The sequence below is a fragment of the Sphaerodactylus townsendi genome, linkage group LG06 (assembly GCF_021028975.2).
Source record: "Sphaerodactylus townsendi isolate TG3544 linkage group LG06, MPM_Stown_v2.3, whole genome shotgun sequence".
Classification (NCBI taxonomy): domain Eukaryota; kingdom Metazoa; phylum Chordata; class Lepidosauria; order Squamata; family Sphaerodactylidae; genus Sphaerodactylus; species Sphaerodactylus townsendi.
The window spans coordinates 129,803,335-129,874,184 of NC_059430.1; the positions used below are offsets into that span (position 1 = coordinate 129,803,335).

The following is a 70,850-nucleotide window of genomic DNA, read 5'->3' on the forward strand; positions in this document are numbered from 1 at the left end:
ATTCAATTGTAGTTGCAGTCGGGTAACACATACATCCAGAGGTGGGATCCAGCCGGTTCTCACAGGTTCCGGAGAGTAGGTTACTAATTATTTGTGTGTGCCGAGAGGGGGTTACTAATTGGTGATTTTGCCACATGATTTTTGCCTTAGTTGTGCCCCTACTCTCAGCAGTAGCGCGCAGAACTGGAAGCAGTCTAGCAGGAGGTGCACCGGCGTGTGTGGCAGCCTGCGCCTGCGTGCATTCGTTTCCCACCCAAGGACTGGCGCAGCGGCTGCATCCTTGCCACAGCCCCGCCCAGGAATGCCCCACCCCTGGAATGCCCGGCCACGCCCCCATCATGCCCCGCCCAGTCCCATTGGCGCTACGCCACAGTTTGAATCCCACCACCATGGGAACCTGTTACTAAAATTTTTGGATCCCACCAATACATCGCATTATCACTTTTGACCACTGATAAAGGCCAGTGTGCCGAAATGCGTCCGATTTTAGGTCATAAAGCGTGACATAGGATCTCTTTGTGTTAAGTCATTGTGATTTTATGCACACAAGGCCGGGTATCATGGCCATCTACCATGATGTGACGATTTTAATTTGAATAAATGTATATGTATTTTTGCTATAAGGAAGCTTTTAATTCCGTGCCCCTTATCCATTTTTGACATTTTGGTACTTAATTCCTTTTGGAGGGGAGGCTCTTTGTGAATTTCCCGTTTTCTTTGTTCACCCTTTGGAACAGGAAGTCAGCTAGAGGGGTTGGAAAACTGGTTTTGCCAACTTCAAAAGACCAAATTGTACAGTATGTGAGAGATCTAGAACTGGATTGCCCCAAGCAGGGCACGTATTGGCTTTCTCTCTCTTTCTGTAATATAATTTAGATTGGAAAAAACACAGCATATCCAAAAAAACGAGACGTTCCATATAAAGTATGTTCTGGCTCACATAGACCAGTAACCTAAATTTATTTATTTTTTGAAAAAAAACTTGTTTCCAGTTTGCCAAGTTTCCCTTCCTGGTCACCTTGAGGGTGAGTTATCTCCAGCGACTACAGGACTGACCGTATGCAGACGTGAGGGTACACTGCTCTGGGTGATGCATTCTCCTCAAAACCTGTGCAGCCAAAGCTTGCAGACAGTCACCAAGGGCAGCCCCACGCACGACACACACATCTGTCAGATGTCTCTTCCAAAAGTATTTTGCGGCCCCTCGTGTTTTGGAACACTAGTGATGTTTTTCTGAGTTCTCTGGGCCACCGGAAAGAAGTTGGGAGTCAGCAGCAGTTCTGGGTGCCCGGAAGAGCCAGCTGGGCCTCAGGCAAATCCCCGGCCTCGTCTTCTGTCTTCATCCTGACAGGGAAATTCCAGTAAGATTTCCCGCCCAGGGGAGTCCGGTGTAAGTCTGTTGCAATGGGGGGAACATTCTCTGCTGCGTGGCTCAGGGGCCAAGGGCCGTGGTCCTTTTTGCGGCGGCTGCTGCCGCTGCTGTTCCGGCTGCGGCAAGATGTCCACAGGCTGCGGCTCTGACCCTGCTTCTCAAGCAAACTGGCACCCAGCTGGCACCTCTGCCACTTCCTCTGGATCTCGGACTGGACCTGGAAGGGGAAGGGCAAGAAGAGGCAAGTGAGAGGTGCCAATCGAGTGGAAGGACAGGGGGCAAAAGGCCACCTCCGTAGCCTCTGCTTTGCACCCCAGATGTCAATGATGCAGCATAGGGGCAGGTGTGCCATCCAGGTAAGCTAGGTGAACGTGTAGTGCTGTGCATTTCCAAGGGGTCCCTCCAGGCAGAAGGAGGGGGCTCTATTCAGTGGTGGGATCCTAAAATTTTAGTAACAGATGGCCGGGCATTCCGGGGGCGGGGCATTAATAATTTCTCTGTTACTGTAAGAAACTCTTGCTGTAAAAAAAGTTCCTAATTTCCAGCTGGTATCTTTCTGTCCATAATTTAAACTCATTCTAGCAAGTCCTATCGTCTACTGCCAACAGAAACAACAACTTCTCCTCTAATTGACTGCCTGTCGAATACTTAATACTTTCAAATACTTAATTTTGTTTCTAGAAATCAAAAGAAGGATGCTTTCCTTAAACAAGGAACTTTACCATATTTCTAAAACATGTTTTAAAAACAGCCCAACAGGGAGAATGATCCCGTTTTCTACCTTCGCTAACCAGCCACATAGGAAACAACAGGACTTTGTGATTTTTGTACCTAATGGAATTTCTAACGGAAAAGCAGACCCAATTAGTGACCCCCTCTCGGCACACACAAATAATTAGTAACCCACTCGCGGGAATGGGTGAGAACCTGCTGGATCCCACCTCTGGCTCTATTCCTGCTTTGGGCTCTAAAGGGTTTTCTCTTTGAATGTAGCAGAAGTTAAATGGTGAAGGTAAGAACATAAGAACAAGCCAGCTGGATCAGACCAGAGTCCATCTAGTCCAGCTCTCTGCTACTCGCAGTGGCCCACCAGGTGCCTTTGGGAGCTCACATGCAGGAGGTGAAAGCAAGGGCCTTCTGCGGCTGTTGCTCCCGATCACCTGGTCTGCTAAGGCATTTGCAATCTCAGATCAAGGAGGATCAAGATTGGTAGCCACAGATCAACTTCTCCTCCATAAATCTGTCCAAGCCCCTTTTAAAGCTATCCTAATTAGTCCTAATTCTCCCCCCCCCCCAACATTTTCAATGAATGCCCCCTGGTTTTAGTATTGTGAGAAAGAGAAAAAAAATTCTCTCTGTCGACATTTTTTACCCCATGCATAATTTTATAGACTTCAATCATATCCGCCCTCAGACGCCTCCTCTCCAAACTAAAGAGTCCCAAACGCTGCAGCCTCTCCTCATAGGGAAGGTGCTCCAGTCCCTTAATCATCCTCGTTGCCCTTCTCTGCACTTTTTCTATCTCCTCAATATCCTTTTTGAGATGTGGCGACCAGAACTGGACACAGGACTCCAAGTGCGGTCGCACCACTGCTTTATATAAGGGCATGACAATTCTAGATTCAGCAGGTCCTTCTCTAGGTCCTGCCCAGATGTCTTTGAGTTCTTCTACCCCTCCCCACCCCCCGTGGGTCCAAAAAACCCGAAGCTGGCCTTTTCCAAGCAGACGTCATGAGAGGGGCAGAGATCTTCCCTAGGACCTACCTCCTTGTTGACAAAGCAGTAGAGGACGCTCACCAGTAGGCCCTGGAAGATTAAACAGTTATGACCAGTCAGGAAGGGCATCTACATGGCAAACTTGAATCAACTCAAGTGCCACCCAAGGATGTAGGTAAGGGGGGATTTCTCAGGTTCAAACCCACCCTATTGCATGTTCGAAGCTCTGCCCCCCGTTTGTGGGTTTTTTTGTATTTTAAAGTGTTTTTTCGGTTTTTGGCCTGCAGGGGGCGCATTTGTTAGGCTAGCAGCACCAAAATTTCAGGCTATCGTCAGGTGACACTCCTGATGATACCAGCCAAGTTTGGTGAAGTTTGGTTCAGGGGGTTCAAACTTATGGACCTCCAAAAGGGGTGCCCCATCCCCCATTGTTTCCAATGGGAGCTAATAGTAGATGGGGCTACCCTTTTGAGGGTCCATATCTTTGGACCCCCTGAACCAAATTTCACTAAACCTAGGTAGTATCATCAGGAGAGTCTCCTTCTGACATCACCCAGGTTTGGTGAAGGTTGGCTCAGGGGGTCCAAAGTTACGAACTCCCAAAAGGGGTGGCCCATCCCCTATTGCTTCCAATAGGAACTAATAAGATGGGGGCTACACCTTTGAAGGTCCATAACTTTGGACCCCCTGAACCAAACTTCACCAAACCTGGGTAGTATCATCAGGAGAGTCTCCTAAAGATACCCTGAAAGTTTGGTGCTGCTAGCTTAACAATTGCACCCCTGACAGCAGGAAAATTGACCCCCCCCAGATTTCTCCAGATTCTTCTTTTGAATCCAACCCCTTCGGCATGGATTTAAAGGGAGAACCTGAGGTCCCCAGATTAAACCTTGAAAGTGATGCTGTTTCAGGGCGGGGGATAATCCACCCCCAAACCGCATCCCATTCATTGTTGCTTTAACTGGGGACCCCAGATTCTCCCTTTAAGGTGGATTTAAAAGGAGAATCTGGGCTCCCTAATTTAAACACCATTGAAAGTGATGCTGTTTGGGGGTGGATTCCAGCATCACAGCAGCCCCCCATGGGGCCCCCCCGCAAACCTCAGATTTTGCACCAGGCTCCATTTTCCCTAGCTACATCTCTGCCTGGAGGGGAGGAAGAAGGGACTGCCGGCTACCAGCTGGGAGCCCAGCCGGTGGGAGGGGGACGGGGCAGGGCAGGGGAGTCTGCCATCTCTGGCCTCAGAGAGCTGCTTTTATAAGGACTGAGGCCAGGGGCGGGGCTTGGGGAGGTGTGGCCACGTCCCCAGGGGCGGGTGGGGGCGTGGCCTTGCCCCTGAACCCCCCCCCCCCATAAAAATCTATACCTACGTCACTGGTGCCACCTTATATACCTTCAGGAAGTTCTGGGAATTGCAATTGGAGGAGCAAGAATTCTGTTGATTTCTTCACCCACCCACCATTTTCCGCGATAATTTCCCAGGCAGCTGGGATGTCCACTAAACCCAAAGTGGAGAGCCCAGCATGCAACCCCGGAATTGTCACCTGGAAGGAATTGAAGAAGAGTTCAAAGGAGTATTTGATGTAGCGCAAGATACCCTGAGCTTGCTCCTCAACGACCAGTGCAAAGACCACCTCGTGGATGCCCATCAAGGGGATGAGAGTGAGCGTTGACTTGGCCAGCCTGAGGAAGGGGAAAGAAAACCAAACATGTGAGGCACACGCATCAACCTAGGGGAAAATCCCAAAGTCATCCCCCAGGCTCTTCAGACACCAAACTGACAATCTCCAGAGGCTGGGATACGCAGACACACCCAACGTCAGGGATGATAGCTCAACAGAGCAGCCATGTTCAGAGACAACGTGCCTCTGAAAGCTAATTGCTATGGCGAGTAATAATAGGAGGAAACTGGTTGTTGTGGGTTTTCCGGGTTGTGTGGCCGTGGTCTGGTGGATCTTGCTGGGTGGGGCACGCCGGGAACGTGGCCGGGCATTCAGGGGGCGGGGCATTCCTGGGCGGGGCTGTGGCGAGGACGCCGCCGCGGCGCCGGTCCTTGGGCGGGAAACGAATGCACGCAGGCGCAGGCTGCCACGCACGCCGGTGCACCTCCTGCTAGACTGCTTCCAGTTCTGCGCGCTACTGCTGAGAGGAGGGGCGTAACTAAGGCAAAAATCACGTGGCCAGATCACCCATTCGTAACCCCCTCTCGGCACACACCAATAATGAGTAACCTACTCTCAGGAACCTGTGAGAACCTGCTGGATCCCACCTCTGGTGTCATCTCAATGGCGTTGTGTCCTGCCCTCTGCTAGAAAAACGTCCCATTGGCGCAGGGATAGTTCCGTCTTTCCACACCCCACAACAGCCTCTTCCCTACCTAAATTTGTAATCCGCGTAATACATCTGTTGAGCTCGGAGTTTGGAGAACAATATCTTCATGATGCGGACGAAGATCACAAAGTTGACCTGGAAAATGGGAGTGGGGGGGGGGGAGGACATTGAAGGACCTGATTCTGCACAGCAAGGACCTCCCCCCACCCCGTAAAGGTAGTTCCCCCTCCCACCGCTGAAGCTCCCAGCCTGCATCTTGCAAACTGAAATTGGTACCTAGGCAGCGAACCAGGAACGGCCACTTTCTTTTTCAAAGGTATCAGCAGCAACCGGATGGGCTGGAGCACATTTTTCAATTTTTTCAAATTAGAGCAGGAGGGGCAGGGGCAGGGACCGCATTACCCCATATGTCCCAGCTCGACCTCTGCGCTCAGCAGAGGCCAATTTACTGGAGGCCCCTGGCCCCTCGATGACGCGGCTGGCCTCCACTCGGGCCAGGGCCTTCACAGCTCTGGCACTGGCCTGGTGGAACACTCTACCGCCTACCGTCTGGGCCCTGCGGGACCTTGGAGAATTCCGCAGGGCCTGTAAGACCGAGCTGTTCCAGAGGGCCTTTGGAGAGATCAGCCACTGAGGGTGCCCCAACCCCCCTCCCGATTGGCTCCATGGGTCCCTAATGCCATCGGGACCCATTATTCTGTTCTGGGAGGGTTAGGTAAGGGTTTTGTGGGATGCTGTTTTAGGACTTGTTGTTTTAAATTGTATGTATATGATTTTATATGAAGTTTTATATTGTGCACCACCCTGAGCCCCTCGGGGATAGGGCGGTATATTAAATAAATAAAAATCAATCAATCAATCAGTAATTGATTAATTGATTAATTGATTAATTAATAACTAATAACTAATAACTAATAACTAATAACTAATAATAATTAATGACTAATGACTAATGACTAATGACTAATGACTAATGACTAATAATTAATAATTAATAATTAATGACTAATGACTAATGACTAATGACTAATGACTAATGACTAATAATTAATAATTAATAATTAATAATTAATAATTAATAATTAATAATTAATAATTAATAATTAATAATTAATAATTAATAATTAATAATTAACAACAACAATAACAACAACAACAAGCTTCTCCTGCACCAGAATTCTCCACTGAAAAAAGGATGCCCCCCCCCCCCGGAGGCTGCTGGTTCCCCCAGAAAAGAAAAGATACAGGTATAGCGCCTGTGTGGCCAAGAGCAGCTCATGGGGAGAAATCTACATCTGGAAAAGGCAGCATGGAGAAAGGTCTTCTGGGAAAGGCCTTGGAATGCGGCTGCCGGCCTGAGGCGCCACTACTGGGCTAGGCAAGGGGGCTGAGGGCCAGCTTTGCCCATCGCAACTTACAAAGATGGCAACTAGGATGGGGCAACGGATGATCCACCAATAGCCCATGTGGTCATTCCTCTCCCAGCATCTGCAAAAGAGATATCAAGCTGTTGGCAGGTGAGACAAAAAAAGGAGAAAAGGAAACCGCTTCTTCAGTCAGAGATGGAGTTTGATCTTCCAGCCCAGTGGTTCTCAACCTTCCTGATGCTGCGACCCTTCAATACAGTTCCTCATGGTGGGATCCAGCAGGTTCTCACCAGTTCCTGAAAGTGGGTTACTAATTATTTGTGTGTGCTGAGAGGTGGTTACTAATTGGGTCCGCTTTTCCGTCTCCACGCCCTCGCCTCCCCGAGAGGCATCCTGCCTTTGAACGTGAAGGTTCCATATAGCAATTGCGACTAATAATGTAACTCCCTGAACTGGGTTAATCCCTTCCAGGTACTGTAGTTCATGGATTCTCAGCCTTTCGTACCTTTCGCAACACAGTCCCCATTCTCATATCCAGCCCCCTGACCACTTACAGGCAATTTGATTGGTCAACACTGCCTGGAAACTCGTGGAGCAAAGCTGGGACCAGTCACTTGAACAGTCCAAATGGCGCGTGACCCAGAACCACATTCAGGCACAGAACAGAACAGCATCTGTTGTCAGCAGGAAGTCCAAAGCCATGGTTTGGTCTCAGGCCTGGTATGAATACCCAAGACATTGTGCGTGGTCTGATTTGGGGCGAATGTGCGCTTCTGCGACTGGAAAGACTCCAGCTCAAATCCCTACTCGGCCATAACTGGTAGCCTTGGTTTAGTCACTCTCTCTCGGCTAGGTTGTCAGTCATGAGGACTAATTGGAAGACGAGAGAACCGTGTAGTGGTCTGTTGTGGTCTGTTTGGACGCAGGGAGTTGTTTGGGGCTTACTAAATGTCTTCTCGTAAACCTTCTGTATCAACTTGCTTAGCTCAATGTCTCCCTCTAAAGGGAGGATTTGGAATTGACCGGGAGGGTGGTGTCCTTTTTAGAAATAGTATTCTCACAATACTAGAACCAGGGGGCATGCATTAAAAATGCTGGGGGGAAGAATTAGGACTAATAAAAGGAAACACTTCTTCGCGCAACGTGCGATTGGTGTTTGGAATATGCTGCCACAGGAGGTGGTGATGGCCACTAACCCGGATAGCTTTAAAAGGGGCTTGGACAGATTTATGGAGGAGAAGTCGATTTATGGCTACCAATCTTGATCCTCTTTGATCTGAGATTGCAAATGCCTTTACAGTCCAGGTGCTCGGGAGCAACAGCCGCAGAAGGCCCTTGCTTTCACCTCCTGCATGTGAGCTCCCAAAGGCACCTGGTGGGCCACTGCGAGTAGCAGAGAGCTGGACTAGATGGACTCTGGTCTGATCCAGCAGGCTCTTCCTTATGTTCTTAAGGCCCTTGCTTTCACCTCCTGCATGTGAGCTCCCAAAGGCACCTGGTGGGCCACTGCGAGTAGCAGAGAGCTGGACTAGATGGACTCTGGTCTGATCCAGCAGGCTCTTCCTTATGTTCTTAAGGCCCTTGCTTTCACATCCTGCAGGTGAGCTCCCAAAGGCACCTGGTGGGCCACTGAGAGTAGCAGAGAGCTGGACTAGATGGACTCTGGTCTGATTCAGCTGGCTTGTTCTTATGTTCTTAAATAGGTTTAGGAATAGACCTTTCAAAAAACAGACTCTTTCAATTGCTTCCTTCCATTTCGCCATGAATAGCTGGAATGTGAGTTCTGATAAACAGAAGCCCATTTCCTCATCCCAATTTTGTTCGGCTGGACTCTCAGAGAAGCAAACCCCCCCACCCCAGTGACAATAATATTGTAATACCAGCGACTAAAGTATGGGTAGAAGGTTTTTGCCAGTTAGACTTACTCGTTGTTTTCATAGAGGTATCTCACAATCACCCAAGGGATGACAAACAGGATTGGGGTCCCTGCACACAGTCAGAAAGAAATAAAGAAATTAGCAAGTCTCTCTGGCCATACCTGGGTCGGGAAGCACAACGGCTCCTTTCGTTTGGACCCCGGATAGCCCCCAACATTCGTTTTGGGCTCTCTGCAGAGCAAGCTTTGCCAGGAGGCAATAGGCCTTTGAACACACACCTTGTCTGCATTTCCAAAGGCTACCCTCCAAAGCAGTTTGCGAACAAGTTAAGGATGCTAGAGTACACAGTGAACTATAGATTTATAACTGGCGGGATTTCTTTTGAATGCATAACAGCCATAGATGCAGATAAATAAACCACCAGCTTTATAGATCCTCAGGCGCCTGCACAAATTCTCAATGGATTCAAAGGACGATCAATAAGCAAGTGCTTTGAACCAAGTCAGTTCATTGATCCGTCTAGTTCAGGGGTAGGGAACCTTTAACACTCAAAGAGCCATTTGGACCCATTTTCCACGGGAAAAGAAAACACTTGGAGCCGCAAATAATTTTGGACATTTAAAATAAAGATAACGCTATATATATTGGGTTTTTTTAACCTTTTACTCCGCTCATTCTGAGAAGCGCATGGATGCGCCCGCCCTGCTGCCTGCAGGGCGGGCAAGGATGGGGCCAGCGGCTCAGCTCGTGGAGCCACAGTGCAAGGACAAAAGAGCCGCATGCGGCTCTTGAGCTGCAGGTTCCCTACCCCATGTCTAGTTCAACATTGTCTTCTCTGGTTAGAGGTGGCTCTTGGGGGATTCATGGGCTCACCTCTTTCCCATCACCAGAGATCCTTTAGCTGGAGATCCACAGTAGCTGGAGAGCCATCCTGACAGTAGAGATACACCCTTCTGAATTGCGAAAAGAAGGGTGGCACCAGAGGTGGGATCCAGCAGGTTCTCACCAGTTCCCGAGAGTGGGTTACTCATTATTTGTGTGTGCCGAGAGGGGGTTACTCATTGGGTCCGCTTTTCCGTTAGAAATTCCATGAGGTCCAAAAACCATACAGTCCTGTTGTTTCCTATGTGGCTGGTTAGCGAAGGTAGAAAACGGGATCATTCTCCCTGTTGGGCTGTTTTAAAAACATGTTCTAGAAATATGGTAAAGTTCCTGGTTTAAGGAAAGTCTCCTTCTTTTGATTTCTAGAAACAAAATTAAGCATTTGAAAGTATTAAGTATTTGACAGGCAGTCAATGAGAGGAGAAGTCGTTGTTTCTGTTGGCAGCAGATGATAGGACTTGCTATAATGAGCTTAAATTATGGACAGAAAGATACCAGCTGGAAATTAGGAACTTTTTTGTTTACAGTAAGAGTTTTTTACAGTAACAGAGAAATTATTAATGCCCCGCCCCCAGAATGCCCGGCCATGCCCCCGTCGTGCCCCGCCCAGCCCCATTGGCGCTACGCCACTGTTTGAATCCCACCACCATGGGAACCTGTTACTAAAATTTTAGGATCCCACCACTGGGTGGCACGCTGTTTAGGATTTCTCAGAAAGCCCAGGTTTTCGGCACGAAAAGCAGGGGGTTTGGCCGTAAACCATAGCTAGGTTTGCCAGCCTCCCAGTGGGCCCTGGAAATCCTCGAGAATTACAACTGATCTCCCAGCTACTAAGATCAGTTCCCCCGGAGAAACCGGAAGGGGGACTCGACAGCATCATACCGTGAAGAGATCCCGCCCCTCCTTAAACTCCTCCCCTTCCCAGGCTCCACCCACAACTTCCAGGAATTGCACAATGCAGAGTTGGTAACCCTTGGCCTTCCCCAGGGCCCCTTCCGCACACGCAAAATAATGCGTTTTCAAACCACTTTCACAACTGTTTGCAAGTGGACTTTGCTATTCCGCACAGCTTCAAAGAGCACTGAAAGCAGTTTGAAAGTGCATTATTCTGCATGTGCGGAATGAGCCCAGGTGTATTTTTAATACTATTTATTAGTACAGCAGCCTGTTCATAGAAAATTACTTTATGTATTGTCAAAGGCTTTCATGGCCAGAATCAGCGGGGTGTTGTGGTTTTTCCGGGCCATGTGGCCGTGATCTGGAGTTTTTTGCTCCTAACATTTCACCAATGGGTGAAACATTAGGAACAAACCCTCCCAGACCACGGCTACACAGCCTGGAAAAACCACAACAGCCAGAATTATTTTAGTTTATGGATAAGCACATCAGTGGTGGGATCCAAAAAATTTAGTAACAGGTTCCCATGGTGGTGGGATTCAAACTGTGGTGTAGCGCCAATGGGGCTGGGCAGGGCACGACGGGGGCGTGGCCAGGCATTCCGGGGGCGGGGCATTAATAATTTCTCTGTTACTGTAAGAAACTCTTACTGTAAAAAAAAGTTCCTAATTTCCAGCTGGTATCTTTCTGTCCATAATTTAAACTCATTATAGCAAGTCCTATTGTCTACTGCCAACAGAAACAACTACTTCTCCTCTCATTGACTGCCTGTCAAATACTTAATACTTTCAAATACTTCATTTTGTTTCTAGAAATCAAAAGAAGGAGACTTTCCTTAAACAAGGAACTTTGCCATATTTCTAAAACATGTTTTTAAAACAGCCCAACAGGGAGAATTATCCCGTTTTCTACCTTCGCTAACCAGCCACGTAGGAAACAACAGGACTTTATGATTTTGGGACCTAATGGAATTTCTAACGGAAAAGCAGACCCAATGAGTAACCCCCTCTCGGCACACACAAATAATGAGTAACCCACTCTCGGGAACTGGTGAGAACCTGCTGGATCCCACCTCTGCACCCAGGTTAGAAGATGACAACAATACTCGATGTTTGTGCCTTAAGTAGATCCTATTTGGGCAGTGAAACATAGTGTACGCCAGCGTTTTCCCTTGTGCGCTTGCTCTGCATACCTTATGGCTAACTCCTCCCTCGCCCCCTCGGTTGAACCCTGCAACCCATCCGCAAGAGACTGGCAACCCACCTTTGAGTCACGAGCCACGGACAGAAGCACCCACTAACGGTGCCCTGTATCCCACCCCTGCTAGTTTGCACCCGAGGCCGACTCACCCCAGCCAAGAAGCAAATATCTGGGGAAGTAGCTCTCCTCTGAGAAGGTCATCAGCCCCAACAGGTTATGGAGATAAAGCCCTTCCACTAGGAGCCAGCAATAATTGGCGCCGACGCAGTACTGAGTCAGGGTCTGTGCCACCCGGCAGCTGGCAGCGGCCTGAATTGCCAGAGGAAAAAAGAAGAAGAAGAAGAGGAGGAGGAGGAGGAGTTTGGATTTATATCCCCCCTTTCTCTCCTGTAAGGAGACTCAAAGGGGCTTACAAACTCCTTGCCCTTCCCCCCCCAACAAACACCCTGTGAGGTGGGTGGGACTGAGAGAGCTCCGAGAAGCTGTGACGAGCCCAAGGTCACCCAGCTGGCGTGTGTGGGAGTGCACAGGTTAATCTGAATTCCCCAGATCAGCCTCCACAGCTCAAGCGGCAGAGCGGGGAATCAAACCCGGTTCCTCCAGATCAGAATGCACCTGCTCTTTACCACTGCGCCACTGCTGAGAGAGAGAAGGAGCTGAATCCATATGCCGCCCACCACCTTCCGCTCTGCCTAGTCCCTGGGGGACCTCTTCTGCATGCTCCCCCCAAATTGCAATGGGATAGCTTAGCTCCCCCTCCCCAAAGGGCGGTGGTAGGTACCTGTTCCATAGGAAACTGGGAGATATCGTCTTCGGTCTGCACATTCTTGGGGAAGCGCAGCCACAGGAAGCTGTCCCGGGCCAGGATGGAGACAGCCCGCAGCATGAGCGAAAGGAAAAGGTTCATGTGGATATAATTGCGGATGCATCTAAGTTTTCTGCAGGGGGAGGGAAACAATGGGGGAGAAGTCATCTCAGTCCCAGGGCTGCATACCTGTCTGCTCATGATCCCACGCAGACGCCCAGCTTAATTTCAGCCTAAAACATTGATGCACCAGGAGTCTGCAACCTGCGGCTCTCCAGATGTTCATGGACTACAATTCCCATCAGCCCCTGCCAGCATGGCCAATTGGATGGAAATTGTAGTCCATGGACATCTGGAGCACCATAGGTTGGCCACCCCTATTCTAGGTGAACGAAGGAGATGTGCTTGAATGACAGCGCTACCTGACAGCCTCTCGCTACCTGACACCCCATGACCTAGAGCAGTGGTGGCCAACCTTTGGCACTCCAGATGTTATAGACTACAATTCCCATCAGCCTCTTCCAGCATGGCCAATTGGCACTTCAGATGTTCATGGACTACGATTCCCACCAGCCAGCATGGCCAATTGGCACTTCAGATGTTCATGGACTACAATTCCCATCAATTGGCCATGCTGGCAGGGGCTGATGGGATTTGTAGTCCATGAACATCTGGAAAGCCGCAGGTTGCAGACCCCTGCACTAGAGCAAGGGTGGTCCAACTCTGGCGACTGGCGCTCCAGATAGTCATGGACTACAATTCCCACCAGCCCATGCCAGCATGGCCAATTGGCACTTCAGATGTTCATGGACTACAATTCCCATCAGCCCCTGTCAGCATGGCCAATTGGCACTTCAGATGTTCATGGACTACAATTCCCATCAGCCCCTGCCAGCATGGCCAATTGGCACTTCAGATGTTCATGGACTACAATTCCCATCAGCCCCTGCCAGCATGGCCAATTGGCACTTCAGATGTTCATGGACTACAATTCCCATCAGCCCCTGCCAGCATGGCCAATTGGCACTTCAGATGTTCATGGACTACAATTCCCATCAGCCCCTGCCAGCATGGCCAATTGGCACTTCAGATGTTCATGGACTACAATTCCCATCAATTGGCCATGCTGGCAGGGGCTGATGAAATTTGTAGTCCATGAACATCTGGAAAGCCGCAGGTTGCAGACCCCTGCACTAGAGCAAGGGTGGTCCAACTCTGGCGACTGGCGCTCCAGATATTCATGGACTACAATTCCCACCAGCCCCTGCCAGCATGGCCAATTGGCACTTCAGATGTTCATGGACTACAAATCCCATCAGCCCCTGCCAGCATGGCCAATTGGCACTTCAGATGTTCATGGACTACAATTCCCATCAATTGGCCATGCTGGCAGGGGCTGATGGGATTTTGTAGTCCATGAACATCTGGAGAACCGCAGGTTGCAGACCCCGCACTAGAGCAAGGGCGGTCCAACTCTGGCAACTAACGCTCCAGATATTCATGGACTACGATTCCCACCAGCCCCTGCCAGCATGGCCAATTGGCCATTAGGTTGTTGAACAACAACTTGCTACACTGAAATGCATTTTGTGATTAATGCTTCAGCCCAACGATCCTCACACTTGTGGAAGCAGAACTTGCTTCTAAACCAGTGGTGGCGAACCTATGGCATGGGTGCCAGAGGTGGCACTCAGAGCCCTCTCTGTGAGCACGTGCAAATAGAGTCGCCCCCACCCACCACCCACATCTAGATTAGCCTGGGCCGCTGGGCTCGATTATTAGCATTGAACCTAAGATCTAGTTTTGGGGTAGCAGTGTACGTAACCCTGATAATCGCTGTTAAACCCCACTCACTTTCATGCGAAGAACTAAAGCGAGATCCTTTACCTGGAAGTAAGCTCAGTTACTGGCAATGGGGCTTGCTTCTGAGTAAACCCCCCTAGGGTCGTGATTCACCCATTGGAAGAGTTTCACAGTTGTTCAAAGCAGAGCCACCGACTACCATGACGCTTACTCCCGAGTAACGCATGCCTCGGAGCCAACTTTTTTTTTATAAACTAAAACCTCAGTATTCAGGTTAAATTGCCGTGTTGGCAACTTTGTGATAAACAAGTGGGTTTTGGGTGGCAATTTGGGCACTCGGTCTCGAAAAGGTTCGCCATCACTGTTCTAAACTCTACATTTTCTGGGATGCACTTGGAAAGGACCCCCGCTTGCTTTTTGCCTCCCCCTAAAATGGGGGAGTCGGTTAACACTTGATAATTTGATTTTTTTCCCCATGCATCTCACTTCCATTTGGTGCACTGCACACACAAAAAAAATGGATGTTGGTCGTTGAACCTTCCATCCCCAACCCTCACTGATCCTCTTTCTCTTCCTGGCCTCCACGATCCACCAGCAAGGAAGAGAAAGAAGAGTTTGGATTTATGCAGAGGTGGGACCCAGCAGGTTCTCACCAGTTCCCGAGAGCTAGTTACTAATTACTTGTGTGTGCCGAGAGAACTAAGGGTCAGCTTTTCCGTTCGAAATTCACCAGGGTCTGTAAAACATACAGTCCTGTTGTTTCAGGAAGGAGCGAACGTAGAAAACGGATTTTCGTTTAAGTTGGGCTGTTTAAAAAAAAACATGTTCTAGAAATATGGTAAAGTTCCTTGTTTAAGGAAAGTCTCCTTCTTTTGATTTCTAGAAACAAAATTAAGTATTTGAAAGTATTAAGTATTTGACAGGCAGTCAATTAGAGGAGAGGTAGTTGTTTCTGTTGGCAGAAGACGATAGGACTTGCTAGAATGAGTTTAAATTATGGACAGAAAGATACCAGCTGGAAATTAGGAACTTGTTTTTTACAGTAAGAGCTTTTTACAGTAACAGAGAAATTATTAATGCCCAGCCCCCGGAATGCCCGACCACGCCCCCATCGTGCCCCGCCCATCCCCATTGGCGCTACGCCACTGTTGGAATCCCACCATCATGGGAACCTGTTACTAAAATGTTTCGAACCCACCACTGGATTTATACCCCCACCTTTCTCTCCTGTAAGGAGACTCTGGGCGGCTTAGAAACTCCTTTCCCTTCTCCCTACAGCAGACACCGTGTGAGTCAAGTGGGGCGGAGAGAATTCTGAAAGAACTGTGACTGACCCAAGCTCACCCAGCAGGCTTCATCTGGAGATGCAGAGAAACAAATCCGGTTCACCAGATAAGCGTCTGCCACTCATGTGCAGGAGGTGTGGGGAATCAAACCCAGTCCTCCAGGTTAAGAGTCCACTGCTCTTAACCACTGCGCCACGCTGGCTCTCAACCCACAAAGGTCCCAAGTCACATTCTCAGAACCACAAGTCACATTCTGAGAACCACAAGTATAGTCATGGGCTTTAAGCAGTGGTGGGATCCAAAAATTTTAGTAACAGGTTCCCATGGTGGTGGGATTCAAACAGTGGTGTAACGCCAATGGGGCTGGGCGGGGCACGACGGGGGCGTGGCCGGGCATTCTGGGGGCGAGGCATTAATAATTTCTCTGTTACTGTAAAAACTCTTACTGTAAAAAAAGTTCCCAATTTCCAGCTGGTATCTTTCTGTCCATAATTTAAACTTTAAGCCCTTGGCAAGTGCCAACAGAAACAACGACTTCTCCTCTAATTGACTGCCTGTCAAATACTTGATACTTTCAGATACTTAATTTTGTTTCTAGAAATCAAAAGGAGGATACTTTCCTTAAACAAGGAACTTTACCATATTTCTAAAACATGTTTTTAAAACAGCCCAACAGGGAGAATGATCCCGTTTTCTACCTTCGCTAACCAGCCACATAGGAAACAACAGGACTTTGTGATTTTTGGACCTAATGGAATTTCTAACGGAAAAGCAGACCCAATTAGTAGCCCCCTCTCGGCACACACAAATAATGAGTAACCCACTCTCGGGAGCTGGTGAGAACCTGCTGGATCCCACCTCTGGCTTTAAGGAACAGAGAAAGAAATAGTTCTGTGGAGGGTCTCTCTTGGCAGGAGACCGCTTCTGTGATTAATGTGGTTCTCTCTCTCCTATCTCTCCATGTAGCTAGCTTTCCCCCAATTTGATATCTGATTGCTGGGAAATTCATCTCCCTCCATTACCTGAAAGACAACAGCAATAGCAGAGCCCCCACCAGAGCTATCAGGGAAGAAGAGTAGCCCACCGTGTACATCAGCCGCAATTGCTCCAGAATCCACAAGTGGTTCTGGAAGAAAAAAAGAAACAAGAGACCATCAATCAAAGGGGAACTTCAGCTCGGGCAATGACGTGTTATTTCACTTTTTCCAAGTGGGTCTAACCAGGTGCCCATCCTTGTACTGCTGTCGTATGATTTGGAAAGAAAAAAGTCTACAAGTGCAGGATTTCTGCATGTGTGGAATAGAGGGAGGGAGGACTCTCAGCTTTTCCTCGGGCAATGACGCCTCTGTTATTGGCTGAATTTTTCCAGCGGTCTAACCAGGTGCCCATCTTGCATTGCCGTATGATTTGGAAAGAAAAAAGTCTACAAGTCAGGGTTTCTCAGTGCATAGAGGGTGGCGATCTCCTTATATCTCCGATAAAGGTTATGGCCTATCGTGTTCTCGCCAGCATGGCCAATTGGCCATGCTGGCAGGGCCTGATGGGAATTGTAGTCCATAACATCTGGAGTGCCAAAGGTTCGCCACCATGGGCATAGGATTTGCTAGTCTGTGGTTTGGCCCAAGCGGCCTCTAGGAGGCGGAAAAACTGCTCGCATCCAGCAATGAGGAAAAATAATCCAATTTTGTTGTCAGACTGAGGACAGTTCTATGATACACGAAGAAGGAGGAAATACAGCTGTTAACCAAGTTGAGGCTTTTAAAAAACTGCCTTCTGACAGACAGTCATTCAAGCACTGAAGTAAAGATGGCTGTAACCAAAACATAGCTGCCTTTCTAAGACAACAAAGGGAATACGAGTGGATCTGTATTCTAAGACAACAAAGGGAATACGAGTGGATCTGGAGTCCCTCGGTTAGTGGACCTACCTCGAAGGGAAGTTCTTCCTGGATGGCCTCACACTGGGAATGATCCCGCCAAGGGTGGCCGGATTCATCCACTATCCACTGTCCGTCAGGGCCGCATTTCTGGAACACAAAGCCCTCTCGTACTGCAGGGGAGCCAGAGAAAGGGGACAAAGTGAGTGTGGTCGCCCCGCAGACATCAGGACTCATTCCTAAGAACCTCAGAAGAGCTCAGCAGGAACAGACCAGCGGTCCAGCTGGGTCTGGCATACAGTTTCCCACAGTCGCTAGGAAGCAAGCCATAGTTGAGGGCAGCAATGGTTGAGGGCATGGTTGAAGGCAGCACTGGTGTCCAACTTGGCTGTTTTCCCTTCCCCCTCCCTTCCCTTCCCTTTCCCTCCTTGTCTGTCTGTCTGTCTGTCTGTCTGTCTGTCTGTCTTTTTCTTTCTTTCTTTCTTTCTTTCTTTCTTTCTTTCTTTCTTTCTTTCTTTCTTTCTTTCTTTCTTTCTTTCTGTCTTTCTGTCTGTCTGTCTGTCTCTTTCTTTCTTTCTCTCTTTCTCTCTTTCTCTCTTTCTTTCTTTCTTTCTTTCTTTCTTTCTTTCTTTCTTTCTTTCTTTCTTTCTTTCTTTCTTTCTTTCTTTCTTTGTGACACTAAGTACTTTTATCAATTCCTAATTTATTTCCTCCTCCTGGCTGGCTTCCTGTCTATTAGTTTCTGGGACGCTGAGACATTAGCATTATAATCTGAATTGATTTTATTATTGTAGATTTGTCTGTTGTGAGCCACCCTGTACCCATCAACAGGGAAGAGTAGCCAATACATCAAATTAACAAATAAAGATGGTAGCCCTCCCCAGTTCTTATTGCAGGAGAGGTTATGACAGAGAGGCCGTCGACCCAGCATTTAGAGTACTGGGATGAAGAGTTAGCAAGGATTGAACTGGGGTCATAAGAGGTGTTCAGAAGACGGCTTTCTAATTTCTTGAAGGTGGGTATTTTCTTCTGTCCCACAATGACGACTTGTCAGACAGGTTTTTTGCAGCTTCTTTCAAAAACCTGCAAACCTATTTGACCAGAGACTGAAAACGAAAGAATGAAATGTTTAATTTAGGGCAAAGCTAACTCTTGTTTACTGGCCCTGATTACATTTCTAGACTGGACAATGTAAATTACTGCCAATTAGTTATTAATTATTAGTCTAGTGCAGGGGTGGGCAATTATTTTTTCCATGGGGCCGCATAAGAAACAGAAAATGTTGTGGAGGGCCGGGCCAAAAGGCAGGGGGGCGAGGCACTTTTGAAAGCCCTGCAGAAGCCGGCAGCCTAGGCAACCGGCTTCTGCGGGGCTTTCAAAGACACCTCGCTCCTCAGCACGGCAGGGGGGCCAGTCAGGGTCATCCGGTGGGCCGGATGTGGCCCGTGGGCCGTATAATGCCCAAGTCTGGTCTAGTGCCACAAGGCACTGATTACATTTTAAGACTCAAAAAGGGCCATCAGAGGTGTTTACCCCACAGGCAATATATCCTGGGATAAGGAAGTGAACCATCCCGGTTTGGCCATGAATTCTACATGGCCTCCGGGCCTAAATTGGGCCCGCCCTGCGAGATTTGCCTTATCCTGTGGCTTTTGTAAAACGATGACATTTGAAAAAGCCTGTGCCACTCCCAATCCCATGCAAACACCATGGGAGACGGGCCGGTTTATTTTTCCAGTTTCACCACCTGCTCTCTCCACCCCTTCGCTGCAGCCAATCAGAATGTCGGAAAAAACGGAATCTGCGAAGTTACGTAAACTTATGCAAATTACGTAAACGTTCATGTGGAAAATGAAAATACTAGTGCATAATTCACCGGAGTTCTTCCTCCTGGTTGGAACGCGCTGATGGGCAGCCGTGCGAAGGGAGAAACCGGGATAAAAACACCCTGGGCTATATGATCCCAGGTCTATCCCAGGATATTTTGTCTGTGGGGAAAACGCCAGAGAGAGGAATTCAAATCAGGGTGGCATGTTGGAGGTCGGGAGGAGGTGCAACTGTGCTCCGTCCTTGGGGTTTCTGATTCTGTCATTACATTCACATCCCTGCACTCAGGACAAGGCGAGAAGCAATTGCTCCCCCCTCTTTTTTAACATCAAATTTAAAATCAATCACATGGCAGATTATTTGAGTTTACTTCAGGAGCCCAAGCATAGATGGATAATCACTAGGGCTCGTTGTAACTCCTTCCCTTGCTCTATGTTACAAGGAAGATTCCGAAAAATCGACCTGCAAGAGCGGAACTGTCCTCATTGTATCACAGCGATTCAAACCATGGAACATATATTGCTCGACTGCCCAAATACGAGGGATCTAGGACCAGACTTTTTGCTCTTTGTCCTGTAATCTTTAATGAATACTCTGCTGTGGGGAAGATTACATTTCTACTAAACAATTCTGCCTCCGAGATTTTAACTTTTGTAGCTAGGCTCCTTATGGAAACTTTGAAATGATGACCTGCAATGGTTCTCATGTATGGAATACTTGTTTGGACAATGTTGGCTGTTATATGGATTCTATGCCTAATAAAGGTTTATGTACATATGCTTCACGCCAGAGGTGGAATTCCATCCGAGATCTTCAGAGGACAGTTACCTTGCTGGTGCCACGGGAGGTACCACGGGCAGGGAACCCTGGCAGAGGTGTTGGGGTGAGTATCGCTCCAGCAGGCATACATATCAAATGTACGATTGCACACCACGCCTGGAAACAGAGAGGGGAAAAAGAGAGCTGATTTCCCTCCGTCATGGAGAAACAGTGTGCTGACTTCTGCCCATTATTCAGATGCACAGATATAACAAGTAAAGAAAGGAAGAAGAAGAAGAAGAGTTTGGATTTCTATCCCCCCTTTCTCTCCTGCAGGAGATTCAAAGGGGCTTACAATCTCCTTGCCCTTCCCCCCTCACAACAAACACCCTGTGAGGTAGGCGGGGCTGAGAGAGCTCCGAGAAGCTGTGACTAGCCCAAGGTCACCCAGCTGGCGTGTGTGGGAGTGCACAGGCTAATCTGAATTCCCCAGATAAGCCTCCACAGCTCAGGCGGCAGAGCTGGGAATCAAACCCGGTTCCTCCAGATAAGATACATGAGCTCTTAACCTCCTACGCCACTGCTGCTCATTCCAGCCAGGAAGAGAGGAAAATCCTAAAAAGCTGCTTTATGGGGGAGAATGATTCACGGTGGCTCGGGGCATTAAATGACATCTGGATGAGCTGATAGAGGCACGGTTGTTACACACTTCCTTGACCAAGAGGTTCAGGGGCAGCCAGATTTGGTTAGGAATATAATGAAGGGCTGCCCAGTGGCCCTGTGTAGAGTGGCCAGTTCTAGGTTGGACTATTCCTGACCATTTGAGGGGTGGGAGGGGTTTCAGAAGGGAAGGGACTTCAGTAAAGAGGTCATGTAATATCAGCAGTGGCGTATCTACCTAGGGACAAGGGGTACCCCTTGTCCCCGGGCACCACTCTTCTGGTCACTGGGGGGCGCAGAATCGGCCCCCCACATGACCAGGAAGTCCTGCTGCCTCATCATTTTTGTGCGCTTCGACCCCTTCCCTGCCAGTCGAGGCATGCGAAAGCGAAGCAGCAGGACTTCCAGCTGCCTCCAAGTGCCCTCAACCCCACCCTGGACACCCTGGGAGCCCAGCCAGCAGAGGGAGTCTGGATGGGGAGGTGGGCACCCTAGACCTTGCCCATGTCCATGGTGACATGGGCAGGGTTGAGGGTAGTGGGGGGTGGAGCCTGGGGCATCAGGGGTGGAGCTGGGGGTGGGGGGTAGAGCCTGGGGGCATCTTGGAGACAATTTGTCTCCAGGCACCGTTTACCCATGGTACGCCTCTGAATATCAGCCACCCTCCAAGACTGCCATTTTCTCTGGGGCCCCCTTCTTCCACAAGTGAGGCAGGGCAGATGCTGGAGGCGGTCAGGGACTGGATGGTGGTGGATGGATTGAAGCTGGACAAGACCATGTTGTTCCAAAAGGATCAGGTGAAAGATTTGGGGGTCCTCCTAGACCAGGGGTAGGGAACCTGTGGCTCTCCAGATGTTCAGGAACTACAATTCCCATCAGCCTCTGTCAGCATGGCCAATTGGCCATGCTGGTAGGGGCTGATGGGAATTGTAGTTCCTGAACATCTGGAGAGCTGCAGGTTCCCTACCCCTGTCCTAGACCCACTTGGAGACTGGGAACCCTACTTCTCGCCCACCGTGGCAGCCACCAGAAAAGAGTACGTGTCTCACTTGTGGGAGGGGGCTCCTCTAGCATCTTCCAAACGCAGGCGTCCCGGTACCTCTGCCAGGACTCAACCACCTCTTTCGCCGAATATCCGAGAGCGCTCATCTGCAAAGGAGAAGCAGGTTCATGTCAACTCCGCTCACCAGAAGCTGAGAGTTACTTGCACGTTCACAGGTTTGCTGGGCTTATAATTCCCCTTGCTGATTCTCCCCTTTGTCTCTGTTGGTTGTCTCTCTGGTAAGAGATACCTTAGCATTACAAGCAGAGTGCCCAGTGCAGTGGTGGGATCCAAAAATTTTAGTAACAGGTTCCCATGGTGGTGGGATTCAAACAGTGGCGTAGCGCCAATGGGGCGTGGCGTGGCATTCTGGGGATGGGGCATTCCTGGGCGGGGCTGTGGCAAGGATGCAGCTGCTGCGTCGGTCCTTGGGCGGGAAACAAATGCGCGCAGGCGCAGGCTGCCACGCACGCCGGTGCACCTCCTGCTAGAGTGCTTCAAGTTCTGCGCGCTACTGCTGAGAGGAGGGGCGTAACTAAGGCAAAAATCACATGGCAAAATCACCCATTAGTAACCCCCTCTCGGCACACACAAATAATTAGTAACCTACTCTCGGGAACCTGTGAGAACCTGCTGGATCCCACCTCTGGCCCAGTGGCAAAGCACAGGGGAGCATAAAGAAAAGTCAAAGTCATTCTTAGTTTCTAAAGAAATAAGAGGAGTGGTTGTGGTGGGTTTTCTGGGCTGTGTGGCCGTGGTCTGGTAGATCTTGTTCCTAACGTTTCACCTACCAGACCACGTTGAATCTGGCCGTGAAAGCCTTCGATAATAAGAGGAGTATTTATTGGTGAACTCCGTTCAGGATAGAAAAGTGGAGAGAGAGGTTCTCTATCCTAATCTATCTGTCTAGATGGGGATGGAGGCAGATGGCATCCCTCTGCCCACATGGTGCAAGATGGAGAGGTAAGGAAAAGAGTGGTGTGGAGAGGACGAGGAGGAAGCAGGAAGGAAGGAAGTTCCCTAAGAGTATCAGTCTACACATCAGAGGGATAGTGTCAGCATGATAGAGAAAAGTGTCTTGACCAGAGGTGGGATCCAGCAGAGTTTCTCGCAGGTTCCCGAGAGTACGTTACTAATTATTTGTGTGTAAAAAAAAAGCTGAGAGGGGGGTTACTAATTGGTGATTTTGCCACGTGATTTTTGCCTTAGTTACGCCCCTCCTCTCAGCAGTAGCGCGCAGAACTTGAAGCAGTCTAGCAGGAGGTGCACCGGGGTGCGTGGCAGCCTGCGCCTGCGTGCATTCGTTTCCCGCCCAAGGACCGGAGCAGCGGCTGCGTCCTTGCCACAGCCCCGCCCAGGAATGCCCCGCCTCCGGAATGCCCGGCCACACCTCCGTTGTGCCCCGCCCAGCCCCATTGGCGCTACGCCACAGTTTGAATCCCACCACCATGGGAACCTGTTACTAAAATTTTTGGATCCCACCACTGGTCTTGACCCTTTCTAGCTATCTGACTGGTAAAACTCCCTCTGTGCTTGAGGCAAGAAACAGTGTACTGTCCTTCCCTTCCAACAGTCTCCAACAGCAGCCGGAACCTCAGGGAATGAAACGCAGCCTCTCCCATCTCTGTATTCGTAGCCATGTCTAGAAATGTTCTGTTCGCAAGAGCACAGCCCAAAATACCTGTCTACTCACGCTAAACTGAACAGCTATGCTTCTTCAGTCTCATGAGGGCCTCGGGTCAAGATGGCCCTTATATAAAGCAGTGGTGCGACTGCACTTGGAGTCCTGTGTTCAGTTCTGGTCGCTACATCTCAAAAAGGATATCGAAGAGATAGAAAAAGTGCCGAGAAGGGCAACGAGGATGATTGACGGACTGGAGCACCTTCCTTATGAGGAGAGGCTGCAGCGTTTGGGACTCTTTAGTTTGGAGAGGAGACGTCTGAGGGGGGATATGATTGAAGTCTATAAAATTATGCATGGGGTAGAAAATGTCGACAGAGAGAAGTTTTCCTCTCTTTCTCACAATACTAGAACCAGGGGGCATCCATTGAAAATGCTGGGGGGAAGAATTAGGACTAATAAAAGGAAACACTTCTTCACGCAACGTGTGATTGGTGTTTGGAATATGTTGCCACAGGAGGTGGTGATGGCCACTAACCTGGATAGCTTCAAAAGGGGCTTGGACAGATTGATGGAGGAGAAGTCGATCTATGGCTACCAATCTTGATCCTCTTTGATCTGAGATTGCAAATGCCTTAGCAGACCAGGTGCTCAGGAGCAGCAGCAGCAGAAGGCCATTGCTTTCACATCCTGCAGGTGAGCTCCCAAAGGCACCTGGTGGGCCACTGCGAGTAGCAGAGAGCTGGACTAGATGGACTCTGGTCTGATCCAACTGGCTTGTTCTTATGTTCTTTATTTTTAATGTATTTTTTTTAAAAAATTCTCAGCATACAAAAAATCCCCACCCCCACATACACTTCCACACCAGCCCCACATCAACACAAACCAAAAATATGAAATGCAGAAAAGAAAACTGAACACACACACAAGAATTAAAACATAACTCATGCAATAACTAGACTCAACCTGTTATAACCAACAAAACTACAAAAACACGAGGGATCTTTTTTTCATATGCGGCGTTTATGTACAGAGGCTAAATCCTTGTGGGACATGATAGCCCCAGAAATACAAAAGATATGGAAATTAACAATGGAGAAAAAGCCTCAAGTTCTGTATTGGGACTAATTCAGAGGTGGGATCCAGCAGGTTCTCACCAGTTCCCGAGAGTGGGTTACTAATTATTTGTGTGTGCCGAGAGGGGGTTACTAATTGGGTCTGCTTTTCCGTTAGAATTTCCATTAGGTCCAAAAATCATAAAGTCCTGTTGTTTCCTATGTGGCTGGTTAGCGAAGGTAGAAAACGGGATAATTCTCCCTGTTGGGCTGTTTTAAAAACATGTTCTAGAAATATGGTAAAGTTCCTGGTTTAAGGAAAGTCTCCTTCTTTTGATTTCTAGAAACAAAATTAAGTATTTGAAAGTATGAAGTATTTGACAGGCAGTCAATTAGAGGAGAAGTAGTTGTTTCTGTTGGCAGTAGACGATAGGACTTGCTATGATGAGTTTAAATCACGGACAGAAAGATACCAGCTGGAAATTAGGAACTTGTTTTTTACAGTAAGAGTTTTTTACAGTAACAGAGAAATTATTAATGCCCCACCCCGGAATGCCTGGCCACGCCCCCGTCGTGCCCCGCCCAGCCTCATTGGCGCTACGCCACTGTTTGAATCCCACCACCATGGGAACCTGTTACTAAAATTTTTGGATCTCACCACTGGACTAATTCATCTACTTTTGACAGCAAAATGGCGAACAGATAGAGCTGCAGGCAGAGGAACCCTCCATGGGGATTCTCCACAGAGGATCTCCTGCAGTACACAACATGGCGGACTGTGACACTGACAACAGTTCCATGCAGCAGGCGGGGGAAAAAGATCCATTTTGGATGGCCACACTTGTGCTCCCCTGTTCTGTAGGAACACAAAATCCCAAAATAGATTGTTTTATAGCAGTGGTGGTGAACCTATGGCACGGGTGCCAGAGGGGGCACTCAGAGCCCTCTCTGTGGGCACGCACAAACAGAGTTCCCCCCCCACACACATCTAAGCTGGCCTGGGCCGCTGGGCTCAATTATTAGCATTAAACCTGAGACCTAGTTTTGGGGAAGCAGTGTAGGTAACCCTGTTAAGCGCTGTTAAACCCCACTGATTTTCATGCGAAGAGCTAAAGCGCAATCCTTTACCTGGGAGTAAGCTCAGTTGCTGGCAGTGGGGCTTGCTTCTGAGTAAACCCTCCTAGGGTCGTTTTTCACCCGTTGGAAGAGTTGCATGGTTGCTTCAAAGCAAAGCCACCGACTACCACCAAGCTTACTCCCAAGTAACCCCTCAGAGCCAACTGTTTTTTCTAAACTTAAACCTCAGTGTTCAGGTTAAATTGCCGGCACTTTGCGATAAATAAATGGGTTTTGGGTTGCAATTTGGGCACTTGGTCTCAAAAAGGTTCGCCATCACTGTTTTATAGTGTCCTAAAGAGATTATATTTATGCGGTGTGGAATCCACCAACTTATGTAGCTTTGGCTGTACAAAAATTGGTATAGTTAAAAGGTATGTTTGATTATTGAGGAAATGTTTCCCATTTCGTGTTTTAACCTTAACCCGTTTTTGTTTGGGGCATTTCCACCTGGAGATTGGCAACCAAGCCTCTCTAAGTGAAAAGATGTTGGCAACCCAGTACCAATCAAGTAGAGGATATTGTGGCTGTGTGGACCAATGGTCTTGCTTGTATACAGCAACTTCAGAAATTCTTGGGAAGGACTCATACATCATGGAACATCTGGACAGTCACAGGTTGCAGACCCCTGGACTAAGCGAAAAGATGTTCTCTGGACTGATGTAAACCAAATGCTATGTAAAAGTGCTCTGACAATGATATTGTATCACAACCAAACTGTAACAAACTATGAGCCGTGCATGCAACTATATATTTGTGATATGTGTATATACCAGTGGTGGCGAACCTATGGCACTCCAGATGTTCATGGACTACAATTGGCCATGCTGACAGGGGCTGATGGGAATTGTAGACCATGAACATCTGGAGTGCCATAGGTTTGCCACCACTGGTATATACTGTATATGTTTTCTCTCTCAGTTAAGTAAAGTTCTCCTTATTGTTATCGCCCAGGAAAATAAACAAAATATTTTCCTGAGTCAGGTTCCCTGACTACACTGGCTCCATGCCCAGACGCGGAGACTTGTGTGGCTCAGAAGCCTCCATAAGGCTTGCAAAGGTTGTGAACGTGTGATTATGCCAATGTTATATGGTCTCCCTCTTGTTTATGCCCTTCTAGGATGTAATAAAAGCCCCTTTAGAGTTGGATTTATGATTTGCCCGCTGCTTAGGATTTTTGTTTGACTAGGTTCCCCAGTTAGCTTAAGGTTTTGTTATTGTTAATTTAGGAGATTCTTATGTGTCTGTATTGTACTGTGTTCCCTAATGTTTAAGTTTAAAAATGTTATTTTTAAGATTTGTGTTTGTCAGCAAAAGCAGTAGCCTGTAGAAGCTGATATTAAGGGACAAGGAAGTTGACTCTGGAATGCTGCTTAGGCCAACACCCAGCTGACTCCTTAACAAAGACCCCTTTGGACTTGCAAATCAAATCTGTTGGCAGCACCCAGAGGTCCCCAGCCGTTGGAAGACGTGCAGGGACCACCATTGGACAGTTTGAACTTTTCTTTGTTGCAAAGATGCGGAGCGGGAGCCTCAGGGCATTACTGAAGGAAACAGCCATCCTGTAGCAAAGAAGATAGTTAAAAGGGTGCGGAGCCAGCTCCACCTAGATTTCTGAATGGACCTTTATCGGCTTTCCCTTTCAGCAACTACTATGGTAGATCTCAAGGGACTATTGGCTTTGACAGTGGGATTTCCTCAGAATCCCATTCAAAGTTGTAATTGTACCTTCCTCTTTGTAATTAGTTGTTTTCTTTATTGCGTGTTTGGTAAAGGACTTGCCCCTTACTTCCCCTTTTCTACCTGCCCCTTTGCCCCTTTGAGGTTTGGGAATAAAAGTTCTTGCACTTGGTTGCAAGGGCGCGATTCTCCTGCCCGAGCTGTGACCACCATCTCCGAATAAATCCTTTTGCTTTGAAGATCATCGGCTTCCTGCGCCTCATTTATGTTGCTGAGCTGAAATCACTTATTGTTACTCGAGCAGCAGCGGTAACATTATGTTTATGAACTTCTGAGGTAAAACGGCTGGTCTTTTGAGAGACACCATTCCACTTAACTGTGCCACGCACAGTCCACATTTGCTCGGGCCACTTTGTTTTTCTTGGACAGGGTTATATATTCTAAATATACCTGCTGCCCTTCACAGTCTGTGGTTTCCGCACCATTGTGTTTACTTGGCTAAAAGCTGGCGATGCGAAGTAAAAAAGCAGAAAAATTGATATTAACTTCTCTGTCTGCACTTAAGCAACCGGAAGAAGGAGCCAGAAGGGGCTGGCTGGGGAGACAGGAAGCCCCAAACTCTACCCTCACCCCTAGGCCTTCTTTCCTGCTTCCTGGTTTTGCTAAATCTGTACCCCAGGGTCGAACACGACTGAAGGGGAAACTTTACCTTTTACAGAGATCAGTTGCCCTATGTGAAATGGTAACATCAGAGGGCAGAGTCTTCTGGTAGGGGTGGGTCCTGAGCCAGATACTGGTGGATCTCACCCCATCAGCAGGGGCTGATGGGAATTGTAGTCCACGAACATCTGAAGCGCCAGAGTTGGACACCTCTGGTCTATGGTATATCACCGAGTGTAAGAGAAATGGAAGTCTTAAAAGTACCCTGCTGAGTTTCCCTGCCCTCAAACCCCACCTGTGCCAGGAGCAGCCGTGGCGTAGGAGGTTAAGAGCTCGTGTTTCTAATCTGGAGGAACCGGGTTTGATTCCCAGCTCTGCCGCCTGAGCTGTGGAGGCTTCTCTGGGGAATTCAGATTCGCCTGGGCACTCCCACACACGCCAGTCAAGATCTTGGGCTAGGGTCACAGTTTGTCGGGAGCTCTCTCAACCTCACTCCACTGGCACAGGGTGTTTGTTGTGAGGGGGGAAGGGCAAGGAGATTGTCAGCCCCTTTGAGTCTCCTGCAGGAGAGAAAGGGGGGATATAAATCCAAACTCCTCCTCCTCCTCCTCCTCCCATTGTGGTCTTACCTCTGTGTGCGTAAAGCCTTGCATTGTGGTGGATCTTAGTGGCTAAGAGGTTGTGATCTAGAAGAGTTTGGAAGAGTTTGGGTTTATATCCCCCCTTTCTCTCCTGCAAGGAGACTCAAAGGGGCTTACAATATCCTTTTCCTTCCCCCACCCTCACAACAAACACCCTGTGAGGTGGGTGGGGCTGAGAGAGCTCCGAAGAACTGTGACTAGCCCAAGGTCACCCAGCTGGCACAATGTGTTGGAGTGCACGGGCTAATCTAGTTCCCCAGATAAGCCTCCACAGCTCAAGTGGCAGAGCTGGGAATCAAACCCGGTTCTCCAGATTAGGGTGCGTCTGCTCTTCACCGCTACACAACTGCAGCTCCTAGGGGGTACTCAGTTCAAATCTTGCCCTCACATCTCTTTCTCTCTCTCCCCCTTTCTCAGCCAGGGTTGCCAGATACAGTTTGGAAAATTGGGAGCGTGGCCAGGGGAAGGCAGGGAAGATCTTCAGTGGAGTATAATGCCACTGAGGCCACGCTTCAAATCTACAGTTTCTCCAGGGAAATTATTATCTCTGTCACCAGGAGATCAGTTCACACAATCACAATCACCTTTATTGGCATTAGGTATGAGACAGTGGTTATACACTATTATTAAATTATTAAATTTAAAATCATATATGACATCTATGGATTTTGCTTTCCAACTTGACAGTTCATTTATATAGATATAAAATGGATTAAAAGGGTTTAGCCATTCAATTCTAAGACAAATTTGTAAAACAGATACCCTTTGACTATATTTAAGATCCAACGCCAGGAAATATCTGGCACTTCCCGATGTAGTTCTATTTGCTAAAAGGATATATCCACTCCTCGGGCTCTGGAGAATTACTAATTAAAGCAACAGGATAATTAAATTTTCCTAATATTAAAATAAGTAAATAACTAACATTGAGCCTTTACATACACATTTTATAATAACCCATGGCTGAAGAATATTGCTCAATTATATATAGTTTATATTTGCATGATAACTGATTTCATTCAACTTTGCGTTCAGTATCTTTGGCTGAAAAATTATCATCTTGAATTTCACTACAAAAAGTTCCATTCATAAAGTTACACATCTCTTAGGTACATGACCTTTAACAAGTAGCTGGCTAATCCAGGAGATCAGTCGTAATTCTGGGAGACCTCTCCATGCTGCACCTGGAGGTTGGCAACTCTACTATCATCCATCCCCCTCCCTCCCCCCCCACCATAAGAGGATAATAAATCCAGCCTTACTTGCAGGGCTGTTGTAAAGATTTTTTAAAAAAATCCCTTAAGGTGTACTTTGAACAGTGGAAGTGCTCTACAAACAGCACACGTTATTCCATGGTGTTTGTACAGCGTATTTGTGTGTCCCCCCCCCCCCCCGTGTTACAGCACCTTTCTTGGACAGGAAATGGCTCTCTCTTCCGGAAAACGCCACGCCACCCGTTTTGTACGTTGAAGATTTTACAAAACAAATGCTCCAATATTTGCAGAACGACTGTGTAACGTCTGTGTTTGATTTCAGTATTTTGTATTGGGCAGTAAACTTGGTAACAGGTATGCAAGAACATTTATCCTTTGACCGTACAGTGTAATTCATAGGGGCCAATTTGTATTTGACCGTATTACATAGTTAACGTAAAAAGAGTCCGACTGGATCAGACAAGTGTCCATCGGATCCAGCGTCCTGCTCTCAACAGTGACCAGCAAAACGGGGAAGTTCACAAGCAGGTAGTGGCTGCTTGCTTCCAGATGTTGGTATTCAAAGAAAGACTACCTTTAATTATGGAGGTTCTAATAATAATTATAAGAAGAATAAGAAGAGTTTGGATTTCTATCCCGCCTTTCTCTCCTGCAGGAGACTCAAAGGGGCTGACAATCTCCTTGCCCTTCCCCCCTCACAACAAACACCCTGTGAGGTAGGTGGGGCTGAGAGAGCTCCGAGAAGCTGTGACTAGCCCAAGGTCACCCAGCTGGTGTGTGTGGGAGTGTACAGGCTAATCCGAATTCCCCAGATAAGCCTCCACAGCTCAGGCGGCGGAGCTGGGAATCGAACCCGGTTCCTCCAGATTAGAAACACGAGCTCTTAACCTCCTACGCCACTGCTGCTCCTTAAGCTCTTAAGACTGGCGATTAAACATTAGAGCTTCATTCTGCTGGCAGTTTGGAAGTTTCATTGACAAAAATCATGCGCTTCCCACACCCCTCCTCTCTCAATTATATTCTACAAACGCAGCCCACGTTTTGAAGCCTTTCCATATTTTTATCTGTTTGAATGAAATATTTATACATCCACCCACACTAATAAACTCCAAAGTGGCATTACATGTGTTTAAAACGTCAGCTAAACATAAAACAGAACAAAAAAAATCAAAGCAAACATCATCAGCCGCAAAACTCAAAATCAACCGGATGCTGTCCACGAGGCAGATAAGACCGAGAGTTACTTTAAGAACATAAGAACATAAGAACTAGCCTGCTGGATCAGACCAGAGTCCATCTAGTCCAGCACTCTGCTACTCGCAGTGGCCCACCAGGTGCCTTTGGGAGCTCACGTGCAGGTGAACTTTGAAGGAAGGAGGGGGGGTGTGTGGAGTGGAATTGGCACAGCCAAGCCCCTGAAAGAGAATACCTGGATGGGGTATTAGTGCAGCCAACCTCCAGGTGGTCCCTGGAGATTTCCCAGAATTCCAAGCAACAGAGATCACTTCCTCTGAAGGAAATGGCTCATTTGGGTGGTATTATATTCTGTCAACCCCCAATTCAGAGCTCCCCAAACCCCACCTTCCCCAGTTTCTGCCCCCCACCATAAAAGGATAATAAATCCAGCCTTACTTGCAGGGCTGTTGTAAAGATTTTTTAAAAAAACCCCTTAAGGGGTACTTTGAACAGTGGAAGTGCTCTACAAACAGTACACGTTATTCCACGGTGTTTGTACAGCATATTTGTCCCCCCCCCCCCCCCCCCCTGTGTTACAGCATCTTTCTTGGAGAGGAAATGACTCTCTCTTCCGGAAAACACCACGCCACCCATTTTGTATGTTGAAGATTTTACAAAACAAATGCTCAAATATTTGCAAGAATTTTCCAACCTGGAATTGGTGACCCCCGAATTTCCAAATTTCATGCCTCCCAGGGCTCTTCATAGACTTCCAGCTTTGCTAGATGTAAATGCTGCCTTTTGACACACTCAGGCCAATCTGCCGCCTTTCCCATATGTAGCCTTAAGGATGCCAATATCCAGGTAAGGGCTGGAGACATCTCAGAATTACAATTGACAGCCGGACTATACAATTCACTTGTTCACTCATTATTTACTTGCTTAAAACATTTATTCCACCTCTCCTGGAGAAAGCAGCTGCTTGGGAAGGTGGACTCTGTGGCATCAAACCCTATCAAGGTCTTTGAGAGCCAGCGTGGTGTCGTGGTTAAGAGTGATGGACTCTGATCTGGAGAACCGGGTTTGATTCTCCGCTCCTCCACATGAGTGGCAGACTCTAAACTGGTGAACTGAATTTGTTTCTTTGGTGCTCTATATGAAGCCTGCTAGGTGACCTTGGGCTAGTCCAGGGGTCTGCAACCTGCGGCTCTCCAGATGTTCACGGACTACAAATCCCATCAGCCCCTGCAAACAGGGCCAATTGGCCATGCTGGCAGGGACTTTTGGGAATTGTAGTCCATGAACATCTGGAGAGCTGCGGGTTGCAGACCCCTGGACTAGTCATAGTTCTCTTAGAACTCTCTCTGCCCCCGCCTACCTCACAAGGTGTCTGCTGTGAGGAGAGGAAAGGAAAGGAGCTTGTAAGCTGCTTTCAGACTGCTGGCAGTTGAGAAAAGTGGGGTATAAATCCAAATTCTCCTTCCCTGCTATAAGCCCTACACTTCCAAGGTCCATCCCGAAATTTCCAGGTATTTCTGAACCTGGAGTGGCCAACACTGCAAGGCCTGGGTAATTTTTTGGACCTGAGAAAGCAGACGTTCTTGAGGATCTTCTCTGAGCTGCTTTGGAGATGGTTGCCTTGAAAGTGGGAGCATTTATTAATATTCATAAAAACAACAATATTCAGGCTGCCGTTCTGTTCCTTTCTGAGATTTAACACACACACACCCTGGCTTTTGCACAGTGGCTCTATAGCCTCTGCCATTGTGAGTCCCAACGCACCACTCTGTTCTATCTGCTCCTTGTGTTTGTCTTGACAAAACCTCTTAATCTGATTTTTTTAAAAAAATGAGAGGGAGCCAGACAGAAACCAGGATTGGAACTGACGCCCTTAATATGGTTTCTTTTATGTTGATCCAATCAACGATGAAAAGAAAACTAAGCAGAGGAGCAGGAATCTTTCCTCCTTGTGGTCCAGTCATTCGTATTTATTCGTGGTCGCTAGTAAGGAAACATGGGATTGATGTGTAAGACCTGATGTTGCAGTTTTCCTTCTGAAGTATGTCCTGATATTCAGTGGGGCTTGCTCCCAAGTAACTGTGCATGGGACCCAAACCATCATGCCCCAACACAGTTCCACCAACTGTTTAAAAAGTGCTTCTTATCAGTAGCATTTCCTGCGGACATTATCAGGGGAGCCAACAATGTTTTTCTCCCTGCCTTGAAGAGATACTGCACCTGTTGATTTCTGCCTGTTAAAGATACAGGAGCAAGCCAGTTCGGTTGTGGCTGGGCATTTGGCAACACTACAATCATATTTCCTTCTAATCTGGGTGGGTGGAAATTCCAGGGAAGCTAGCCACACTGAACTCAGCAGGGTTTCCTTCCAAGTTCTGAGTGGATGGCCAAGGTGATCATATAGCAGGACTGGTGTTCCAGGTGATGGTTGGGTCAAATATCTGCAAGAGACCTTTACTTGTTTCTCAACCTTACCTGCTGCCAGACATTATGGTCCCACTGAACTCTGGTCTAAGTGCAACTTTGACAAAAAATAAAAGCAGCGTGAACTAAATTTTAGACATTTGATTCTGGATACGTTTATCATAAGAACATAAGAACAAGCCAGCTGGATCAGACCAGAGTCCATCTAGTCCAGCTCTCTGCTACTCGCAGTGGCCCACCAGGTGCCTTTGGGAGCTCACGTGCAGGAGGTGAAAGCAAGGGCCTTCTGCTGCTGCTGCTGCTCCCGAGCACCTGGTCTGCTAAGGCATTTGCAATCTCAGATCAAAGAGGATCAAGATTGGGAGCCATAAATCGACTTCTCCTCCATACATCTGTCCAAGCCCCTTTTAAAGCTATCCAGGTTAGTGGCCATCACCACTTCCTGTGACAACATATTCCAAACACCAATCACACGTTGCGTGAAGAAGTGTTTCCTTTTATTAGTCCTAATTCTCCCCGCCAGCATTTTCAATGTATGCTCCCTGGTTCTAGTATTGTGAGAAAGAGAGAAAAATGTCTCTCTGTCAACATTTTCTACCCCATGCATAATTGTATAGACTTCAATCATATCCCCCCTCAGCCGCCTCCTCTCCAAACGAAAGAGTCCCAAACGCTGCAGCCTCTCCTCATAAGGAAGGGGCTCCAATCCCTCAATCATCCTCGTTGCCCTTCTCTGCACTTTTTCTATCTCTTCAATATCCTTTTTGAGATGTGGCGACCAGAACTGGACACAGTACTCCAAGTGCGGTCGCACCACGGCTTTATATAAGGGCCTGACAATCCTTGCAGTTTTATTATCAATTCCTTTCCTAATTATTTCCTAATTATCTCTCCTTTTTTTTGTGGTGATGCCAACTGACCAGAAGAAAAAATACCTGGACCTGCTGTTCTGCCTTTAATGATACCCCAGTCTTCAGAAATCAACACACTAAAGCCTTGTGCGGCATGAAGAGAAGCATTCCAACCAAATAATGTTTGCAGTTCAAGATTAAAGGGAGCAGAGCATGGGTTGGTAAAAGGTTGACAAAACAGGAAAATTCTTGTCTCTTTATTTTTAAACAAATCCGCTTGGCTGGCATCAAGAACTAGAGAAATAACTGAATCGGAACAAGGACGCCTGCAAGGAAAGAACACAGACCCAAACTGCCAGCAGTACTTTGGGGGAGGGGGGGAAGTCTGGATCCCCATTTCACGGATTCATCCAACTTTGCATTCGAAATATACACCTCCATATAAGGAGGGAGCCCCCCAAAGACCAGTCAGTCCAAAGTTTAACGTTACTTAGATATCCTGGTGCAAACTATTCTTTGTTGTCTAGAACTGAAAGCAGAGAAGCTCTTACCTGTCGAGGCAGAGAAGGGGAACGGCAGCTTCCCAGCTCGAGCACCCGGCTGCGCACCCAAGCAGTGCCCTTGGCAGTCTGGAGTTTAAAGGCACCGTGTCCCTCGCCTTGTCAGGAGTGGGTGACTTCAGGGGGAGGGGCTGATGAGCAACCGGAGGAGTGGGGGCAGAGAGATGGGATCCTCTCCGAATCTCCCTGGGGGGAGCCCTCAGCATGCCACATCTCTCTAGGGTTAGCCTTGCGGATGTTTTGGCATGTACCCAGCAAAGCACACGGGCCTCTCTAGCAAGGGGAGAGGGGGTGAGATGCGTGGGTGGCGAGGAGAAACACGACATTATGAGCTCGGATTGCTGTTCTAGGAGTTGCAGCCCAGTGGGTGTTCACCAGTGGTGGGATCCAAACATTTTAGTAACAGGTTCCCATGGTGGTGGGATTCAAACTGTGGCGTAGCGCCAATGGGGCTGGGCGGGGCATGATGGGGGCGTGGCTGGGCATTCCGGGGGTGGGGCATTCTTGGGCGGGGCTGTGGCAAGGACGCAGCCACTGCGCCGGTCCTTGGGCGGGAAACGAATGCATGCAGGCGCAGGCTGCCACGCACGCCGGTGCACCTCCTGCTAGACTGCTTCAAGTTCTGCGCGCTACTGCAGAGAGGAGGGGCTTAACTAAGGCAAAAATCACGGGGCAAAATCACCCATTAGTGACCCCCTCTCGGCACACACAAATAATTAGTAACCTACTCTCAGGAACCTGTGAGAACCTGCTGGATCCCACCTCTGGTGTTCACCTTTGGGACAGTGGAGGAAGGAAAGGTGATATTGTGATAGGTATTGCCACAAAAGGGGAAACGCTAAAATGTAGAGTTGTCAGGTTCCTCCAGCCATCAACGAGGAATGGGGAATGGTGTTGTCACATCCAGGTTGGGAAATTCCTGGAGCTTTGGGATGGAGCTTTGGGATTGTGGGTTAAGAGGCCATAGAGTTCACCCTGCAAACCATTTGTTGTCTTCAGGGACACTGATTTCTGTAGTTGGGACCTGAGCTGTAATTCCGGGGGTGCCCAGGACCCAACTGGGACTGGCATCTCTACAAAGCCAGCATGGTGTAGCGTAGTGGTTAAGAGCAGGTGGATTATAACCTGGAGAATCAGGTTTGATTCCCCACTCCTCCACCTGAGTGGCAGAGGCTTATTCAGAACCAGGATGTCTCTTCCTCAAGACTCCTACAAGCCTCCTGCTGGGTGACTTCTTGGGCTAGTCCCAGTTCTTTGAACTCTCTCGCCCCACCTTACTCCCACAAGGTGTCTGTTGTGAGTGAGAGTGGAAGCTGGAAAGGGAGCAACGTAGCTTTCACCTTGAGTCTCCCTTGCTGGACATAAAAGATGGGATATAAACTCCAAAGTATTATTACATATATTACATATTATTATTATTATTGTTGTTGTTGTTGTTGTTGTTGTTGTTGTTGTTGTTGTTGTTGTTATTAAATGTTGTAATTTTGAAAAGCCCAACAAATATTAAAGACTCATATAATACTCGGTTCAGCAAACTTATATCAGGATTTTTAATTACAATATTGGCAACGAAAGAGGGAAGCAATCCTTTTTCTTTGGGAGCAGGAACGTTTCCAAAAAAATACTTTAGGAGGCAGAATGGAAAAACACCTCAAAATCCAGCAATTAAATTATCACATATCACATAGACACATTGACACAGTTGAATATCATCATTTATCATCATGTCATCATTGAATATTGATATTAATATTGACACACACACACACACACGAGATATGTGTGTGTGTGTGTGTGTGTGTGTATGAATGTGTATGTATGTATGTGTGTGTGTGTATGTATATATACACATATGTGTGTGTGTGTGTGTGTGTGTGTTTGTGTGTGTATATATACATACACACATATATATAGTGTGGAGAGAGAGGATAGGGAAATACATGTCTCTCTCTCACAATACGAGAATGTGGAGTCATCTGCTGAAGCAGAATGGCGAGAGATTCAAAGCAGACAAAAAGTAACGTTTCTTCACATGATGCAGAGTTCAAACTGTGGGACTCCCTGCCACATGATGTGCTAATGGCTGCCAACTTGGAAGGCTTTAAGAGGGGAATGGATGTGTTCATGGAGGACAGAGCGATTCACGGCTTCTAGTCAAATTGGATACTCGTCATGATGCACACCACTCCTCTCCAGCATCAGAGGAGTATGCCTGCTATATTAGGTGCTGTGGAACACAAGCAAGATAAACTAATAAGATAAGATAAACGGCTGCAGTTGTCTTATTAGTGGGCTTCCTAGAGCAGCCATTCTCAACCAGGGTTCCCTGGTACCCTGGGGTGCCGTGAGCATGTGTCCTTAGGTACCACGGCAACACTACCACCCCCCCTCATTTTTGTGGTGTCTCCCATCGGCGCCAGCAAGGACCTGGAGCTGGCCCATGGGGCAGGGCCTGCCACAAGGTCAGCAGCCACCCCCACCCCCACTGCTACCCTTCACCCTGGGAGGGGAAGGTGGGGGTGTGTGGCAAGCAGGGGCAATGGGAGGGGAAGGTGGAGGGTGGCGGCAGGGGTCCCGTGAGATATGAAGAGTGAGGTCAAGGGTACCCTGACCTCAAAAAGGTTGGGGAACACTGTCCTAGAGGCACTGGTTGGCCCTCTGCAGAAGCGTATCTGACTGGGGACAAGGGGTAACCCCTGTCCCCAGGTGCAACTAATCTGGTCTCATGGGGGGTGCAAAATTGGCCCCACACATGACCAAATGCCTTTGGGAAGATGACGAGCAGTCTTCGCGCTCCCATGACCCCATGGCCCCTCGTAGTCTTCGGGCTCCCACGGCCCCATGACAGCCACCAACCCACCAGCGAGCTGGCTTCTGCCTTTCCCAGTCCCTAGGAAAAGGAGGAGCCGGCCTCCAGGGACCCGCAAGGGGGGGGGGCATTTTCCCTCCATACGCCTCTGCCACTCTGGGAACAGACTGGTGGTCTGACCCAGCATGGCCTTTCTGACATTCTTTTGAGTTTCTTTCTAAGATTTCCAAATATCTAAACATAAGTGCATTCACAATTGTTGTCTATATGCCATGCATTCAGATAACGATAATGGAGGTAGGCAGGAGAGCCAGCGAGGCGTAGTAGTGACGAGTGGTGAACTCTAATCTGGAGAACTGGGTTTGATTCTCCACTCCTCCACATAAGCGGCCAACTTTGATCTGACGAACTTGGATTTGTTTCCCTTCTCCTCCACATGAAGCCTGCTGGGCGACCTTGGGCTTGCAGTTCTCTCCGAACTCTCTCAGCCCCACAAAGTGTCTGTTGTGGGGAACAGAACAGAGGGAGTTTGTAAGCTGCTTTGAGACTCCTTGGGGTCGAGAAAAGCGAGATATAAAACCAACTCTTCTGCATTATCTCTTCACTGTTGTAATCAAAGTCTTCCTGAAAACTTTCAATAGGGAATCCATTCGACCAGAGGTGGGATGCAGCAGGTTCTCACAGGTTCCCGAGAGTAGATTACTAATTATTTGTGTGTGCCGAGAGGGGGTTACTAATTGGGGGTTTTGCCACGTGATTTTTGCCTTAGTGACGCCCCTCCTCTCAGCAGTAGCGCGCAGAACTTGAAGCAGTTCTAGCAGGAGGTAGTGCACCGGGCGCGCGGGCAGCCTGCTTCGCGCGCGGTATTCGCTTTCCCCGCCTAAGGATCGGCGAGCTGCCAGCCCTTGCCACAGCCCCGCCCAGGAATGCCCCGCCCCTGGAATGCCCGACCACGCCCCCATTGTGCCCCACCCAGCCCCATTGGCGCTACGCCACTGTTTGAATCCCACCACCATGGGAACCGGTTACTAAAATTTTTGGATCCCACCACTGGATACGCCCTCTTAATCATTTGCCTCCATGTTTCAGAACAGCGGCTGCCAAATGACCGTTACAAATGGACTGCCTTGATCCTGTGCCTTTAGCAGCCATTGGACCCACATAAATCGGCAGCTGAAGCTTGTGAAGGGTTGCTTCTGGCTGATGTCAGCTTGTTGAAAGCCTGGGAGCAGGGGTCACAGAAAAACATGGCCGCCCCTTCTCGAACTGACCCATAGCATTCAAAACAAGAGGTGGGAACAGAACCCTGTCTCAGTCAACACTTAGTCCCTAGATTAGGACGGCTTCAGAGGTGGGATCCAGCAGGTTCTCACCAGTTCCCGAGAGTGGGTTACTAATGACTTGTGTGTGCCGAGAGGGGGTTACTAATTGGGTCTGCTTTTCTGTTAGAAATCCCATTAGGTCCAAAAATCATCAAGTCCTGTTGTTTCCTATGTGGCTGGTTAGCGAAGGTAGAAAACGGGATCATTCTCCCTGTTGGGGCTGTTTTAAAAACATGTTCTAGAAATATGGCAAAGTCCCTTGTTTAAGGAAAGTCTCCTTCTTTGGATTTCTAGAAACAAAATTAAGTATTTGAAAGTATTAAGTATTTGACAGGCAGTCAAATAGAGGAGAAGTAGTTGTTTCTGTTGGCAGGAGACGATAGGACTTGCTAGAATGAGTTTAAATTACGGACAGAAAGATACCAGCTGGAAATTAGGAACTTGTTTTTTACAGTAAGAGTTTTTTACAGTCACAGAGAAATTATTAATGCCCCGCCCTCGGAATGCCCGGCCACGCCCCCGTCGTGCCCTACCTAGCCCCATTGGCGCTACGCCACTGTTTGAATCCCACCAGCCTGGGAACCGGTTACTAAAATTTTTGGATCCCACCACTGGGCGGCCTCATCCTTTTTGAACCAGATGGCACCGTTGGAATTCTGACACAGTGGTGGGTGCAGCCACAAAATGGCTTCTGCTGGCGGTAGAGCCAGCCACAAAATGCCACAGCTCGCCTTCAGTCACACAGTGAAGATCTTTGTGCTGCGTTGGCAGCTGCTGCCAAAAAATCTGTACAGTGAACCAGATTTCCAACGGCCGCTCAGAGGCCTTGCTGGGCAAAAGCCCCATCGGGCTGTAATCACTTCCCGAAAACACTTGGTGAAAGATATCACCCCTGCCCTAGATGTTTGTCTGTTCTAATTGGAGGTCACCCATCTGGAGGAGCAGCCGTGGCGTAGTGGCTAAGGGCAGTGGCTAAGAGCAGGTGCACTCTGATCTGGAGGAACCGGGTTTGATTCCCAGCTCTGCCACTTGAGTTGTGGAGGCTTATCTGAGGGATTCAGAGTAGCCTGGGCACTCCCACACACGCCAGCTGCGTGACCTTGGGCTAGTCACAGCTTCTGGAAGCTCTCTCAGCCCCACCCACCTCACAGGGTGTTTGTTGTGAGGGGGGAAGGGCAAGGCGGTTGTAAGCCCCTTTGAGTCTCCTGCAGGAGAGAAAGGGGGGATATAAATCCAAACTCTTCTTTTTCTCCTCCTCAGGAACATGCCTCTCCTAATATTTAAGAGTAGACACAACCCTGTTTGACAAACCCCAAGAGTCATCGTGCCTGTCATCCATCAGTCTGGGTCTCGGGAGACTATTTGGCAATTATCAGAGACATCGGAGAAGGAAAAGTAAAGAATTAAGCAACATGGGTGGATGAATCGGTCTACAATCGGTTGAATCATGTGGGTAGATTTGTAAGCGAGCTGCAAACCCAGTTAGAATGAGAAATGGAGTGGTGTTTGTCGTAAAGCAGAAAGGCTGTGTAGTAGTTAAACAAGTAGTAGTTAAATAAGGCCATTGCTTTCACATCCTGCACGTGAGCTCCCAAAGGCACCTGGTGGGCCACTGCGAGTAGCAGAGAGCTGGACTAGATGGACTCTGGTCTGATCCAGCAGGCTAGTTCTTATGTTCTTATTTACCTATGCATATATGGGATGTTTCTTTGTACCGGGCCAGGTCCTTGGACAGAGAATTGAAATATAGATGCCATACATCCTTTCTTATCACATTTAAGCTTATTTGACTGCTTCAACAGCATCGAGGTGTAATTTATAATTTGGATATAAAATTGTACTATGTGGCCCATCAATTAAATGTAGAAGAAGAAGAAGAGTTTGGATTTATATCCCCCTTTTCTCTCCTGCAGGAGACTCAAAGGGGCTGACAATCTCCTTGCCCTTCCCCCCTCACAACAAACACCCTGGGAGGTGGGTGGGGCTGAGAGAGCTCCGAGAAGCTGTGACTAGCCCAAGGTCACCCAGCTGGCGTGTGTGGGAGTGTACAGGCTAATCTGAATTCCCCAGATAAGCCTCCACAGCTCAGGCGGCAGAGCGGGGAATCAAACCCGGTTCCTCCAGATTAGATACACGAGCTCTTAACCTCCTAAGCCACTGTAAAGTTACAAATTTGTAAAGTTACAAATGCTTCTTTTTAATTTGAAGGTATAAATGGGGGTTTTTTTGGTTTTCCTTACTACTAAACAGAGAGTTGTAAACGACTCTATCGGCAGACAGAGACCCATTATGCTTTCTGCGGGGCTCTGAGCACCGAGGTCCTTCCGCAATAGGGTCTCCTTGCATTTCCCTGTTTAAACGTGAGGAGCTGTCCCGCTGTGCGCTGAGTGGCCTGCAATTGCCTGCCCGCACGTGGCTCAAAGGGGAAGACTGCAAAAATGAGAGACTGGCATCACCCTTTAAAGGTAATATCGATATTGTTCGTATTGGTATCGTGGAGGTCGCTTTTGTGGGTTTTGCATTTCAAGGGAAAAGTGGTCGTTGATCCCTGAGAGGAGGGGGAGGACAGGTCCCCCCCCCCACTGCTCTCAGGGATCAATGGCAGGTTTTTCCCTTATAAAATGCAAAAGCCACAAAATAAGCCTCCACAATATTGATATAAGCAGTGGTGGGATTCAGCCGGTTCGCACCCCTTCGGCAGAACCGGTTGTTAAAATGGTGCTTGTAAACAACCAGTTGTTAAATTATTTGAATCTCACCACCGGAACCGGTTGTTAAACTATTTGAATCCCACCACTGGATATAAGCAATATCGATATTAGCTTTAAAGGGCTTTTAAAGCAGTGGCGTAGGAGGTTAAGAGCTCGTGTATCTAATCTGGAGGAACCGGGTTTGATTCCCAGCTCTGCCGCCTGAGCTGTGAAGGCTTATCTGGAGAATTCAGATTAGCCTGTGCACTCCCACACACGCCAGCTGGGTGACCTTGGGCTAGTCACAGCTTCTCGGAGCTCTCTCAGCCCCACCTACCTCACAGGGTGTTTGTTGTGAGGGGGGAAGGGCAAGGAGATTGTCAGCCCCTTTGAGTCTCCTGCAGGAGAGAAAGGGGGGATATAAATCCAAACTCTCCTCCTCCTCCTCCTCCTCCTGCTGCTGCTGCTGCTGCTGCTTCTTCTTCTTCTTCTTCTTCTTCTTCTTCTTCTTCTTCTTCTTCTTCTTCTTCTTCTTCTTCTTCTTCTTCTTCTTCTTCTTCTTCTTCTTCTTCTTCTTCTTCTTCTTCTTCTTCTTCTTCTTCTTCTTCTTCTTCTTCTTCTAAAAAGCAAACCAACTTTTGCTCTTGCCTTCGCTCTTGCTCAAAAGGGGCCACCTGGAAGGAGGGGAGGCCCAAAGCGAGAGTAAAACCTTTCAGTTTCCCCCCTCTAACAAACTGTGGGGCATCAGGGACAGCCACCAACCCAACTTTAATCGCGTCAGTATAGGAATCTCTGCCCCGCGGGAACCATCCACTCGCTGCGGGGCAGAGCGCCGGTGTATAATCGGCCATCATTTGGGTTTTGCCCTCAAGGAGGTAGAAACAAATGGAAATTGAAAACAGAAAGCAAAAATCTTGTAATGAAGAAAAGAAAGTGTGTTTGGATGAGAGCACTGTTGTAAGTCACACTAGGGCAGGGGTCTGCAACCTCTGGCTCTCCAGATGTTCATGGACTACAATGGGGCTTGCTTCTGAGTAAACCCTCCTAGGGTCGTGATTCACCAGTTCAAAGAGTTGCACGGTTGCTTCAAAGCAAAGCCAACAACTGCCACCAAGCTTACTCCTGAGTAATGCACGCCTCTGACTCAACTGTTTTTTCTTATCTAAAACCTCAGTATTCAGGTTAAATTGCCGTGTTGGCACTTTGGCTCATTCCGCACATGCAGAATAATGCACTTTGAAACTGCTTTCAGTACTCTTTGAAGCTGTGCAGAATGGCAAAATCCACTTGCAAACAGTTGTGAAAGTGGTTTGAAAATGCATTATTTTGCGTGTGCGGAAGGGGCCTTTGTGATAAATAAGTGGGCTTTGGGTTGCAGTTTGGGCACTCGGTCTCGAAAAGGTTCGCCATCACTGCCCTAGGTAATCCCATTGCCCCCTAAGGGGCAGTACCAACCACTCTGGGAACCGCTGCCCTAAGCAATACTTAATAAACACGATAATGCTGGACGACATTATAAGATGAATTGTAATGAAATTAAATAGATAAAAAGCCAGAATTTTAACTCCTGATTTCAAATATCCCTCTCTGCAAAGGGTCGGGTGCCCTTGAAAATTCTTTTTCCCGAAGTTTTTGACAAAATGCAGGAATTTGAGATTAAACTCGGCTTGCTGATCAACTCTCTGAATAGCATGCACTCGGGTGTTCAAACCATCTCAACTCATGGCAGAAAATAAAGCTTGAATGCAAATTTCAATGGAAATGTGAAAGCGTGGCAGGAAATATAATTCTGAGCTACAGGATTGGATGGAGCGGGTGCACGGGGGGGGAGCGGATGACGCTTGGGAAAGTAAACACATTAATAAAATGGCTGATTTTTAAAGAAAATAGCAAAAATTACGGAAGCTTTCGCATCTATTTGCAGATGTGGGTTTGGAAAATGTCAGCCGTGTTGCAGAGCCACAAAAGAGGACCCCGTGGGATTGAAACGTGGTTAGAAATGTTTTAAACCATTAAAGTAAATTCACCATTGCTGGGAAATACCAAAATTAAAAGGAAATTTGTTTTCTTCACAGAGTTGTTCTTCAACTTACAGATTTCAAACTTGCATCTTAAAACCGACTTTGAGATCACAGTCTAACAGAACTGCACTCTGGTTCTCAAAGTCTGACCTGAGATAAATCAATACCTGTCAACCCACAAAGGAGACTGACAAAATAGAAGTATTAATTCTGGACCATCTTACAGGGTTATCGTTAAGACTGCTAATGAATATATCTTTAAGCGATCCAAAACGACAATCCGTTTAAACGGTTAAAAAGCACTATTTAAATTCTGTGTTTAATCCAGAAACCTAAAATGCTTACCTCAGTGACTGATAAGTCCCATAATATTTCTGAGAATGCACTATATTTACATTTGGCCGAATGAAGAGTCCTGTGTAGCCAGAAAGGCTGCACACTGGCAAAAATGGCTCCATCAACAAAATTTAATGAAGTCAGCAGAAAAGTCAGCAGAAACGAAGAGGAACCGTGTTAGTTTATCGGCCGCAAAAATTAGCAGCACCTCAAAGTCATGCAGAGTTTATTCCAGGTGAAGGTTTTCTGGACTAGAACCCCACAGGAATGGAAGATAAAAGGGTGTTTATCAGAAACCACGAATATCTCCACCTTATACACCAAAGAGTCCGTGTCAGATTCCTGTTCCTCACAAATCACCCATCTTATTTCATCTCTATTGTTTGGCCTTATTCAAACATTATGAGTTGGCAGCATTGTCAGTTAGCAGAGCTTAAGAAAAAGAAGAGGAGGAGGAGCAGTTGGGATTTATTCACTGCCTTTCTCTCCTGTAAGGAGACACAAAGGGGCTTACAAATGCATTTTCCTTTCCTCTCCCCGCAGAGGCGTTCCTCCCATTGGGCAAAGTGGGCAGCTGCCCAGGGCACCACCTTGTGGTGGGCGACAAAATTGCAGGTTCGTTTGTGGGGGATTTTGTATTTTTAGTGTTTTTTCAGTTTTTGGCCTGCAGGGGGCGCGGATTTTAGGCTAGCAGCACCAAATTTTCAGGGAGTTTTTGGGAGACTCTCCTGATGATATGACCCGGGTTTGGTGAGGTTTGGTTTAGAGGGTCCAAAGTTATGGACTCCCAAAGGGAGTGTCCCATCCCCCATTGTTTCCGATGGGAGCTAATAGGAGATGGGGGCTGCACCTTTGAGGGTCCATAACCTTGGACCCCCTGAACCAAACTTCACCAAACCTGGGTGGTATCATCAGTAGGGTCTCATGAGGATACTCTGAAATTTTGGTGCTGCTATCTTAATAATTGCACCCCTGACAGCAGGAACCCCCTAAATTTCCCCAGATTCTCTTTTTAAATCCAGATTTTGTGAGTTGGGGGGGATGTTCTATAATGTGATGGCTGACTTTTGAAACGACCTGGTGTGGAAAAAAATCATTTGTTTGATCACAGTGCAAGGGGAGGTGGTCGCTCATGGGGCACATCAAAGCCGTCAGAGTTTTGCCCAGGGCTCCAGTTTGCCTAGGTAAGGAATTCCATAGAAGCAGAAATAAAAGGCTCTTTGGTGTAAAAGACCGTTTATTCAGACATCTTCCAGAAGCTCAAGTACAGAGTGGTAGGGAATAAGATCTCCCACTTAGCAAAGTTCTGCCAGTGTTAGTAACTCTGTCCATCCGCATCCCCCTCCCGGATTCCCATGGCGGAACGGGAGGTCTCATCTCCCTACGCAGAGATGGAAAAGGTCTCCCGCGCCGGAGAAGCTGGCCCATCGCCCGGGCTGTGGAATGTAGTCAAGGTCAGGCACGTTGCCTCTGTCACCACCCAGCCAGTGTTCCCTTGCACTCCATGCAAACCTTGTGAGTGCAGGTGAGGAGAGGAAGCAGCGCGATTTGTGAGTTGTGCTTGAGTCTTGCCCCAGCCGCCAGCGCAGAAAGGTGGCGTATAAATCCGAACTCCTCCTCCTCCTTTTCTTCCTCTTCTTGAACATTGGCATGAAGCCCTGCACAGTCAGTGCTTGGGGAAAGCAGTCAACTCTGTGTGCGTGTGCGTGTGCGTGTGCGTGTGCGGGGCAGCGTGTGCGCAAAGGCAGCGCAGCGCAAAGGCAGCGTGTAAGCGCAGGCAGCGCGTGTGCGTGTGGGGCGCAGGCGCGAGGGGGGTCAATACGATGCAAAGCAAGATAATTCAATTCAGAGATGCCCTTTCTGCACCCTTCAGGCTGGTGGCGGGAGGCCTCGGGGGCAGACCTGCGATTGGCAGGGCAGAACCATTCTCCGAAATGCTACCCGTTCCACGCGCAGGGCGAGCTAGGCAAGCGGAGATACAGGGTCTCAATGCGTGGATGAGAAGGTGGTGTAAGGCAGCGGGTTTCAGATTTGTCAGGAACTGGGGAACCTTTTGGGACAAGGCAGGCCTGTACAAAAGGGACGGGCTTCATCTTAACCAAAGAGGAACCAGGGTGCTGGCGCTCAACAGTAAAAAGGTTGGCAGAACAGCTTTTAAACTGATCCTTGGGGGAAAGCCGACAGGAGCTGAGGTGACTTCGGTTCGGAATACAGAGTCCATGGGCCACTGCGAGTAGCAGAGTGCTGGACTAGATGGACTCTGGTCTGTTGCTTCAAAGCAAAGCCAACAACTGCCACCAAGCTTACTCCTGAGTAATGCGCCTCTGACTCAACTGTTTTTTTCTTATCTGAAACCTCAGTATTCAGGTTAAATTGCGTGTTAGCTTTGGCTCATTCGCTTTATGCAGAATAATGCACTTTCAAACTGCTTTCAGTGCTCTTTGAAGCTGTGCAGAATGGCAAAATCCACTTGCAAACAGTTGTGAAAGAGGTTTTGAAAATGCATTATTTTCGTGCGGAAGGGGCCTTTGTGATAAATAGAAGTGGGCTTTGGGTTGCAGTTTTGGGCACTCTAGGTCTCGAAAGGTTAAGCCATCACTGCCCTAGAGTGATCCATTTGCTACTAAGGGGCAGTATAACCCTCTGGGAACGCTGCCTAAGCAATGCTTAATAAACGATAATGCTGGGCTGACATTATAAGATGGTGTAATGAAATTAAATAGATAAAAGCCAATTTTAACTCCTGATTTCAAATATCCCTCTCTGCAAAGGGTCGGGTGCCCTTGAAAATTCTTTTTCCCGAAGTTTTTGACAAAATGCAGGAATTTGAGTGCTTCGGCTTGCTGAGTCAACTCTCTGAATATAGCATGCACTTTCGGGTGTTAGGCTTCATCTCAACTCATGGCAGAAAATAAAGCTTGAATGCAAATTTCAATGGAAATGTGAAAGCGTGGCAGGAAATGCGAATTCTGAGCTACAGGATTGGATGGAGCGGGTGCACGGGGGGGGAGCGGATGACGCTTGGGAAAGTAAACACATTAATAAAATGGCTGATTTTTAAAGAAAATAGCAAAAATTACGGAAGCTTTCGCATCTATTTGCAGATGTGGGTTTGGAAAATCGCCCGTGTTGCAGAGCCACAAAAGAGGACCCCGTGGGATTGAAACGTGGTTAGAAATGTTTTAAACCATTAAAGTAAATTCACCATTGCTGGGAAATACCAAAATTAAAAGGAAATTTGTTTTCTTCACAGAGTTGTTCTTCAACTTACAGATTTCAAACTTGCATCTTAAAACCGACTTTGAGATCACAGTCTAACAGAACTGCACTCTGGTTCTCAAAGTCTGACCTGAGATAAATCAATACCTGTCAACCCACAAAGGAGACTGACAAAATAGAAGTATTAATTCTGGACCATCTTACAGGGTTATCGTTAAGACTGCTAATGAATATATCTTTAAGCGATCCAAAACGACAATCCGTTTAAACGGTTAAAAAGCACTATTTAAATTCTGTGTTTAATCCAGAAACCTAAAATGCTTACCTCAGTGACTGATAAGTCCCATAATATTTCTGAGAATGCACTATATTTACATTTGGCCGAATGAAGAGTCCTGTGTAGCCAGAAAGGCTGCACACTGGCAAAAATGGCTCCATCAACAAAATTTAATGAAGTCAGCAGAAAAGTCAGCAGAAACGAAGAGGAACCGTGTTAGTTTATCGGCCCCAAAAATTAGCAGCACCTCAAAGTCATGCAGAGTTTATTCCAGGTGAAGGTTTTCTGGACTAGAACCCCACAGGAATGGAAGATAAAAGGGTGTTTATCAGAAACCACGAATATCTCCACATATACACCAAAGAGTCATGTGGAATTCCTGTTCCTCACAAATCACCCATCTTATTTCATCTCTATTGTTTGGCCTTATTCAAACATTATGAGTTGGCAGCATTGTCAGTTAGCAGAGCTTAAGAAAAAGAAGAGGAGGAGGAGCAGTTGGGATTTATTCACTGCCTTTCTCTCCTGTAAGGAGACACAAAGGGGCTTACAAATGCATTTTCCTTTCCTCTCCCCGCAGAGGCGTTCCTCCCATTGGGCAAAGTGGGCAGCTGCCCAGGGCACCACCTTGTGGTGGGCGACAAAATTGCAGGTTCGTTTGTGGGGATTTTGTATTTTAGTGTTTTCAGTTTTTTTGGCCTGCAGGGGATTTTTTAGGCTAAGCAGCACCAAATTTTCCAGGGGAGTTTTGGGAGACTCTCTGATGATATGACAGGTTTGGTGAGAGTTTTGGTTTTAGAGGGTCCAAGTTATGGACTCCCAAAGGGAGTGCCCATCCCCCATTGTTTCCGATGGGAGCTAATAGGAGATGGGGGCTGCACCTTCCCGAGGTCCCGCCTTGAACCCCTGAATAAACTTCATAAACCACAAATTATCATCAGTAGGGTCTCATGAGGATACTCTGAAATTTTGGTGCTGCTATCTTAATAATTGCACCCCTGACAGCAGGAACCCCCTAAATTTCCCCAGATTCTCTTTTTAAATCCAGATTTGTGAGTTGGGGGATGTTCTATAATGTGATGGCGACTTTGAAACGACCTGGTGGGAAAAAAATCATTGTTTGATCACAGTGGGGGAGGGTGGTCGCCCATGGGGGGGGGCATCAAACTCAGGTTTTGCCCAGGGCTCCAGTTTGCCTAGGTAAGGAATTCCATAGAAGCAGAAATAAAAGGCTCTTTGGTGTAAAAGACCGTTTATTCAGACATCTTAGAAAGCTCAAGTACACGCAGTGGCAGGAATAAGATCTCCCGCCAGAAACACAGGTTATAACTCTGTCCATCCCATCCCCCCTCCCGGATTCCCATGGGAACGGAGGTCTCATCTCCCTCGCAGAGATAAGGTCTCCGCCGGAGAAGCTGGCCCATCGCCCGGGCTGTGGAATGTAGTCAAGGCCAGGCGGCTGCCCCTCTCATCAACACCATTGAATCCTTTACACTCCACAAGAGAAACCTTGTGAGGCAGGTGGGGAGAGGAAGGAAAGGAGATTGTGAGCTGTGCTGAGTCTTGCTACAGCAGAGAAAGGTGGCGTATAAATCCGAACTCCTCCTCCTCCTTTTCTTCCTCTTCTTGAACATTGGCATGAAGCCCTGCACAGTCAGTGCTTGGGGAAAGCAGTCAACTCTGCGTGTGCGTGTGCGTAGCGCAGGCGCAGGTCAAAAAAAACGCGTGTGGCGTGTGCGTGCAGCGTGTCGCGTGCGCGTGTGCAGCGTAGCGCAATGAGGGAGGGGTCCAATACGATGCAAAGCAAGATAATTCAATTCAGAGATGCCCTTTCTGCACCCTTCAGGCTGGTGGCGGGAGGCCTCGGGGGCAGACCTGCGATTGGCAGGGCAGAACCATTCTCCTAATGCTACCTCGCCCAGCAGCGCCAAGCAGGGCGAGCCAGGGCAAGCGGAGATACAGGGTCTCAATGCGTGGATGAGAAGGTGGTGTAAGGCAGCGGGTTTCAGATTTGTCAGGAACTGGGGAACCTTTTGGGACAAAGGCGAGGCCTGTACAAAAGGACCGGGCTTCATCTTTAACCAAAGAGGAACCAGGTGCTGGCGCCAACAGTAAAAAAGGGTTAAGCAGAACAGCTTTTAAACTGATCCTTGGGGAAAGCCACGAGGAGCTGAGGTGACTTCGGTTCGGAATACAGAGTCCATGGGCCACTGCGAGTAGCAGAGTGCTGGACTAGATGGACTCTGGTCTGATCCAGCAGGCTCTTTCTTCTGTTCTTAAGGCCATTGCTTTCACCTCCTGCAGGTGAGTTCAAAGGCACTCCAGGGCCACTGGCAGTAGCAGAGTGCTGGACTAGATGGACTCTTGGTCTGGATCCAGCAGGCTCTTTCTTATGTTCTTAAGGCCATTGCTTTCACCTCCGCAGGTGAGCCCAAAAGGCACCTGGGTGGGCCACTGCGAGTAGCAGAGTGCTGGACTAGATGGACTCTGGTCTGATCCAGCAGGCTCTTTCTTCTGTTCTTAAGGCCATTGCTTTCACCTCCTGCAGGTGAGCTCCAAAAGGCACCTGGTGGGCCACTGCGAGTAGCAGAGTGCTGGACTAGATGGACTCTGGTCTGATCCAGCAGGCTCTTTCTTCTGTTCTTAAGGCCATTGCTTTCACCTCCTGCAGGTGAGCTCCAAAAGGCACCTGGTGGGCCACTGCGAGTAGCAGAGTGCTGGACTAGATGGACTCTGGTCTGATCCAGCAGGCTCTTTCTTATGTTCTTACGTACTGTGTATAATGGCAGTGGCGGCCCTGTCTGGATCGGGCCGTTGCTGTATCTTTGCAGTCACGAGCAGTGTTCCCCCGAGGAGCCCTCCAAATGGATCACCATTAGTGTAATTGCACCAATTTGTATCTGCCGAACGAAGACCGCATGACTCAGCCAGGCCCCCCGCGCCGCACGCCTGGGACCTTCTCCGTTTATAGCTCAGAAGCAGCAGCAGCAGCAGCCGCCGCACCACATAGCAGTCCATAAAACCTTCCGCTGTCATTTTGTGCCATCTTGATTCAAGGCTCTTGGAATAATAAGCTGGGTGATTTAATTCGGGCGGCGTCATAATTGCTTCTTTACTGCGATCTCCGGCAAGATGCCTTCGGAGCCCTTTTTTGTTAAATTGCCTAGGAAGGGAGCGATCTCAGTCTCTGCGGCCTGCTTTTCTGGAGACCCTTTATGTGAGAGAGCTTATGTAATGCGATTTCCCCAGCCTGAGCTGCGGTGGAGAGGCCACTGTTGGCATATCGATCTATCACAGCCGCGCGGTTTTGCAGCCAAGTTGCTGCAGCCAAGGTCTTTAAATGATGACCCTCTAGGGTGGTTAACCGGTGGTGCTCCCCCCCGATGTTCATGGACAATTGGCCATGCTGGTAGGGGCTGATGGGTATTGTAGTCCATGAACATCGGGAGCACCATAGCTTGGCCACCCCGCTGTAGAGTTTTTAAAGCACCAATAGACAGAGGCGTACCAGGGGTAAACAGCGCCCGGAGACAAATTGTCTCCAGGATGCCCCCAGGCTCTACCCCCCCACCCCAGCTCCACCCCTGATGCCCCAGGCTCCACCCCACTTCCCTCAACCCCGCCTATGTCACCATGGACATGGGGAAGGTCTAGGGTGCCCACCTCCCCCTCCAGACTCCCTCTGCCGGCTGGGCTCCCAGGGTGTCCAGGGTGGGGTTGAGGGCACTTGGAGGCAGCAGGAAGTCCTGCTGCCTCATTTTTGCATGCCTCAACTGGCAGGGAAGGGGTCGAAGCGCTCAAAAATGATGAGGCAGCAGGACTTCCTGGTCATGTGGGGGGCCGATTCTGTGCCTCCCAGGTGACCAGAAGAGTGGTAGCCGGGGACAAGGGGTACCCCTTGTCCCTAGGTAGATATGCCACTGCCAATAGACCTTTGAAGGTGGTTTGCCATCGCCTACCCTGGTATTTCGTGGAGGCCTCCCATCCAAATCTTTGCCAGGGTTGAAGCTGAGAGTGTGTCCAAGGTCAGTCAGCAAGTGGCGTAAACGGGGTGAGTGGGGATTCGAACGTGGGTTTTCCAGGTCCCAGAAGCGATATCTTGGACTAAGTTTTGTGGCGATGCTTAATGGATGAAATAGGCAGCTGGGTCTAATATAAAGATTTGGGGATATCTCTGCATGTTTTAGAAGAAGAGTTTGGATTTATACCCCTCCTTTCTCTCCCGTAAGGAGACTCAAGGCAGTTTACAAACTCCTTTCCCCTCCTCTCCCTACAACAGACACCTTGTGAGGTAGGTGGGGCTGAGAGAGTTCTGAGAGAACTGCGACTGGCCCAAGGTCACCCAGCAGGCTTCATGTGGAGGAGCAAGGAAACAAATCCAGCTCACCAGATAGGGGTCCTCCACTCAAACTCGGCTCTCTGGATTAGAGTTCACCTGCTCTTAACCACTACACCACATTGGCTCTTTCCCTTTGTCTTTCCTTTTGTCAAAGGAGTTCACATAGTTACTGCGGTTCGTCATCACAGCCCTATATACTTGAAAGACCACCGACTCTCTTATGAAACTGCCGAGATTCCCGAGAGGTTCCCGAGAGTAGGTTACTAATTATTTGTGTGTGCCGAGAGGGGGATACTAATTGGTGATTTTGCCATGTGATTGTTGCCTTAGTGACGCCTCTCCTCTCAGCAGCAGCACGCAGAACTTGAAGCAGTCTAGCAGGAGGTGCACCGGCATGCGTGGCAGCTTGCGCCTGCGTGCATTCGTTTCCCGCCCAAGGACTGGCGCAGCGGCTGCGTCCTTGCCACAGCCCCGCCCAGGAATGCCCCGCCACGCCCCCATCATGCCCCTCCCAGCCCCATTGGCGCTACAGCACAGTTTGAAACCCACCACCGTGGGAACCTGTTACTAAAATGTTTGGATCCCACCACTGGCTGTATCCCCACCTGAGTCAACACGCAATAGCAGGAGGGAAGGAGTATAATGGGGTTAGGCCTGAGGGTCTTCGACTGGGGTGGGGGCTGAAGGTATTGCTGTTCGGAATGGAAGCTTTTGTCTGCTGAGAAAGGCAGGGAGCGGCATCCTAGCAGAGAAGCAGTTCTGAAAATGGCTGTCATATCAGCACTCTGGACAGCTCCCGACTTTTGACTGGTAGGGATAGCTTGAGATTGCGCAAACTTTTGAGTTTCACCGAACATGTCTTCCTCGTGCAGAACAGAAAGGCGTGAAGCAGGCAAATGCGTTTCTCTCAGTATTTGTGCCGTTGATGACTGGCTGTTTGTGAGGGACGGCTGAGAGGGTCGCTGTTGTCCAACCATTTGGCAATGCTGAAGAAAGCCCAGACTCTCCCTTGACATCTACACATACCTACACTGGATCTACCCATGTCTTTAGCCCATTCTTGCCCACAGGAGGCTGTGAAAGTTTACATCAGGGGTCTTCAAACTATGGCCCTCCAGATGTTCATGGACTACAATTCCCATCAGCCCCTGCCAGCATGGCCAAGTGGTAGGGCTCGTGGGAATTGTAGTCTATGAACATCTGGAAGGCCATAGTTTGAAGACCCCTAGTTTACATGGTTCCCTCCTCTCCCATTTTATTCTCACAAAACCCCTAAGTGTACGTGTGTGTTAACTGCTGACAGGTTGCTTCCGACTTGTGGCGACCCTATGAATCATCCCGTTAGCTTCATAGCTAAATGTAGATTTGACTCCAGAGCTCCCCAGTCCTAAACCAACGCAATAATCATAGCAGCACAGTGACTAACTCTGCTTCCTGTAAACAGCGACGCAGACCTTATCTCTGGTTTGTGCCTGGCCGTCTTTAAAGCTGCTGCTTGCATCTCAAACCTTCATTTGCTAAGAACCCCCTGCCGAGCTTCCCTCTTTCAGCCAGGCAGGCAGACAGCCGGGCAGCTCACCTGGAATACTAGTGATCTGATAACTGTGGTGCAGCCAAGCCAGCCAGCAATTGGGCTTAATGAATTAAGAAACAAGGAGGATGCGGGCAGACAAGGAGCGGTTAGCTGGAAGCTGAGCTGGACGCAGCCCGCTGGGTTTGTGTCTGCATTTGGGCAGGGATGATTTAAGGTGCCTATGTCAGTGGGTTTGCACCTAGAGATTGAGATGTATTGTCAAAGGGATTGTATCTAGAAGAAGAAGAAGAAGAAGAAGAAGAAGAAGAAGAGTTTGGATTTATATCCCCCCTTCCTCATGCAGGAGACTCAAAGGGGCTTACAATCTCCTTGCCCTTCCCCCCTCACAACAAACACCCTGGGAGGTGGGTGGGGCTGAGAGAGCTCCGAGAAGCTGTGACTAGCCCAAGGTCACCCAGCTGGCGTGTGTGGGAGTGCACAGGCTAATCTGAATTCCCCAGATAAGCCTCCACAGCTCAGGTGGCAGAGCTGGGAATCAAACCCCGTTCCTCCAGATTAGATACACGAACTCTTAACCTCCTACACCACTGCTGCTCCAATCTAGCGATTGAGATGCATTCCTAAATGTAACTGCTACAAGATATAGGTAACCAGCCTGCTATATGTTATCGCTGCTCTTCTGGGACACTCTTTCCTTGACCTTTTGCTTTTTGACTTCACACACCGTGTAGATAACTAGGCTTTCCCCTGACACTCTAGTCCGATGGGAAACAGGGTTGTTTCCACTGTCCGGTGGGAGTGGGATGTCAGGTGGCTTTATCTCTGTCTGTCACCAACCTTGGGAAGCCTCTGCTCCAAACTAACTCTTTCTCACGTTCCTTGGGGAAATGTGAGGGGGGGGGATCAACCTTGTAATAAAATGGGTAGCAAAAGCCAGGTTCCCCAGAACTGGCTATACCAGGGGTAGGGAACCTGCGGCTCTCCAGATGTTCAGGAACTACAATTCCCATCAGCCTCTGTCAGCATGGCCAATTGGCCATGCTGGTAGGGGCTGATGGGAATTGTAGTTCCTGAACATCTGGAGAGCCGCAGGTTCCCTACCCCTGGGCTATACCAAGCTGGGTGCTTTGATGCCGATCAATAAATGCTGCCAATCAACAACACAGAGTCCGTTCATTGCCTCAAGATTCGAGATCTGACGGCCTGCCATGGCCCTGGTGATGTTCATTTTCCGAACAAGAAGGCAGCCTGCGTCTCCAGATGGTTTCCCTCCATGTTCCCTCTGACATTCCTAATTCTGTGCCTATGAAAAATGTGAGGATCTAAATACAGGCATCCCCAACTTGGTGCCCATCTGCTCCATGACACTCATCGTGACATCTTTCCCGGCACCCGCTGAGTGTTTTCAGAAATTGAGCAGGTCTTTTGGCCAGCGAGGCCCCTCAGGGGGCCCAGGAGGTTGGATGGGTTTTACGGATTTTTTTAAATGTTACTTTGCCTGCAGCGGTCTTCACAGCTCAGGGATCTCCACTGCGTGACTGAAGGCGAGCGGTGGCAGCCGTTTTGTGGCAGCGCCCACCACACCACAACAGGATTCCAAAGGGGCCCACAGGCTCAAAGAAGTCGGAGACACCTGATCTAAGAGGTGGGCAAATTGCAACCTGGGGGAGTTTTAAAATTAATTGACTTGTTTATACCAGCACTTTACCTGTTTAGCAACTTGCTCACAACATTGGCCTGCCCAGCTTGACTGCAGCACGTGTGTGTGTGTGTGTGTGTGTGTGTGTTCAACAGTTCATTGTCATGAGAAAGAGCAGAATGGAGCAGAAAGCCTATGTCTGTTCTGGAGGACTGCCAAACGGACGCCGTCTCTTCCCATTTCCAGGGCCACCAGCTCAGAGCTTCGAAGGCCTCCAGAGTGGGTGCAAATCCAGTGAAAAATTACCCCACCCTGTCTTATCTGGGGAATTCAGATTAGCCTGTGCACTCCCACACACACCAGCTGGGTGACCTTGGGCTAGTCACAGTTCTTCTGAGCTCTCTCAGCCCCACCTACCTCACAGGGTGTTTGTTGTGAGGGGGAAGGGAAAGGAGTTTGTAAACCCCTTTGAGTCTTCTATAGGGGAGAAAAGGGGGATATAAATCCCCCTCCTCCTCCTCCTCCTCCTCTTCTTCTTCTTCTTCTGTTCTTCTTCTTGTTGTTCTTGTTCTTCTTCTGATCCCTCAGAAATGCCCGGCTGTGTGAGCAGGGAAAGGCAGGGAGGAGTGGAAAAGGCAAAGGAAGAAAAACTCATACCGCTCTGCTCTTCTTTCCCTGTGCAGCCAGGTGCGGGGGGGGGGGGGGGGTCACACTCCTGGCAACCTTGAGACTTATCTGATCTGCGATGTGGTCAGTTCTGAAGAGGGGAAACAGGTGCCCAATTGAGAATCGAATCCCAAAGTGATGTACCCTATGTTCTTATAAAACCCCATGGTGTTCTTATAAGCCCTGTGTTGTTTATCCGCAAACCTGCACCGTTTGCTGATAAACACATTTTTATAAGAACCCTAATCCTGCCGAGGCAGCCTGACTCTTTGGAGATTAAAAAGCCACTTGAAGCCAATATTTTCCAACCCTCTCACGAAAATTGCGCTGCCCGGCTGGCTTCCTGGTTAATTAGCCTGCAGGCAAAAGAAGAGCCATTGGCTCTGTGGGGACGGATCAGAATGTCTATAAAATTTGTATTTAATCAAGAAACATGGAAGTTGCCTGAACCAAAGATTGCTGAGAATCAAAATGGGAGCTTCTGTACAGTGACTAGAAGCCTGCAGTTTTGCAGTAGGTCAAAAGGCATGTTACCAGCTTGTCAGTGACTATGCAGGCAAGCAAAGATAACATCTTTGGGGTCTTGTAACTACAGGCCAACGTGACATCAGACATATGCATTTTATAACCTTGTTTTTCTAGGTTAGAACCAGCAATAGGGGATAGCTAAATCAGTGTGATTAATTAAATAAGGAAAAAGTGTTTTTCTATTTATGTTGAATGAACACAGAAATGATAATGAGTGATTCACATTTATTTGTATTTGATCATAATTCTATTGTCTTAGAATCGAGAGAATTATAATTGTTTGTTAGAACTCAAGTCATTTGTTAACAGGTAAAATCCCATTTTGTATTGGAGATCGAAGCTGAAAGTTTTATGTGATCTAAAAGTATGTCAAGCCTGCATTGCCTGAAGGGGAAATAGCTCTCTGGGAGCAAAGTTAGAAAAACAGAAGAACAAGGTTTTTTCCTTGGAGGCCAGAGAGAGTTAGTTTTATTGTTTGCCCCCCTTTTGCATAAGGGCAGAGAGGGGCATGAACAGAAGGAATATAATACGTAGAATAGAGGCTGTCTTCATGTGACCAGGAGACAGTTCTATCCAATGGGGTTTGAAAGTACATGCTTGTGGCACGTGAAAGAGGTATGGACTATGTATGTAAATCTTATGATGATGATTGTGTGACGTCTGTATTCTGTATCTATAAAGACTGGGGTCTTTCATATGGAGGGTGTGTCTCTTTCGAGAGCCACCCGGGAGGGTCAACCTTCTGTAACTTTCTAAATTCTGTGTCTATAAAATTGGGTCCTTTTGTATGAAGGGTGTGCCTCTTACCCTTAAGGGGACACCTTGGTCAGATACTTATGCTGTCCAGTAAACTTATCTTCTGTTTCAAAACTGCTTCTTGGGTGTTTTCTAACTTTAAGTTTTTCTTAAACTAATTCAGCTGTGTAGGACCAGAGACAGCGGTCCTGGCCCCACAGCTCACAGGGACACCTCTCCAAGGGGCCACAGGGGCAATTTGCTCCTGACCAAGCAAGGGTTTGTTTCCCAGGTTTATTTTTATTTATTTATTTATTATTTATATTTATATACCGCCCTCCCCGAAGGCTCAGGGCGGTGTCCATCGACACTAAAACAATTTAAAACATCAAATACATAATTTACAATAAAATAATATGTAAAATACTAAAACAACAGATGGCTTCAGCCCCTCCTTCCCCCTTTATGTACCCACGGGAGGCCAGATGTTCTTATGGCGGAGTTGACATCATCCCGGCTGGCCAAACGCCGGGCGGAACAGGTCCGTTTTACAGGCCCTGCGGAAACTTTGTGGGAAGATCCCGGGCTTGAGGGCCCACTGAGTCTCACCCTGGAAGCCTGTTCCATTGCACAGGTAGGAGCCAGAGCCATAAAAAAGCCCTGGCAAGCCTTGTAGAGGCCAGCCGGGATCGCTTTGGGGCCAGGGATCACCAGGTAGGTCCGCCTCCGGACGAAGCGGAGAGGCTCTAGAAGGGCTGCAGACATAGGGAGAGACGGTCCCTCAGGATAAGCAGGGACCCAAGGACATGAATGTAGAAAACTTTGAAGGTCAATACCAAAACTTTAAACATGACCCGGTACTCGATTGGCAGCCAGTGCAGTTGGTATAGGACCGGCGTAATCTGGTCCCTAGCTGTTGCCCCAGAGAGGAGCCTGTTGAAACCTGTTACTTTGGGGGCATGGATTGAATGCTGTTTATCAAGCAGGACGGAGAAGAACGAGCTAAAGAGAAAAAGCTTAATATAGAGGGGGGAATTTTAGTAAATGCAACTTCTCAAGCCAAGAAGGGTCCCCCCGGATTAAGTGAAGGGTTCTGCGTTCTGTTTCCATAAACAGCAAATGAAAGCAAGTGTCCTCCTTCTATTCTTTGTTCCATGCCATCTGCTACTCTGGGATATACTGCTCCTGTACATGGAGGTTTCATTGAATGCAGTAGTCACTTCAATGCCAGAGGAATAGTAGCAACCATCTGGAAAGCTGAAAGAAGTCCAAATATAAAAACGTGGGGGGATAAAGTAAGAACGCATGCTCCAGGGGCTAAATTAAGGAGCCTTGTACACAGAGAGGCAAGGCATGAGTTCAGTGAGAAGTGGGAACTGTAGTTTCAAAATGTGGCTAAATCAATTACTTAAAAATAATTAAAACAATCATGATATTTACCAAGATCAAAATTAGACCTAGAAGAATTGATTGAATAGGTTAATACGTTATGAATATGTCAGTAGTAAAGACTGAAAGTAATTGTTCAGTTGATGTGTAGCAATGGATGTTAATTAAATCATTAAACATCAAAAAGCTAGATGAAAGAAAGATAGAAGATCCTCTCTTAAAACTGTATCACGTTTACAGGTTATAGAATACTAGCGGGCCCAGCCACGCGTTGCTGTGGCTGAGTCTGGTGAAGTGGAAAAGAAAGAAAAGGGGAAGCGAACGGTTCGAGGGGCCTCTCGCTCCCCTTCCCTCACTCCCCTCCCTCTCTCCCGTTCCCTTGCATGGTAACCCGGCTGGTCCCTCCCTAATGTTCCCCTTCCTCTGCTAGGGTGGGTGGGCCATGTCCAAGTGGGCTGGTCCTGTCCCTTTCACTCCCTCACCTTCCCCTTTCTCCGCTAGGGTGGTGGGCCCTGTGCAGATGGCAGGCCCCATCTTTTTCACTCCATAAGGCAGTGGTTTTCAAGGAAGGCATGGTTGTTTCCCTTGTATCAGAGGGTGTTGCTTTGATGGCCAGCAGATGGCGCTGTTGAGGAACAGAACTGTGGTTCCAACTGTCACAGGTGTGGCATGTACACAACAGGGGGTGTGGAAACAGTATGGAAACCTGGCTGCACGCGAATGCGACGTTGTGTGAAAATTTCAAAGCAATCAGTCCAGTAGTTTGGGAGATTACCTGTCAGCAGAAAAATGAACGGATAGATTTATATATATATAGATTAAGATCCATCCTGTTGTGGAACTGTTTGCACAATGGTTTTTTTTCTGTTTTATGCTTTTCCATTTCGTGTATGTGTACATATGGAGAAAATTAATTAAAATTATTTTTAAAAATGCAATCGCCACTCCTGCTAACTCATACCAGAAGACTGATGTTTCCTAACCCTTTCTCCAGAGGACTTGAGCTGACTAACATGACATCCGCTTTTCCATTAGAAATTCCATTAGGTCCAAAAATCATAAAGTCCTGTTGTTTCCTATGTGGCTGGTTAGTGAAGGTAGAAAACGGGAGATGATTCTCCCTGTTGGGTTGTTTTAAAAACATGTTTTAGTAATATGGTAAAGTACCTTGTTTAAGGGAAGTCTTCTTCTTTTGATTTCTAGAAACAAAATTAAGTATTTGAAAGTATTAAGTATTTGACAGGCAGTCAATTAGAGGAGAAGTCGTTGTTTCTGTCGGCAGTAGACAGTAGGACTTGCTATAATGAGTTTAAATTATGGACAGAAAGATACCAGCTGGAAGTTTGGAACTTTTTTTTTACAGTAAGAGTTTTTTACAGTAACAGAGAAATTATTAATGCCCTGCCCCCGGAATGCCCGGCCACGCTTCCATCGTGCCCCGCCCAGCCCCATTGGTGCTACGCCACGGTTTGAATCCCACCACCATGGGAACCTGTTACTAAAATTTTTGGATCCCACCACTGGTTAGATTGCGTCTGGGTGGCTTGGGTTCAAATCCCCCCTCTGCCATGGAAGCTTGCTGGGTGACTTTGGGTCAGTCACACACTCTCAGCCTAACCAACCTTACGGGGTCGTTGTGAGGATAAACCAGAGGAGAGGCGAACAATGGAAGCAGCTTGGGGCTCCCACTGGGCGCAGGGGTCTGCAACCTGCGGCTCTCCAGTTGTTCATGGACTACAACTTCCATCAGCCCCTGCCAGCATGGCCAATTGGGAATTGTAGTCCATGAACATCTGGAGAGCCGCAGGTTGCAGACCCTTGTGGGGAGAAAGGCAGGATACAGTAAGTAAGTAAATAAATACCAACTCTGCTCCTGAGGAGGTGAAATATCTGATTTCATTTCCCATATACTTCTGGACTGTCAGCTTTATAACAAGAGAAACTGATTTCCCCTGCAAGACAGCCCAAAACAGCTTCAAGCTAAAAAGAAGAAGAAGAGTTTGGATTTATATCCCCCCTTTCTCTCCTGCAGGAGACTCAAAGGGGCTTACAATCTCCTTGCCCTTCCCCCCTCACAACAAACACCCTGTGAGGTAGGTGGGGCTGAGAGAGCTCCGAGAAACTGTGACTAGCCCAAGGTCACCCAGCTGCCGTGTGTGGGAGTGTATAGGCTAATCTGAATTCCCCAGATGAGCCTCCACAGCTCAGGCGGCAGAGCTGGGAATCAAACCTGGTTCCTCCAGATTAGATACACGAGCTCTTAACCTCCTACGCCACTGCTGTTCCCTTTCTTCAATCAGATAAAGACTCAGTGCTGACCAGCTCCGCTATAACATTTCTTACGATACTAAAGAAGAAAGGCCTGTTAAAATCCGAAACTGTCTGAACTATATGTTTATTGGATTTTTCCTTTTTAACACACCAGTTTTGATGTGATCTTAACCTATGTTATGTATACCAGTAAAGGTATCTGTAAATAAAATACATGCACCTGCCTTTTCCCATTTTATCGAGCGAGGTTCTCCTCGTGAGGTGGGCTCAGCAGAGTGAAAACGATTGGCCCAATGGATTTTATACCTGGGTCAGGGTTTCAACCCCAGATTCCAGGATCTTGGTCTGATAATCTAACCACTACTCCATACTGGCAGTAATAAGAACGTAAGAACGAGCCTGCTGGATCAGACCAGAGTCCATCTAGTCCAGCACTCTGCTACTCGCAGTGGCCCACCAGGTGCCTTTGGGAGCTCACAGGCAGGATGTGAAAGCAATGGCCTTCTGCTGCTGCTGCTGCTCCCGAGCACCTGGACTGTTAAGGCATTTGCAATCTGAGATCAAGGAGGATCAAGATTGGTAGCCATAGATCGACTTCTCCTCCATAAATCTGTCCAAGCCCCTTTTTAAAGCTATTAGTGGCCATCACCACCTCCTGTGGCAGCACATTCCAAACACCAATCACACGTTGCGTGAAGAAGTGTTTCCTTTTATTAGTCCTAATTCTTCCCCCCACCATTTTCAATGGATGCCCCCTGGTTCTGGTATTGTGAGAAAGAGAGAAAAATTTCTCTCTGTCAACATTTTCTACCCCATGCATCATTTTGTAGACTTCAATCATATCCCCCCTCAGCCGTCTCCTCTCCAAACTAAAGAGTCCCAAACGCTGCAGCCTCTCCTCATAAGGAAGGTGCCCCAATGACTGAAGAAGCACAGTTTGCCCACACTAGAAAATAGCCATTGTGGGGCAGTTGGGGGAGGCAGGGATGGACACCGTTTCGCTTATGCTTCCACCCCCAGCGACAAATATTGGCTTCTCTCGTGACAAAATTGACCTCCCTGTTGCTATATTGACAACAGCTCTGCAGTCAAGACTGAATTGTGGCACTTTGCGTTTCCCCGTCTTCCAGCCCCTTTCTGTCCCGCACCGCAGGGGACCAAGGAACAAAGAGAGTCCAGTTGCTGAGAAAATCGCATCCCTGCGACCTCCGGAGCCACGCAAAGCTCTCCTCTCGTTGCGAGAATATCACCCGCAAACCCTTTTTCCTTCTCCAGAGAGGTGACCTTCTTTTTCACCCCAAACTACTCTTTTCTGAACAGTAGCTGGAAGAGGGGAAATTGCTGTGCATTAGGAAGGTTTCAATGGGAGGAGAGGGGGAAGAAAGGGGGGGGGGTTACTATCTTTCAACAACCCTCCGCCACTAGCAGGTTCCTGCCCCTTGGACAGCAATTTCAGCTGCAGCCGTGGCCAGACTCCTGAAAGACACACCTTGTATTTTGTGGGCAGGTGCCACAATACACCTCTCAAACAATTCACCGGCTGGGGTGCTGTGTGGTTTCCGGGCTGTCTGGCCGTGTTCTCGCAGCATCCTCTCCTGACGTTTCGCCTGCATCGGTGGCTGGCATCTTCAGAGGATCCTGTGCTGCAGAGGTTAGAAAGTGGCGCTGGTAACTGAAAGATCTGGGTTCAAATTCCCACCCTCCTATGAAGCTCATGGAGAGAAAGAGAAATGCTGAAAAGATTGAACCAGAACTCTCCTGCTGACACAAAATATGAAAAGGCTATCGCTTGTGTTAATATTCTCAGTTAATATTGTGTTAATATTCTCAGTATCTAATCTGGAGGAACCGGGTTTGATTCCCAGCTCTGCCGCCTGAGCTGTGGAGGCTTCTCTGGGGAATTCAGATTAGCCTGTGCACTCCCACACACGCCAGCTGGGTGACCTTGGGATAGTCACAGCTTCTCGGAGCTCTCTCAGCCCGACCTACCTCACAGGGTGTTTGTTGTGAGGGGGGAAGGGCAAGGTATATATTGTAACCCCTTTGAGTCTCCTGCAGGAGAGAAAGGGGGGATATAAATCCAAACTCCTCCTCCTCCTCCTCCCCTTCTTCTTCTTCTTCTTCTTCTTCTTCTTCTTCTTCTTCTTCTTCTTCTTCACAATCTAGCCTTTGCTTGGGAAGATCACTTTTTAAAACGCTGCCTTGCGGAGAAGCTGCTTGCTCAGAGAAAATGCTCCTGTATCATAGCAGTCTTGAGAGTGAGCTATGAGCCACAAGCCTCCCATTCAAATCTCACTTCTACCATCCCTCAGGCAACCGAGTCCTCTTTCATCCCCCGACTCCTCCCCCATTTTCAACATCTTATATTTGTTTCCTGATTTATGCAGTTATACTATCTGAATGTTGTCCATTTCCACAAACCCTTTTGGGTAAGCAGCAACGAAAAAAACAGAACAAACAAATGCCGGATACTACTGGCCTACCTTACAGGCCTGTTTTAAATACTACTGTGATAAGCTTGGAGCATACGATGGTTTATTATATGTGGATTAACTGAATCAGGTGATGGAAAAGAATAGGTCTCTGCCCGAAGGAGCTTACAGTCTGAAGTTTTGCTGTGAGAGACCACAAGGGTGGAAGCAGCAAGAGTTACCAGGATAGCTGAAGCTGGCATGGAAGTTAAAGCCACCAGGATGTCCCCCCACCACCACCACCTCCACCCAGTGGGAGTTGCGGCTACTTGCAGACAGAAATGCACTCTGTACATTGTATTGTCGAAGGCTTTCACGGCCGGAATCACTTGGGTGCTGTGTGGTTTCCGGGCTGTATGGCCGTGTTCTAGCAGCATTCTCTCCTGACGTTTCACCTGCATCTGTGGCTGGCATCTTCAGAGGATCTGATGTTGGGAAAGCAAGTGGAGTATATATATCTGTTGGAGTGTCCAGGGTGGGTGGAGAAACATTGTCTGTGAGTAACAAAGAAGGCAACCAGGTCAATAGTTGAGGGCATCTGAATAGAAGTATGAGTAACAATGAAGACTATAGCATGGGAGTAACCCTGTAGATAGCAAGGTCACTGGTGGGAGCATCTGAATAGAAGTATCCTGGCCTTTGTTTCTTGTGTCTATGGTCATCCTGTGTTTGTGTGGAGCTGGTTAGACACTGTCTTGACTCTAGTATTTTTCAACACTGGCAGCCAAGTTCTGTTCATTTTCATAGTTTCTTCCTTCCTGTTAAAATTATCCATGTGCTTATGGATCTCAATGGCTTCTCTGTGTAGTCTGACGTAGTGGCTTTCAGAGTGGTCCAGAATTTGTTTTTTCAAATAATATTCTATGTCCAGGTTGGTTTATCATGTGTTCTGCTATTGCTGATTTTTCTGGCTGAAATAGTCTGCAGTGCCTTTCGTGTTCTTTGATACGTGTCTGCGCGCTGCGTTTGGTGGTTCCTATGTAGACTTGTCCACAGCTGCATGGTATGCGGTAGACTCCTGCAGTAGCTAAAGGATCCCTCTTATCCTTTGCTGAATGTAGCATCTGTTTAATTTTCTTAGTGGGTCTGTAGATTGTTTGTAGGTTGTGCTTCTTCATCAGTTTTCCTATGCGATCAGTGGTTCCCTTGATGTATGGTAAGAACACTTTCCCTCTAGATGGCTCTTTATCTTTGTTCATGTGGCTTGTACTTGGTCTTGCAGCCCTTCTGATTTCTGTATTAGAGTAACCATTAGCCTGTAGAGCCCTGTTTAGGGCTCTATGCACTCTGTACATGTTTAGAGGCACTCCATCTGTGCACACAGCCTAGGCTTGAGCTCCAGCAGGCAGAAGTCGGCTCCAGCACTGGGGGTTTGCCTTGCACCAAGCCCTGCCGTTGTTTCGTCTTTTGTTTCTCACGGTGCTTTAGCGCTCGCTGGCAAGGTGAGGGTTACAGTCGTTTCCCAGAAAAGGCAGGGAGGAAAACCGAAACGCAAACGGCAGTCTTCTGAGTCTCAGCCCAAGCGCAGCCGTAGCACAACAGGGCAAATCCACCCAGAACCTGTGGCTCCTGAGCTCCTGCAGGAAGTCTACAATGCCCCTCACCTTTCTGAAAGCATCCTACCACAGGTAAAGGCTTTGCACGAGACCTCTCTTGCCCCTTCCAGCTTGGGGGACATCTTCCCAGCACCCAAACCCATCCAGCGGCTGAGTCCATTGGAGTGTGGTCTGGTTCCTGGGTCCTTAATTTTGTGGGCAGCCAGGTCAGAACCGCAGAGGAAGCATAAGAGGACTTTGGGGGAGAGGATGGACCGTCACAGGTGAGGGGGTGATGTTTTTCGAATGGGCGTATTGGGGAAAACATGGGGGGAAATTGAGATGATGTGTTTGAGGTGGGCGTAGCGGGGGAGAGCTAGATTGAAAAAAATACGCTGGTTTTACCATTCAAACACACATATTTTTTATTAGAGTTAATTACTATTAGGGGCTCTCTGGATTCTGTTCCATAGGTAGGAGCAGCAGTGGCGTAGGAGGTTAAGAGCTCGTGTATCTAATCTGGAGGAACGGGGTTTGATTCCCAGCTCTGCCGCCTGAGGTGTGGAGGCTTATCTGGGGAATTCAGATTAGCCTGTTCACTCCCACACACGCCAGCTGGGTGACCTTGGGCTAGTCACAGCTTCTCGGAGCTCTCTCAGCCCCACCTACCTCACAGGGTGTTTGTTGTGAGGGGGGAAGGGCAAGGAGATTGTAAGCCCCTTTGAGTCTCCTGCAGGAGAAAAAGGGGGGGAAATAAATCCAAACTCCTCCTCCTCCTCCCCCTCCTTCCTCTTCCCCTCCCCCTCCCGCTTCTTTCTCTTCCCCTTCCCCTTCCCTCTTCTTCTTCCCCTTCCCCCCTCCTCCTCCTCCTCCTCCTCCTCCTCTTCTTCTTCTTCCTCTTCTTCTTCTTCTTCCTCCTCTTCTTCTTCCTCCTCCTCCTCCTCCTCCTCTTCTTCCTCTTCCTCTTCCTCTTCCTCCTCCTCTTCCTCCTCCTCCTCCTCCTCCTCCTCGCAATTGAGAGGGGGGCGTGTTCTGGGAACCAGGCTCCCTGGGTTCTTCACTTATTGGGTGGGGAGGGTTGGCTGGATGAATGTACAGCCCTTTTCATAAGTCCTGAATGAGTTTTACATACTGTTGAAGCAAGCCCACTGTTCACGGCACCTGTCTCGTCACTGGTAGGGATAGGGGAAGCTTAGGGGGGTTGCTTTACGCCCACCCAACGATTTCTGGATCAGGGCCAGGACCGGCGGAGGGCCCGTGGGTGCACAGTTGCTCCTGGAGTGCAGATTGGAACCACTAAAGAATCTTAAGTGCGGGAAGGGATTGGAAAATATGTGGCACGACAGCTTTTATTTTAAAGAATGGGAAGGGTGTTGTTGTTGTTTTTAGGAGCGGAAACAAAATCAGTTCCAGAAATCAGTGCCAGCTGGCAGCCCCTAAACGTTGCAGAGCTCCCAGCTTCATGCGCCCCCAGTTTGCCCCTCCCAGGCGGGGCCTGGAGATCTCCTGGAATTAAAACTCGTCTCCCGACCGCAGAGATCCGTTCAACCCGGAGAAAATGGCTGCTTGGGAGAGTGGCCTCAGTCTGTGCCATTGTGCCCCGCTGACGTCTCTGTCCTCAGCAGCCCCCAGGAGCAGCAGTGGCGTCGGAGGTTAAGAGCTCGTGTATCTAATCTGGAGGAACCGGGTTTGATTCCCAGCTCTGCCGCCTGACCTGTGGAGGCTTATCTGGGAAATTCAGATCAGCCTGGGCACTCCCACACACGCCAGCTGGGTGACCTTGGGCTAGTCACAGCTTCTCGGAGCTCTCTCAGCCCCACCCACCTCACAGGGTGTTTGTTGTGAGGGGGGGGGGAAGGGCAAGGAGATTGTCAGCCCCTTTGAGTCTCCTGCAGGAGAGAAAGGGGGGATATAAATCCAAACTCCTCCTCCTCCTCTTCCTCTTCTTCCTCTTCCTCTTCCTCTTCTTCTTCTTCTATCTTCTTCTTCTTCCTCCACCCCGAAATCTCCAGGAAGTTCCTGACCCAGAATTGGCAGCCCCTGTCTGGCATCCTGTGGTCATCTAGTTGCCTCTGGGGAGTCCTGGCAACCTTGCTTGATTCACCTTTAGCAGCTAGTGCTCAGAGGTAGACTGCCTCTAAGTGTGGAGGTTTGCTTTAGCCATCACAGCCAGCACATCACGGCCAGCCTCCGCTTTAAGTGGCCGCAATCTTGTGTTTTTGTGCCTCCCTCTGCAGGCAACTCTGATGGAGCCCAACCACACCCTCGCGAGGAACTGGAGCGTCCCCGGAGACCCTTTCGTCGGGCTTCAGCTGCTGCTGCAGTTCAAGCCGCTCTTTGTGCCTCTCTACTGCCTCCTGGTGGCGGTGGCGTGCCTCGGCAACTCCTCCTTGGTGCTCTGCATCGCCGCCGACCGCAAGCTCCACAACGCCACCAACTTCTTCTTGGGCAACCTCTCGGTGGGCGACCTCCTCATGTGCTTGGCCTGCGTGCCTCTGACAGTCTCTTATGCTTTCGAGCCCCGCGGCTGGCTCTTCGGGCCTGCCATGTGCCACGCCGTGGTCCTCCTGCAGGTGGCCACCGTCTACGTCTCGGTCCTGTCTCTCACAGCCATCGCCGTGGACCGCTATGTGGTGGTGGCCTACCCGGTGCGGCGACGCATGGCCCTGCGCTACTGCGGGCTCGTGGTGGCCGCCATTTGGGTCGCCTCTCTTGCGCTGGCGGTGCCACCTGCATTGCACTCAACGTACCTGGACCTCAGCAGCATCGGACAGGAGCTGTACATCTGCGAAGAGTTCTGGGATCACATGGCGACGCAGCAGCTGGCCTATTCGTGCGCCACGCTTTTTGTCAGCTACATGGTCCCCCTCTTGGCCGTCACCGTGTCCTATTGCTCCATCTCGGCCCACCTCCGCCGCCGGTGCGTTCCCGGCTTGGCCAGCTCCGACCAGAGTCAGTGGAACAGACAGAAGCGTAAAACCTTCGTCCTGCTGGTGGGGTCGGTGTTGGCCTTCGCCTTTTCCTGGATGCCTCTGCAAGTCCTCAACCTGGTCCGGGACGTGGACCCCGACTTCTCCGTCTTGAGCAAGAGGTACATCAACGTGGTCCAGCTTTCCTGCCACTTGGTCGCCATGAGCTCGGCTTGCTACAACCCCTTCATCTACGCCTCCCTCCACCGCAAGTTCAGGGCCCGCCTGCGGGGCTATTTCTGCCGCAGGGAGGAGAAACGAGGCAGGGCGGGCCACCCCGATAACCTCGCCCACGGCACGGCAGCAGTGTGACAAAGCCTTCTTGCTTCATCGGGACACGCCTCACTGGTTTGCTTTGATAGCTGCCCATTTAAACACTGTCCAGCTGTCCGGGCCCTGCGGGACCTTGGTGAGTTCCGCAGGGCCTGTAAGACAGAGCTATTCCACCGGGCTTTTGGAGGGGCCGGCCGCGGTTCCACCGCCCCCCATTAAATCAAAGCTGCCTGCCTGGACCACCTTGGTTGGGCCCTAATTCCACCTTGGGCCCTGCTTATCTCCCCCCCCCCTTCCTTCTTCTTCCTTTTCTTTCTTCTTTGGCCTTAGATCGGGCGCCTGAGTGTAGATGTGTTTTTACACAATCTGGTCGTTTTAATTTATTTATTCATTGCTGCTGAGTTTTAATGGCCTAATTTTTATGCTGTATTAATTTGCGGTTGGAAACAGCCGTGTTGTGAGCCGCCTCGAGCCCTTCAGGGATGAGGCGGCCTATACATTTAATAAAAATAAATAAATAAATAAATAAATAAATAAACAAACAAGACCCTGTGAGCTGCAGTCCCCCTTGGTGGGCCGTTTTTGTCTCCCCAGGGTCATATTTAAAACAAGCCTAAGAAGGAAGTGGAAGCCAGGCAGTGCCTGGTAAAGTCATAACAACAACAAAAGAGGGCCACTCCCCACTTACCTCTTCTAAGTGCAACGCCGCAGCGACCCCGCGTAGAAAAGCCTCCTTGGCTTTTGACCACAGAGTCATTTGTTCCCCACTCATTTGCCATTCAGGAAATAACACGGGGGAGCAAGAGGAGGAGTTCCGTGGCAATCGAGCGTTCTGATTGGCTGGCACGCGTGTGCTAGTCATGGATGTGCGATAGAGTGGTGAAAGCCAGCGGAAGGCGGGCCTCCATTTCGATTGACTGACACGCAGTAGTTGTTTTTGATAGGCTCGCGCCGCAAAGCCGTAAAGAAGTTCGAGCAAAGGGAGCAATGTTGGCACATCGCGTTGTGCACACGTCTCAATTTCCGCGAGCGTGCATTGTAAAAGAGGATGTCGCCTCGTGTCTACATCATCACATAGCTTCATGTCGCCCACTTTCTGACGGGGACACCCTCCCTAGACAAAATGGCGGTTCCTGTTTCCTGATTGGCCAGAAACTGTGCGTCACAGCGAATCAGCCGCGCGTAAACAGCCAAGGTTCCCCACCACCCCACGGCACCCGTGGGGTTTTTGAAAATGTTGCTCTTTGCAGAGGACCTAATTTGCCGCTCGGCAAGGAGGTGGGAGAGCGGCAAATTCCGGGCAGCTGCGCAGTGGGCGCTGGTGATGTGGGGAACGTCCAGGATCCTTGTGTCTTTTAAAGAGGTGACCCCGCGGCTTATGGTGAGTGGGGAGTGGCCCAGAATCGGGAGTTCAAGACTGGGATCTCTGCTGTAGCAAATATTTTTGCATCCCAGTTGCTGGCCTGGGGGAGGTCTTCTGAACTCTCCAAATCCATTCCCGCTCAGATCCATGGTTACTAAAGGAAACAAGGAACAGACGCGATCTTTGTACCCTGTTACCCTGTAAGACCTACTCTGAAAATAAGCCCTAGCATGATTTTTCGGGATTTTTGGAGGATGCTTGAAATATAAGCCCTACTCCAAAAATAAGCCCTAGTTACAGATTCCCCGGCGCAGCTGATCTGGTCACGTGGGGGGCGCAAAAAATAAGACATCCCCTGAAAATAAGCCCTAACGCATCTTTTGGAGGAAAAATTATTATAAGACCCTGTCTTATTTTCGGGGAGACACGCCTCGAAAGGCTAAAATATTTTATTTGACAATCACGAACGTGCTCATCCGACAGATGCTCAAACAGATAAAAGGGCAGCCTGCTCTTTTGGGCCGGCATCTCAGACTTCCCTGCCGCAGCGGAAATCTCCACCGCATAGTCAAGTGATGTGCAGTAATCTGTCTCGGCTGTTTTTCTAATGAGAAAGGAACCCACTGACCTCTTGAGATTTCGCCTCACATCCAAGTCTTTCCTTGTGCTCAGATCTCAGCCCCCGTTTGATCTGTGGTCGAATCCCCACTACCGCCTTAGCCAGGTTTCAGAACACAAACTAACCAGGTTTGAGGGACGGCCTCCCCATGGCTTGCGTGGCAGATTCCGTTTCTGGCGCTCGTTCTCCCCGTTACTCCATGTTCTGGCAGGACCTGGTTGCTAGTGGCATAGACCCCATTAACACGGTTCAGAGCTGCTCCAAGGGGAGGGATGAGGGTTGAAACCCTGACTCGTTTCCCGCCCGGGAGTGTGATGCGGAATTCGGGCAACCAATCAGCGCTGCGATGCGCGCGCAGCCTTTCCTTGGTTTCGTTTCCGCTTTTGCGATCGGCCAGCAGAAGGGGACGCAAACGTTAAACAGTCAAACGTGTAACTTTGAATCGTTAACGGTTTACACAGGTAACGATTAGCTGTTTGCACAGTTAAACGTTAAACTTTTACACGCTGGGTTTTTTTGATCACGCCCCTACAATGTACGTTTCTGCAGTGGGAAAAGGTCCTGCCCTATCAAGGCACGCCAGCCAATCAGGGGAGACCGGCGAAGCGAGCTCGCCTGGTAGTGGGGATTGCTAAGAGTTCTGCAACTGGGTGTGTCTGCTGTGTGCTCGCTGCGGTGGGGAGGGAGAAACTCCGATGAAGAGGACACGGTTTCACAACGAACAGGTTTGGATCTGCGTGCAAATTTCAAGTGGGGATTCGACCTGTGTCAACTGCAGACAACCGCCCATTCACGACACCCCCTTCAGTACAGAGAGGGCTGAAGCTCAGAGGCAGAGCACCAGTTGGCACGCAGAAGGCCCCAGGTTTAATCCCCGGCAACTCCTGTTTAAGGAATCTGGTAAACTCCTCTGCCTGAAACCCTGAACAGCAGCTGCCACTTTGAGTGGGCAATACTAACTTTGACGGACCGAGCGTCTGATTCCACGTAAGATGACCTCATGAGTCTAGATGTCAGTTTCTCTGTGCTGAGACCATTAAATGAATATACGAAGGTCAAAGATGTCTGCCGTTTCATTTCTCCCTCGCCACAGACACCAATTGGATGCTATGATTTATCCCTCCCACCC

General features: G+C 48.6%; 2 protein-coding genes across 2 annotated transcripts; one reads left to right on the forward strand and one right to left on the reverse strand.

Moving 5' to 3' along the window:
- Positions 1-925: 925 nt before the first annotated feature.
- On the reverse strand, positions 926-37,559 carry GIPR (gastric inhibitory polypeptide receptor). The gene is made up of 14 exons (XM_048501740.1): positions 37,481-37,559; positions 34,708-34,814; positions 21,708-21,807; positions 20,068-20,175; positions 17,464-17,585; positions 16,559-16,662; positions 12,424-12,580; positions 11,792-11,951; positions 8,712-8,772; positions 6,838-6,907; positions 5,466-5,554; positions 4,633-4,771; positions 3,137-3,178; positions 926-1,589 (listed from the first exon to the last, which is right to left on the reverse strand). The coding sequence occupies exons 1-14, from the start codon at positions 37,557-37,559 to the stop codon at positions 1,269-1,271; spliced, it is 1,659 nt and encodes a 552-aa protein (XP_048357697.1). The 3' UTR covers positions 926-1,268.
- A 29,181-nt stretch (positions 37,560-66,740) lies between these two features.
- On the forward strand, positions 66,741-67,915 carry LOC125435843 (prolactin-releasing peptide receptor-like). Its single transcript, XM_048502263.1, has one exon. It carries the CDS (start codon positions 66,744-66,746, stop codon positions 67,776-67,778), a length of 1,035 nt encoding a protein of 344 aa, XP_048358220.1. The 5' UTR covers positions 66,741-66,743; the 3' UTR covers positions 67,779-67,915.
- Positions 67,916-70,850: the final 2,935 nt, after the last annotated feature.

Bases quoted from the DNA above. Each gene is read 5' to 3' on its own strand.
- GIPR (XM_048501740.1), bottom strand. From the start codon at position 37,559: ATGGGGCCGTGGGAGCCCGAAGACTACGAGGGGCCATGGGGTCATGGG. The intron at 16,663-17,463 runs GTAGGTCCACTA...TTTTTCTTCCAG, and splicing joins AGGAAGAACTTCCCTTCGAG to AACCACTTGTGGATTCTGGA. The intron at 6,908-8,711 runs GTAAGTCTAACT...TCTCTTTTGCAG, and splicing joins TACCTCTATGAAAACAACGA to ATGCTGGGAGAGGAATGACC.
- LOC125435843 (XM_048502263.1), top strand. From the start codon at position 66,744: ATGGAGCCCAACCACACCCTCGCGAGGAACTGGAGCGTCCCCGGAGAC.